The following is a 72089-nucleotide window of genomic DNA, read 5'->3' on the forward strand; positions in this document are numbered from 1 at the left end:
TACATTATAAGCTTCCATGCCACGGTGGATCCTGCAACTGCAGTCCCAGTCCTACTCCCTATCTCTATTTAGCACTCAGTGGGGAAAAGTACACATCATTGCGGACTGAGCCAGGAAGATAACCAGGTTTGGTTCAACTATAAGTTTTGAAATAGTAATGAGGGGAAGAAAGAGCTCCCATTATCTGGAGGGTGGCCTATCTAAAATCACTGTTTCTACTTGGTCTGTCAGCTATGGCCTTATTTTCTGCATTAAAAAACTCTGAAATAAAGAAAAAAGAGCCCACTGTTTATTCCAAATGAAAACTTTTCCAAGAGCATGCCTCAATCAAAAATTTTAAAACCTGTACTCTTATTAGGAAAGTACACTTAATTTGTCTCCTTGATATGGACAAGAGGCAGGGAAATAGTGGGTGGAAGAGGTTCCCTGGCAAAGGCCCCACCCTCAAGCCTGGAAACCCACAACCCAAAATAGGAACAGGCATTCCTGTTTTCATCCCCAAATGTTACCTTTTCTAAGACCACTCTGGCCTGCTATGCCCCATCCTGTGTCCGTATAAACCCCAAGCTCCATGAGCAGAGGTACAGAGAAGCAGAAGAGCAGTAGAGTGGCAGAGTGGCAGAGCAGAGTGGCAGAGCAGTGTGGCAGAGAAGGAGAGAAGAGAAGGAGTGTCTAAACATCTAGAGGAGTTTGACTGGGGTTGGTTGGAGAGATCAGCTGTGGGATGGCCAAACTCCAGGGGAAGATCATCTTCCCACTCCATCCCCTTTCTAGCTCCCCGTCCATCCCACTGAAAGCCATGTCCACCACTCAATAAAATCCCCACATTCACCATTCTTCAAGTCCAGCTGACTTGATTCTTCCTGGATGCTGATCAAGGACCCAGATACCAAGAGGGCAGAGTGTAAAAGGCTGTCACCCTGACTCTCCACTGAGCTAGTTTAACACTTAGCCATCTGTGGACAGCAACTGCTAAAAGAGCATTATTTGTAATACACCCCTAGACGCTACATGGGGCTGGAGCCCAAAGTGCTCACCCCGGCTCCTGCACCTGCCTATCTGCATGCTCCCTGTCCCATAAAGGTTTGAACACATGGCAGCCAAGCAAGTGAGCCACACTTCTGTTGCAAGTCCTATGAGGGGGTCAGGGAACTCTCCCGTTTCACCTTTGACTAAAAAATAGTTCTTCTTTCTCAGATAAGGTTGTCAAAGAAGTAGTCTCAGGAGGAACAAGCCTAGATCTGTAAAAGGAAGGAGGATGCATCAGCCTAGTCATTCAGGTGAGCCAAGTTGATGCTGTTAGTCAACAGATTGACAGGTGTCCCATCAAAGAAACATCACATGAAATCCACTCTAAGATCTGCACACCAACAAAGCCAGTCTACAACCTATAATTGTGGTTACTATTCATATCCTTATATAATTTAATATTTAGTCTTTAAATTACTGATAACTTGTAACACTTTTTTGTGTTGATTTATGATTTGTCTGATCGATGACATTGTCTTTTTTGCTTGGTTTGGTTTTTCCTTTTTTTTTCTTTTTTTTTTTTTAACAGAATCTTGATCTGTCACACAGACTGGAGTAGAGTGGCACAATCTTGGCTCACTGCAACCTCCGCCTCCCAGGTTGAAGTGATTCTGCTGCCTCAGCCTCCTGAGTAGCTGGGACTACAGGCACATGCCAACACACCCGACTAATTTTTGTATTTTTAGTAGAGATGGGGGTTTTGCCATGTTGGCCAGGCTGGTCTCGAACTCCTGACCACAAGTGATCCACCTGCTTTGGCATTCCAAAGTTCTGGGATTACAGGCATGAGCCACTGCACTTGGCCAACACTGTTAGTTTTTGTTTTTTGTTTGTATTTTACACTGAGTTTCCAAGTTTGAAACAAGATGAAGTCAACAGTCAACAGTGAAGTGGTGAATTATGTATTTCAATGGCTCAGTCATTAATTATGGTGTAGTATTTGGCTAAAGGCAGGAGATAAATAAGTATACAGCATTGTCACTTTTTCTTCCTTCTTTACAACCTTGTTGTTATAATTAGCATATGTGGCTCATTTTTAAGTTCTGCAGGGTGGCATCAGTTTGATGATTTGGATTTCCGAGACACAATATTAATTGCCATGTGGTATGAGGAGTGAAGAATAGCTCCACTGAGGAATATCGATAGCAACTTAGATTTCTACCAAAAGCAAAACATACAGATTGTATTAACTTAACAATCTATCAATTAGGAAAAAGCCACTAACTAGTTGGAAAGTTGTATTCTTTCCAGAATTAATTAAATCAGAAAGTTAGCTAAGTCATGCGGTGTAAGAATAGTAGTTATGTAAGGAAGAATCTTCCAGACACACACACTTCAAAGTTTATACATTTTTACTAGTAAGGCCTCCACGAAGAAGATGGCACCTTTCCCTTTCCCAAACTACAGTGGAAGAAAGGAGGGCGATTAGAGGGAAACCAATGTCTGCTAGTTTATTAATCAGGCTTTATTATACTTCCTTTGTTTTGAGTAAACTTGCTAATCCCTATCATGATGGATGTTACCAAACCCAGTGAGTCATTATAACAAAGTGACCTCAGTTTAGGAATCAGGAGACGTGGTTTAAAGGACAAACCACATTCTGCAAGTAATTTTTTTAGGCGGTTTCCTCAAGAAAAGCAACATTGATATATTTTTTTTTTTCCTGTAAGAAGATGGAAAAAGAGAATCCATTTTAATGAACATCAATTTCAACTTAAAAAGTCCTGCGCTGAGGTCAGATTTAAAATACAAATGGAAAGACTGTCAAAATATCCAGAACAAACCTATTTTATTAGTAGACCAGCAGCTAAAACTGAAACACTTATCACACTCCTGCTAACATCTTATTTTAAAAATTGAGTGTTTTCTTTTTCCCATGGAATAATGTGTAGTAATTAAAGCCAGCAAGTCTCTGATTAGTATGAAAATGTTACTCTATTATTAAATTAAGAGTAATAATGCCTTCTGTGCACGTACCTGGCTAAAACCTGAGGATCTTTAAGAGGTTTTCGTGTGTAGGATAAAGACCTCATCAGCATGAACACTAGGAAAGGGATGTGAAGAACAGTGGACTTTTCAAAATGCCAAGAACAGTTTGCTTATTTGTAAAATTGGCAGGGCACAGTCACCCAGAAAGAAATTTGGCCAGGGTGTACAGATCTGTCAATAACTGCCATGAGACTCAGGATCTGACTGGCAAGGAAGTTATTCAACCCTATTTGTATTAGTCTATCCTTGCATCACTCTAAAGAAATACCTGAGACTGGGTAATGTGTCAAGAAGAGAGGTTTAATTGACTCACAGTTCCACAGGCTGTACAGGAAGCGTGATGGCTTGTGGGGAGGCCTCAGGAAACTTTCAATCATGGCGGAAGGCAAAGGGAAGTAGGCACATCTTACATTGCCAGGGCAGAAGGAAGAGAGAGAGGGGAGAGGTGCTAGACACTTGTAAACAACCAGATCTCGTGATAACTCACTCTCACCAGGGCAACACCAAGAAGGATGGTGTTAAACCATGAGAAACTGCCCCCCATGATCCAGTCACCTCCCACCAGGCCCTACCTCCAACACTGGGGACTGCAATTCAACATGAGATTTGGGCGGGGACACAGATCCAAACCATTTCACTATTCTTTAATCATTTTATTCAATAATTAAACTAACTACATCTGGCCAATTGCTGGCCTAAATTTCCTCACCATTCACTTAGCCTCTCCTACCCCCACTTATATAGTACTTGATCCTGCTGACCTGAACCTATATAGGAACAAATATACACAGTGATTGTGAACATCCACTGAAAGTCTGTTGAATATGATGGTCTGTTTCTTCATGCCTTTTGTCCATGGACGCCTAACCTTTTTTTAAGATACCCATAAGCAAGTAATTAAGAGCAAGACACAAGGTTAGAAAGACACAGTATACATTTTACCTTGGAGTCAATTAAGCCATTTACTCCTGTTGCACTTTCACAGCATCATATACTTCCTTTAGCTATTTTATCATTATGATATTATACATGTTTGTATAATCTTGATACAGCTATCCCTCAGTGATGCGCAGCACAGTGTATCTTCCCCCATCTGTCTTGTGTTGTACTCTGCCTTCAATTTAAGAAAAAAAATTGAATTAACAGTGTATAACAGGTACATAATATGCTTCGTTGAATAGACGAATAATCGATTATCAAGTGGGTTACTTTTAACTCAGAAAGACTCATCTACCAAATTTTAAGGCATACAAAATTTGGGGTATGTTCACTTTACCGAAAATACTATAAAATTTCACTAGGCCAGAATACATTTGAAGTCTTTGCACACCCTTAGGGCTTTCATTTTTCTTTGAATTGTCTTTGACCTATAAGTTTGCTAAGCAAATTAATTGTGTGAGCAAGTTTCAAAGAAATGTAAGCAATATTACAGAGGATGTTCAAATTACTAAAGTTAAAATCTTTTCAAAATACTTGGAAAGCATCAAATTGTATTTAAATACAGAACTATGCTATTCATTGCACTTTAATCTAATTCATAAATCTTTAGGTTTTTTCCAGATAATCCTTCCTCAGCAGTTGCCTCTAGTTATTTTGTGGAGTCAAGAACAATAAAGTTGGATTTCGAGACGCACCTTTCAGTGAATTCAGATGGCCCCTTCTCCAGTTGGTCTGAATTAGGGGAGTTTTAATGCATATTTATTTAGGTATGTTAAAATTATTCTCCAAGGAGGATGGAAAAGACTGATATATACACTCTGGGTCAAATGGATTCAAGTCCTATTATTTTAGGCCTCTGACAAAGATTACAAATGAAGCTGAACCTGGACTGGTCCAGTCAATAAATCATATTATAGATTACAGCTGTATTAGTCAAGGCATGGCCCAATGTGTGCAAGCTTTATAGAAATTTATGGGTGCTACTCCAGATCTACTGATTCAGAAACTGTCATAGGATTAAGAATCTGTGTTTGAAGAGGCTTTTAAGTGCTGGAATTTGGAAACTGCTGGGTTAGAGCACTGGTCTCCAGCTGCTGTGTCCTTGCCTAAGGGATATGTACAAACAAAAATATATATATAATTGTGTAAGCAAAAATATTATAATTTCTCTTGTATGTATACATACATGATCAGTTTCCATTTTCTATTTTTATAAAAGCTTTATAGTATTTTATATAGAAGTACACATATAACATAAAAATAAACAAATATACATTATAGATGCTAAAATGTTTACTTATGGAGTAGACAATCAAAAAAAGTTTGTAAATACTGAGTCCAGAACATAGTAAATATCCATTTAATCTTTTGGAATGCAAATCCATTGTGTCTGGTTATAAATTATTTAAAATGGATGCTCTTTTCAGCAAAAGAAAATACAAGAAACATACCAAGAGTTTAGCACGGGTTATGATCTTTTAGCATGCTCCTTAAAAATAAAAGGAAACTATTCTACAAGTACACTTCAAGCCTGTTTTTCTGAGGAGGATGTTAGCAAGGTTTAAAGGGCATGCAACTGAGGGAACTACCTATTACCGACCCAAATGAAGTCAGATGATTAAAAGCAAATAAAGAATTAGGTGCCTTGAGGGAAAAAAAAAATAGCGAACAATGGAAGTAAACAGGGGTTTACATTCTCCTGTCTAATGGCTAGGAACAATTAGTTTGGGGAGCTGTAAGAGCACTGCAAAATTTAAAGAAGATGGAGCAAGCCTGTAAGTCCAGACTTAGCAGCTTAACATGCAATTCCCAGTAACAAAGACTCCCATTCCCCATAACTGGTGAAATTGACTTCAGCTGTCTGGGTGAAGTAGTTCCTGATTTGAAGCATAGGAGAAAATCTCTTAAGAGCCTACAGAGTACGATCTTCCCTTTGTTATTTTTTCCCCCGTCTGTCTTGTGTTGTACTCTGCCTTCGATTTAAGAAACAAATAAATAAAAAGAGGACTGTAATTGAATTAAGAACAGCGAGTCCAAAACTGCATAGTTCTTCACGTGAGACCAAAAGAAGACTTGGTTTTGATCTTAGAGTAACCATATGCCTCACTTTTAACAAATTCGCTTGACTTAACACAAAAGTGCCCTTACCCAATCAAACAACAACAACAAAAATTGTGTAACAAAGTTAAGGGGGAGGAAGTGGGTAAAAACAGCAAATGTTTCCCTTTTTCAATGTGTGGGAATAGAAATATTCTCTTCTTTGGGTCTAAATATAAGTTTGCTTGCATTGAGTTGTAGTAGAGAAATCAGAAATCAGGGAGGAAGTCAGGATGCGAAAAATCAAAGCAGAAAGACTAAGAGACAACTAAAATTTGGACAGGTATATATCTATTTACATTATTTTCTAATGCTGAGAAAAAAATTCTGCCAATATCATTTAAATGTTGTAAAATGCATGAACATCTATTAAATGGATTTTTACTCATTTTTGTCAGTTTTTGAGATGTTTGTTGCTATTTAACATAAGCCTTGACTTCTTTATATTGTAAGATTCTTGGGTAATTATTTCCTACAGAGACCCTAGTTCTGATGAATGCTTATCCAAATGCAGTGTTACAATTCTTATTTTATTTTTTACTCTTCAAGAGTATATATAAAATAGTAAAAAAGAAAAAAAAAAGAAATACTTGAGTAGGAAGGTGTCCCTGACTTTATATTGTTTATTTGACCACCTTATTGCTTATCTTGATCTTAAAAGTTGATCTTAAAAAGTTCTAAACAATAAACCGCTATCAAAAGAAAAAAAAATTTTAATGGGCCTTCCTATCTTTCATTCTCTGCCTGTGTCTCTGCCTCTGTCTCTCTCTCTCTCTGTTGGCCAAGGTAATAAACACAAGGCTTAAAAAGTAAGAGAACTTTTTTGTATATCTCCATGAATGATCGAGAGAGAGAGAGAGAGAGAGAGAGAGAGAGAGAGAGAGAGATATGAAATGTGCCCAGAGCTTTAAAGAAACAGAAATGGACAATACAAAAAGTACTTCCACCCTTTCTGTTTGTACTCTAAAAGTTTTTACAGTAACCATGCTGCAAGTCAGGGGATCACAGGATCCTTTATTAGCAACTGCGGAAAACTCGTCTTGAAGGCACAACTGATGTCTGGTTGTTGTGCATGGTTTCTAAACCACTGTTTTATGGGTGTGAAATCAGATGAAATATGTTTATGAGGTTTTGACCCAGATATTCCCTTCTAAGTTTTGCCAAGATATTATATGCTTGGATCTTTTACCATATTTACTTAAATAAATACATTGAGGTTAAGTGCAAACTTGACACTAAAACATGCTATATTTGTACTCTGTCAAAGGCTCACACATGGAGCTTAGCTGTGTGTGCGTGTGTGTGTGTGTTCATCTCCGTTTATAGGTTCATGTACTAGTTTTCTGAGACCAAGCTTATGCACATTGAAGCGGAATGGAGTGCTTGCCATTATCCAGTCGATTTCATCTGCTATTGCAAATTTCATTACTGAAGTTTACTCATAAGCACTAACAATCCAAGCTACTGTCAGTGATTATCCACCTTAAAATAATTTTTGAATTCTAAATCTCTTTGACAAAAGCTATCATTAAGTTTCACAAACTCAAGGCTTTTTAATGAAGTGGCTTCTAATGTACAAAAGCTTTTAACAGTTGCTTTAAAAAGTCCAGTTGGAGCTTCAGCCATGGTTTCTTCATTTCTTTTTGCCATAATAATCTGTTCCATATTATCTTTCAGGTTCATCTCATGGGATGTGTGCAGTCTATTCTTTTAGTGGAAATATATTTTAAAACCTCAGGCATTTTTATAAGAGGGTAGATGGTAATTTGGCAGATGATGGTCAAATGTTTAATGAGCAATTATGTTCATATATGATAGTGCAATGCTTAGAATTGCTGTAAACTCAACATTAATTGGCCAAACCATAAAACTCCTAAATCTTAAGTATTATGAATCTATTTATATTGATACAATGTTTGGGCAAGTTATTCAGCACATATCTTGAACTGAACAGAACAAAATTTCCACAAGTCAAATATAGGGAAAAGATTGCCAATTCTTAAGTCGATGACTACAAAAAAACAAACTCATTATATAAAGAACATAAAGCTGAGCAAAGACTAATAGATTAGCACACTGCTCATGAAGACCGTTATCAGCACTGAAGGGGCTTTGGGTAAACTACTTCCTCTCTTCCCTGTCTTTCTAGAACAGATTAATTAGTTACTCGCTTCCTTTCCACTTCATGACGTGCTGTGTAAATTTGGCCTAATGGTGTCATGTCTGATGAATATGAATGTAGCTGAAAAAGTTAACAGGGAAGCAAATATCTGCCCTTACTTCTATTTCAAGGTCTACTTTTATCTGACTATAGCTCCCACAGCCCCACTAGGAGTTTTACCTCCTCTAGACCTCTTAGGGAAATTTAAAAGATATTTTTAGATAGGTTAGTTTTGGAAAAAAATTAAATTAGAGGTTCATTTTGGGGAAAAAAATACACACACGGCAGAATCATTAATAATAAATAAATAGGATATGAACCTCATCAACAAGCAGTACAGAATTTAATATTTCTATAGGCATATATCATTTCAGAACTTTCTGTCATTTAATATCATTCAAAAATAATTTTTCTGTTGCATAAATGTGTCAAAATTTATTGAACGCATCCCTTATTTTAACATTTGGCTTATTCAAAGTTCTTGCTATTAAAATCAATATGCAAAATATCTGATAAGCCCAGGTGCAGTTGCTCATGTCTCTAATCCCAGCACTTTGGGAGGCCGAGGCGGGCAGATCACTTGAGTCCAGGAGTTCCAGACGACCCTGGCCAACATGGCAAAACCCCATCTCTACTAAAAATACAAAAATTAGCTAGGAGTGGTGGACACATGTAATCCCAGCTACTCGGGAGGCTGAGGCAGGAGAATCACTTGAACCCAGGAGGCAGAGGCAGCCTGGGCAACAGAGCAAGACGTCTCAAAAAAAAAAAAAAAAAAAATCTCATGAGATAACTTTTGTGAACACTCTTATCTACTAACTAAGATCAATTCAACAAAATAGAAGTGCTTTTGAACACTTTATTTTTCTTACCAAAAGTTTGTAACAATTTGCCCTCCCAGCAGCTATGTCTGAGGGTGCCCCTCTCTTTGTCCCCTTGTTAACACTGGTGAATAAGCATTAAACATCAAACAAGAACAACAACAAAACAGTGTCTTCAGCCATTTCTTTCACTCAGAAGAAAATTATGTGGGACATTTTTCATGTTGGTCTGGTTCTGTCTAACAAAGAAGGAAATAGTGCAAGCAGTCATCCCCATAAACTGGGCGCATATGGGAGGAGAATTGAGAGCAGGGAAAGTACAGCGCTGTATTGAGTGAAATAGGAAGACTTTACCTGAAGTTAACATGAAGACTTCAGACACTGCCAATGACAATAGCCTCAGCCCTGAGGTGATTACTTTTTTTCAACAACTACTTACTAACAGTCATAAGAAAAAACGTAGTTTTCCACCATCCTCTGCCTCTTCCCCAAGCCCCTGCCACCAAATATCAAATAATGATAGGCTGGGTGTGGTGGCTCATACCTGTAATCCTAGCACTTTGGGATGCTGAGGGAGGTGGATCACTTGAGGTCAGGAGTTGGAGACCAGCCTGGCCACCATGGTGAAACCCCGTCTCTACTAAAAATACAAAAAAAAAAAAAATAGTTGGGTGTTGTGGCACTTGCCTGTAATCCTAGCTACTCAGGAGACTGAGGCAGGAGAATCACTTGAACCTGGGAGGTGGAGGTTACAGTGAGCTGAGATTACACCATTGCACTACAGCCTGGGTAACAGAGCAAGAGTCTTTCTCAAAAAATAATAATAATAAAATAAATCAATAAATAAAAGTTAAAAAATAAAATTTAATGTAAATGCCTTCAGAAGTAGCTAACAATTTGAGAGTTTCTTGTATAAGATGGATTTTTGCATTTGAAAATATTTACTTAGAAAAATGATCAAGAAAGTAGACTCTTCTTCCTTAGATGTCTGTTGATATGTATGATGAAATTTAAGGGAATCAAAATAATTCCTTCTGGCATTTTTGTGTGTTTGTTTTGTACTTTTTTTGTTGCTGTCTTTTTGTAGTTTGTACCCTTTAAACTGAATCCAGATCTAACAATTTTAGGTTGTTACGTAAGAGGCAAAGCATAAAAGCATTTTGCCAAAGTCACCCAAACTATACATCTTTTGGGAGATCTACCACCAAGCAGGCAAGAGAGAGAGACAATTGGAGAGCAATACTTTTAAGGAGAAGAGAGATTAAAAGCAGATCAAACATTTTGGGTTGAGGTTAGTACTTCCACTTGTGTTATAAAGATCTATGGTACAGACTTGAAGGTGGAACCGGGTTTTAAAATTGGAACCCTAGCAGGAAATCATTATAGTTCTGTGATTAATTTATGCAAAAGTGGAATCATATGAAATCATGGCCTGAGCTGGAAATGAGTCCCCACGTAAGCCTTCAGAGTTTGTAATGTCAGTTTGCAGGGTGTCTGGTGATTGCGTTTGTCGACTGAAGTCAGGCATCACCTTTACAAAGACCCTGTGCAGGAATTCGTTCTTTTCTTCAGCTGGTATGTGGTTTCCTGTCTTTTATTTAATGTTTCCAAGGTAATGTTTCCAAATGCATGAGACACAATTTCCTGAGCCTGAATGTGAACAAAATAGAAACTATTAACTAGTCCTAGAGGCTCTAGTTTTGGGCCTTAAACACTTATAATCTTGATCTTGTCTGTTTCATTGCATTAAATTAGTTTCTGTGATTAGCAACCTGAGAACATTGTTGCATTTTGGCTGTCCTTTGAATCTCAATGTAAATCTATCATTAGAGCTGAGAGATTTCAGGCTTTTGATGTAGGGAGGAGAACACACAAAAGCTTCTAACAACTACTGGAAAAGTGAAACAATGACTCCCAGCCACAGTTCTTTTGCATTTGTGCCACAATGAAGTGTTTCACACTGATCTTTCAGTTCTCAGGCTCTGAGGAGTATTTGCAGTCAGTAGAAAGAACATCTTGCTACTCAGCTCTTAGATATCAGAGTTTTATACTATATACACATACTCTGAGGACTGTCTTTCATGTTTATGCAGCATAAAAATGTCTGAAGAAGTTCTCCAGAAATTTTTCTCTTGCAAACTTTTAATATTTTATGTTCACTCGATGTGTTTTTCCATTTCCCATCCTAAGAATTTTCTTTCAACCTGTTGAAAGGGTTTTAGTATCTGGTCTCTTGAAAAATATGTTAATAGAGTTTTACTGAAAAGAAACTGTAATTAGAATGCCATATAAACTTTGATAGCTAAACCACTCAATACCCACTTGAAACAAGATGATATTTTTATTATAAAAGCATTTTTATGGATACTTAAATAAAGGTAAAGGGGTTGTATTAGCACATGCTACCGCACATCCACTATTTATCCAGACAGTCTGGAATCCAACAGCCTGGTCTGGTGTCTGAGACATGCGAGAAGTCTGGAATGGTGGCAATGACGGCCATGTTGAAATCCCCTTCTTCCTCTTTCTTCATTTTCATTATTCTCTTTTCTCTCTCTCCTACCAGATTTTTCAATATTCCACTCGGATTAGGGAACTAAATAGCAATGGAACTATTAGAAGAACTCAAGTCATTGTGACCCTTCTCCATTGCTAATTTGGAAAGCGTTCTGCAACTCCTGAGCACTGCTTTACTGCTGCCAAACGCATTTATAGACTCGTTTGTACCTGCAGAAGAATCACGTATTTCTTAACACTTTGACTGATTCTGTTTTTCAACAATTCAATTAGAAAAGTAAAACTAATAAATACTATTATTGTGCCAGGCTCTGTTAAGTAGGTACTGAAGAGATATGATGAACAAGCGATAACTCCTCAGCCTGACTTTCCCCAGCAAACATACATACTATTTGAAGGATGGTCCTTCACATTTGTGATGGGAACATCAATAGGATTAGGATTTGCAGCCAAATGTCACTGCCCTGACTTCTAAGAGAAATGTTGTTGCCTGTTTATTAGAATAAAGTGTTGAGAAAAAAAAGACAAAACGGAACTGGAGAAGCTAAAAAGACCTGAAAAATCTGCATTAGAAGAAGCAGAGAATACTTTGAAGAGAAACAAATAGATGTAGAAATTGTGTGTGTGTGTGTGTGTGTGTGTAAGAGAAGGATAGAGAAATTGAAAGAGAGAGAGATCAGCAAAAGGTGGGTTTGGCCACTGGTTCACACCTGTAATCCCAGAACCTTTGGAGGCCGAGGCCAGTAGATCATCTGAGGTCAGGAGTTCGAGACCAGCCTGGCCAACATGGTGAAACCCCGTCTCCACTAAAAAATACAAAAATTAGCTGAGTGTGGTGGCAGATGCCTGTAATCCCAGCTACTTGGAAGGCTGAGGCAGGAGAATTGCTTGAACCCAGGAGGCAGAGGTTGCAGTAAGCTGAGATCACGCCATTGCACTCCAACCTGGGTGACAAGAGCGAAACTCTGTCTCCAGAAAAAAAAAAAAAAAAAAAAAGAGTTAAGTTTAAGGGAAAGCATTCTGGGAAACTTCGGGACACAAGAATGACAAGGGACACACTGAGGGAGATGGGTGAAGAAGAAGAATTTTAAAGATCTGTTGCTCTGCGTCATGCAATATCATCCTGTGCCTGGCAAGCGTAAGGAGCTGCAGTAAAGATGTCAGTTGTCTCCAATTTCATATTTGAGGTTGGATTTTATTTCCCCCGAATGCAAGTCTGTGTAGAGGATTGTTTATGGTGTGGCACAATTTTACAGGATATGCCTTTGTTTCTGCATTGCCTTTGAATTGTTTGCTAATTCTTTTGAATGGATCTGTTTTGTTTTTTGGGGGGTTGGGTTTCCAACTAAGTTTTAAAACAATGAAGCATTGCACTTCTTTTCTAGCTTTCAACAAAGTCTTGGGCACATTTTTGTTATTAATCATGTCCTACCCACCATTTCTTCCCTGATGTGTGTGTGTGAGAGAGAGACTGTATCTTGTTTTTCTCTTTGAGAATGACTCTTTTCTCCATTCCAAGGGGTCTTGGTAGAAACATTAATCCAGATGCTTAGGCAGTCCCTTGGCCTGCACTTGTTGACAAAGATAGTCTTAATTTTTCTTTTTTTTTTTTTTAATGGAGTCTCACTCTGTCACCCAGGTTGGAGTGCAGTGGCACAATCTCAGCCCACTGCAGCCTCTACCTCCCAGGTTCAAGCAATTCTCCTGCCTCAGCCTCGCGAGTAGCTGGGACTACAGGCATGTGCCACCACGACTTGCTAATTTTTTTTGTAGTTTTAGTAGAGACGGGGTTTCACCAGGTTGGTCAGCTTGATCTCAAACTCCTGACCTCAAATGATCCACCTGCCTCAGCCTCCCAAAGTGCTGGGATTACAGGCCTGAGCCACCGCGCCCAGCAACCTTTCCCTTTTCTTAGAGCATTTTCCTGAGAAAGCTTATAATTGTATCTGTCTCTTTGATACAGAAATATTTTTAAAATCTCTTGCCAATTTTACACACAAGGCTATCTAGGTCCTGGGAGCCATCCCTTTGAAACGTAATCATCAAAAGAGATAGCGCCCCTATTTATTTCCTTGTTTATGTGGGAGGATAGGAGCCTAACTTAGGTGGGTGCCTTGTTCCATTTTGTAAAAGCATCTCCTGCCATGAAAATAAGAGAAAGTTGACCTTTCTTTTGGGGAAAGCCAATTAGTAAAGAGATAGCCTATAATCTCCAAAGAGGTTCTTAAAACCTCAGTTCTTTTTTAAAACTCCAGTTCTTTTTTACACCCCAGTTCTTAAAAACCCTATTGCCCTTGTTTCTGCAAAGCTGAGTTCAGACTCAGTTCTGGTGTCTCTCCCCAGTTGCAATGTCCTTGAATAAAGTCTTCGTTGCCTATTTAATTTTGTCCAGTGAAATTTTTACTTTGACATTGGACTCATCAGATACCCTGTTTCCCCTGGGAATTTGGATTCTGAACAGAGTGATGTAAGGACAGAAGTCATGTAGGACTGAGATATTCCAGTGGTAACCACTTGAAAACACAAACTTTTTGTCCTTTCTCCTTAAATGTCTGGACTTGCCCTCATTTGCTCTCCTTTTCAATCATGTGAATTGCCCTGCATCCTTCCAATGAATTCTTTTCTTGCTTAGACTACCCAGTAATTATTTAGGAACCAATCTCACTGATGAAGTAAGTTATCCATATTGTATTTATCCTCATAAAATCCCTACTAGGTAATGAGTATGAGTCCAATATTAAAAATGAAGAAATTTGAGGATCTCAGAAGTGCATTATTTTTCTAAATTCACCAGTTAGTCAGCAGAATTCTATAAACATACACTCTTTCCAGAAATGACACCTGAATTAAATATCACAGATATACACCACATCAGGTTACAAAGAGCAAATTCATCTCAAGAGCAGAGTTTGCTTTGTTTTGTTTAATAAATATCTCTCTTACCTTCTTCTTATATTCCCTCATAGTGATTTTTATAAATGGCTCATATTTCTCGGGACACCTCTTAGTCTCTTAATGGATCAAATTTTCTTTCTCTAAAAGTTCTGATATAAGTAGAAATGCTTGAATGAGACAGAGAAGAAAAATTCGTGCTGCGATGATTCGTGCATTAGCTTATATCAATTTTTGATTTATTTAGTAGGGGAAGGAATTATGTCTCAACTTCCATACTTATTTCTGGTGCCTACAAGTTCATCTCCTTCCAAACTCAACTTCCTTGCCTTTATTAACTTCTAATCAATAATCTTCAGTGTCCATTTTTCCCTAGACTTTCTTACCTTGTTTCAAGTTTCTTTATAACACATGTTCTATATTCCATGTTAAACAGTGCTCTTTATAACTTTAACATAGCCTCTACTCTGTCAGTTAGCTCTTTTTTCCCTCCTGTCACTTGTCTTCTCCTATATTCCAGGTTCAGTCTCTCATCCAATACTTTTCATTTTTGCTAATGTTTTTCCTTTTGTTTGAAAGTCTCTTTCAGTACACTCTATGCTGCATTAAAGCTTTCAGCAGTTATACTATTCTTTATAGATCTATCACCTTCTTGAACTTTAATGGTAATCTTGTTCAGCACAATTTATCCATCAATTTTTTTCTAAATGTTGCAAATTCACTAACCTTGTCTCTTCAAGGACTGTGCCACAATGCAGTATCTTCATGGTGAACTGGTGAAGAAAAAGACAGATAGTAGGCCCATACTCAGTGATCATGTTTGAGACAGGACTAGGCAATGAGCTATAAGGAAGGTGATAAGCGGGTGAATTTCACTCCTTTCATTTAAGAAGAATAAAGGATATCTAAGCATGCTATAACCTACAATATGCATTTGAGAAGACTTTTCTCCAAATGTTAATAGGATGACACACTAAACAAGATAATTCTTCATGTGTCAGACTCCCAGATTCTCCAATACTTAGAGCATCTTTTTGACAATCCTGAGTAGTAGTAATTATTAACTTAGTTTTGCCATCCAGGCAACTCAAGGAGATTAAGTAACTTGCCCAAGATCGAACAAGTGATGTAGAGTTGGGATTTACATGCAAGTGTGTTATTTAATACTTCCATACTGTTATCTTTCTGTGGTAGACAGAATATCGGCCTTCCAATGATGTCCATGTCCTAATTCCCAGAACTTGTGAATATGCTACATAACATGGCAAAGGGAAATTAAGACAGCAGATAAAATTAAGTTTGTTAATTAGCTTATCTTAAACTAGAAAGATTATTCTGAATTATCCAGGCAGGTCCATTATAATCACAAGGGTCCTTAATTGTAGATGTAGACAGAAGTCAGTGTCAGAGTGACACCATATGAGAAAGACTTGACTGGTCATTGTTGGCTTTGAAGATGAAAGGAGCCATGGGACAAGGAATAGGAACTTGAAACTGACAAAAGCTAGCAGAGGGATTCTCCCTACAGTGTCCAGAAAACAACACAGCCATAACACATCTTGCTTTTAGCCCAGTGAGACCCATTTTGGACTTCTGTTATCCAAAACTATGAAACAATAAATTGATGTTATTTCAAACCACTTTTAAATTTGTGGTAACTTGTTAAAGGAACAATGAGAAATTGATACACAACTAAGATGTAAAATATTCCAGTGGTTTAAGAGTTGTTAAATAATCATGGAGACACATGATCCTGATCCAAAAAGATTTTGGCAGTTACTGTTTAACCAAGGGGAGGACAGATTCAGGATGTTATTGTCTCTATTTGAAAATCAGTCCACCTTATTTTAGAGAATACTTCACTTATCCAAGAATATTGGAAGGTGTAGGCAAAGTAAAATAATGTCGTGAGGTAATGAGGACATTTGAAATATCTACTACAGACTCATACTAATAAACTTGTTCCTTTTCAACAATATGAGTCCCTAAATTTACTAGTCCTTACTAATTATAGACTGAATTATCTTTTAATGCAATACATATTGTCCTACAGAGAGCTTCTAAAGTCACCAATTTATATCTAATATAATGGGAGAAGGTATATACATGTATATGAATAGATTCGCTGAGTTGCACAGTAATTACATAGATCAAGCTATGTGTCTCATGCAAGTAAAACTAGGCATACTTTATATCAGCTTTAAAGATCTCTCACCATATCTGAAGTTGTAACAGTTATATAGTGACCCTAATTCAATTTACTCATTGAATATTCATTATGTTCCAGTTGCTCTTGTAGGTGCTTGGGATACATCAAGAATTTACTATATTTCTTAGAAATTTTGCATTTCCTGAGAATTTAAAAAATGGTCTTGTATAAACCTGTTTAACTTCTATCCCACATGCTATTTCAAATCTCCACATGCTATTTCAAATCTCCACATGCTATTTCAAATCTCTTTTTAAATAATTTCCACTTATTAGCTTCAGAAGAATATTTTTATAATATTGAAATAATAAAGTTTTGTTTCCATGTGCATATTTTTTATGAGTAATTGTTAGAAATGTTTTATTTTCATTGGCAGTTCTAAGAAGATTTTATTTTAACGTTTAAAAAATTAGCCACAAGATTAAAAAACATATATATCATCCTTTGGCTAGGATAACAGCTCCCAACTGAGACCCAATAAATAGCCTCTAATGTTTATTTAATCAATAAAGAATTAAATTGGGATCTGAAGGTCAACAAACACAGCCAGAATCTTTGAGTGTGTGGCTCTGTGTTGGAACCAGCCATTTATCCTTGACACACACACTTCCCAACTGAAAGCAGGCACTTTGCATATAAGCCACACACTGTGTTGATCTGAGAAACTCTGAGCTGGAATCCCAGTTGACAAAGCACATCTGCAGTGGCTCAGCTTTTCAACATGTCTCCTTTAGACACTAAACAGATAGGAAAACGGGTGAGGTGGGTTGCAGCCCCATGAGCATTCCTACACCTTAACAGCATGCAAATGATTTAACACAAATCCATCCTGCATTTTGGAGTAAATCATTTCCATCTCCGGCATAACCACTATCAAGCTAAAAATGTGTTTGGCCAATTGGGGCATATATTGAAGGCACTGATATTTTCAAACTAAGGTTCTTAAGTAAAATGTGTAAGATTGACAAAAGACTGTTTTCATTCAAAATGAAAATGAAAGTCATTCTTTTTCTTTTTTTTACTTTTGTCCTTCTGTAAATATAGGAGATTTCATGTTTGTAATGTCTAATAGAACTTTCTGCAATGATTGCAATGTTCTTTGTCTAAGGTTTTCATTACAGAAGCCACTGGCCATGTGTGACTAACAAAAATGAAGTTACTATGACTAAAGAAATAAATTTAAATTTTAAGTAATTTAAATGTAAATAGCTATTTATGGATACTGTCAACTACCTTAAGTAGCAGGGCTCTAGATATTTAAGACAGCATTTTACATTTCTTTGAAATTTGGGGTTAATAAATATTAACCAAATAACCTTATTTCTGGCAAAATAAGATCAACATCAATTTAAGAAAATAGAAGGACAAACATCATCACTTTAGCTATAGTTTTTAGTGCAAAGTTTAGATCTTTCTTAAGTATAAACTATTTATTGGACAATGATAAATATTTTGTGCTGGTCAATGGACTATTTCGATTAACTGGAAGTTATTATATAGCATAAATTTCCAGTTTCTAAGTGCTGCACCCATTTAAATATAGTTCTCACAAAAATACTCTTTAAAAGTAAAACTAGCAAGAATCAAAATGTTATGGATTTATTTATCTGTTTCAAAATCAAGAAAATAAACAAGCTTCTTGTTATTTGATTCAAAAATAACACCCCATCAAAACGATGCTAATAAAGTTTTGAGAGGTAACAATGTGCTGGCGGCCCTCGCTCACTCTCAGCACCTCCTCGGCCTCCGCGTCCACTCTGGTGATGCTTGAGGAGCCCTTCAGCCCTCCACTGCAATGTGGGAGCCCCTCTCTGGGCTGGCTGGGGCCAGAGCCAGCTCCCTCTGCTTACAGGGAGGTGTGGAGGGAGAGGCGTGGGTGGGAACTGGGGCTGCACGCAGAGCTTGCAGGCCAGCACGAGTTCAGGTGGGTGCCGGCTCAGTGGGCCGCACTCTGACGATAAGCCGGCGCTGCCCACCCTTGGCAGTGAGGGGCTTAGCACCTGGGCCAGCAGCTTCGGAGGTTGTGCCAGGTCCCCCAGCACTGCCAGCACACCCGCACAGCGCTCAAATTCTCGCGGGGCCTCAGCTGCCTCCCCATGGGGCAGGGCTCAAGACCTGCAGCCCTCCATGCCTGAGCTCCACCGCACCACCCCCCCACCCTTGGTGGGCTCCCACGCTGCCGCCGGAGCCTCCCCAACCGGCACCACCTTCTGCTCCCTGGTGCCCCATCCCATCCACCATCTAAGGACAGAGGAGTGCAGGTGCCTGGTGCAGGACCGGCCAGCAGCTCTGCCTGTGGCCCTGGCATGGAATCCTCTAGGGGAAACCAGCTGGGCTCTTGAGTCCAGTGGGGACTTGGAGAACTTTTATGTCTAGCTAGAGGATTGTAAATGCACCAATCAGCACTCTGTGTCTAGCTCAAGGTTTGTAAAGGTACCAATCAGTGCTCTGTGTCTAGCTAATCTAGTGGGGACTTGGAGAACTTTTATGTCTAGCTAGAGGATCCTAAATGCACCAATCAGCACCCTGTGTCTAACTAAAGGTTTGTAAATGCACCAATCAGTGCTCTGTGTCTAGTTAATCTAGTGGGGACTGGAGAACTTTTATGTCTAGCTAGAGGATTGTGAATACACCAATCAGCACTCTGTGTCTAGCTCAGGGATTGTAAACACACCAATCAGCACCCTGTCAAAACAGACAAATGAGCTCTCTGTAAAACGGGCCAATCAGCTCTCTGTAAAATGGACCAGTCAGCAGGATGTGGGTGGGGCCAGATAAGGGATTAAAGGCAGGCTTCCTGGAGCCAGCAGTGACGAGCCGCTGGGGTCACCTTCCAGGCTGTGGGAGCTTTGTTCTTTTGCTTTTTGCAATAAATCTTGCTGCTGCTCCTTCCTTTGGTCCACATTGTCTTTATGAGCTGTAACACTCACTGTGAAAGTCTGCAGCTTCACTCCTGAGGACAGTGAGACCATGAACCCGACAGGAGGAATGAACAACTGCAGACGTGCCGCCTTAAGAGCTGTGACACTCACTGCGAAGGTTTGTAGCTTCACTCCTGAAGCCAGCGAGACCACAAACCCACCAGAAGGAAGAAATTCTGGACGCATCTGAATATCTGAGGGAACAAACTCTGGACACACCATCTTTAAGAACTGTAACACTTATCCCAAGGGTCTGCGGCTTCGTTCTTGAAGTCAGTGAGACCAAGAACCCACTAATTCCAGACACAGTTTCTTTATTCTCCTCAAAATAACACCCCAAACAACAAGAAGAAAAAGAATAGACTCCAACTCCACCATCGATGAAAATGAGGCCCTTGGTAATATTTATCTTTGGAATATAAAGATGGAAAGGGGTGTGGGGCAGGGAGATGACAAGAGACCAAACAGAGAGGATGCAAGTCAATCCAATATGCCTAAGAGAAGCTGACAAGAGCGAGAAGGGGCTGGGCCAAAGAGAAGTTTGCTTATTTACCCCTAAAACATTCTAGAAGGTCTCGAGAATTAGAGGGCACAGATATTACTGAAATCAGGAGGAAAGCTTGAGATGGTGAAACAGGGAATATCTAACAGTGTTATAATTTAAAATATGGGTACATAACATTTTCCAAATGCAAATAGACCTCTTTCATTCTAAAAATTGGTTGGTAAATATGTTTCTATAGAAACCTTGAGAACACCCAGACGTTTTCATCATTGTAATATGGTGTATCAGTTTTCTATTGGGGCATAACAAACCACCCCAAAATTTAGTGACTTAAAACAAAACCTTAAATGTATTTTTTATTTATTTACTTACCATGGACTTGCAAATTGGGTAGGGCTCCGTGAAATCTATGTTTTTGGTCCATTCAGTATTAACTGGGAAGCCCTGGGGGCTGGAGGAAGCATTTTCCTCTATGAATTACATGGGTTTCTGTGCAGCATTGTGGCTGTGTCTGGAATGAGCATCCCAAGAAGCGTGGCACTTTTATAACCTACTCTCAGAAATTGCACAGAGCAAATTTCTTTATACTTCATTGGTCAAGTCAATCATAAAGTCCTGTCCAAGCTCAAGGGGAGGGGCCATAGGCTTATCTTGGAGATTTGATGATAGAGTGGTGAAGTTCTAAAACACTACGTGAAACAAGAGAGGTGGCTATCTCTGGGAAATACAATATTCCACAGCCCTCTGTTTATCCACAATTTACAGCTTTCTCACACTCACCTCTTTCTTCAAGAATCCCCCAAAGCCTCATTTTGCTAGGGCTTTGGGTTCAGGCAAGAGGTCCAGGATGTCAGGAGTTAAATCAGATCCAGATGTGGATGAAGCTCTCAGGTGCAGCCTTGGGTACAGTTTCTTAAGCATCATTATTCTCAATCCAAAGACCTGCAAATTAAAGAGCCACTGTGTTGGCCCTTTCCACACCCTGTATAAATGATGGTGAGGCAGACATAGGTTAATATATATAGACACCCCCATTTGAACTGTGAAAACATGAGGTGGATTGCAGATACGGGTTCATTGCAGTTCTGACATGCAGCCCCTTACGTGTTATCAGTTCCTTGATTAGAGCCCAGTCCTACTCCTTGGGAGTTCATACCTCTTGGCTATACCCTCTGGGATCTTGGCTGTTTATTCGAGTCATATATTGTTTTCTATAAAAAGTTGCCTGTATTTGCAGCTGAGTAGTTTCTTCTGCTTGTTTTCTGCATGTAAAAATTTTACTGCCAAAGACTTTTTTTCATTTTGTATTGTCTCAGTGGTTTTCAGACCAAGGTGATATAATTCTTTTAGAAATGTTGTGGGATGCTTATGTATCAATTTATGAACCTATTCCATTAGACTAAAGTCAGAGCCATAAATCCATAAACACTGTTTAGTTAGCTCTTTCTCTACCCAGTGCTTTTGCTCTTGTGGGTAAACACCATTCAGATGCTTAGAAGCCCTCCTATTTTATAGAGAAGATTTGTAAAGCACACCCTTCAGGTCCCTAAGGAATCTGCTTTCTCTCTTAAAGGGTCTATGAGGTATGCTCTTAGATGTTTGTGAGGTCTTATCAAAGAATTGTACAGTCCTATCCTGGATTTGATCTTGGACCTGAAGGTCCTTTTTAAATTAGAACTTGATATACTCTGGTTTATCTTCAGATCATATAAATTTTTTGCCTTTTAATTTAGAACTTGCTGTCTGGAGAGGCCAAGAATGAGAAACAGTTTTATTATTAAACTCATCGAGTCCTGGATCCTTTCTATTTAACAGTGTATTCTTCAGCTCATTTCTCTCTCTTTTGCATTTTATCACAGGCAGCGAGATGAAGCCAGGTGACACTATATTTTGTCTGGAAATCATTACATGATTGAGTTCATTTCCTGTTTTCCAAGTTTCCCCAGGCTATAGAGTTGCCAAAGTTTGTGTAACTACGTAACAGAGCTCTCCTTTTTTCTAACTTCTTTTAAGCCCTCATTGTCAGTCTCCTTGAGGCCAGTTAGGCTCATGCTAACTCTCTACTCAAGGCCCTGAAGCCTTCACTAACAATCTGTTGAAGGCCCTTGGAGCTCCTGCCTCTTATCTGATCTTGAAGTTAATGCCATATGTTTTAGGTTTTGTTACAGCAACACCCCACTTCCAGGTACCAAAATCTTTGTTAGTCATCTATTGCTACAATGACAAACCACTGCAAAGTGACTTAAAACAATACTAATTATTTATTCTGCTCATGAATCTGCAGTTTGGACAGGGGGCATCTCTGCTCTACATGGTTTCTGCTGGAAGGACTCAACTAGAGAATCCAATTATAAGATGACTCCCTTGCATGACTGGTGAGTTAGGGCTGGCTGTCAGCTGGCAGTTAAAACAGGGCAAGGGTCCAAGGACTGAAGTTCATTTCCATGCATGCATCTCCACAGGCTGAATGGGCTTACTTACAGCATAGTATCTGACCGGGTTCTAAGAGCAGGAGTGTCAAGGAGCAAAGTAGAACATTTTCATAGAAAATCATAAACTGTCACTTAAGTTATACTTTGTTAGTCAAGGCCTGCACAGGTTGAAAGAAGGGACATAGACTCTGTCTCTTGGTCGAGGAAGACAAGATTCTAAAATAACATATGTGGTGGGAGCCATGGTTGTCACTATTTTGGCTAACTAGGTTACACACTGACTTTCAGAAATGAAGATTTGGTAACAGAGATATGAAGAAAGCACATGAAATATATGAATAATTTTTACTAAGACATTTTCTTTTTAGAGCCTCTATAAAGGGAGAATGTAGGCAGGGCACGGTGGCTCACGCCTGTAATCCCAACACTTTGGGAAGCCAAGGTGGGCAGATCACTTGAGGTCAGGAGTTCGAGATCAGCCTGGCCAACATGTTGAAACCCCATCTCTAATAAAAATACAAAAATTAGCTGGGCATGGTGGTGCATGCCTGCAGCCCCAACTACTCAGGAGGGTGAGGCAGGAGAATCACTTGAACCCAGGAGGTGGAAGTTGCAGTGAACTGAGATTGCACCACTGCACTCCACCCTGGGTGACAAAGCAAGACTGTGTCTCAAAAATAAATAGATACATAAGAACAATAAATCATGCTACTGTAAAGACACATGCACACGTATGTTTACTGCGGCACTATTCACAATACCAAAGACTTGGAACCAACCCAAATGTTCATCGATGATAGACTGGATTAAGAAAGTATGGCACATATATACCATGGAATACAATGCAGCCACAAAAAAGGATGAGTTCATGTCCTTTGCAGGGACACGGATGAAGTCGGAAACCATCATTCTCAGCAGACTATCACAAGGACAGAAAACCAAACATCGCATGTCCTCACTCATAGGTGGGAACTGAACAATGAGAACACGTGGACACAGGGCGGGGAACATCACACACCCGGGCCTGTTGGGGGGGTGGGAGGGATAGCATTAGGATAAATACCTAACTTAAATGATGAGTTGATAGGTTCAGCAAACCAACATGGCACATGTATACCTATGTATCAAATCTGCACATTGTGCACATGTACTCTAGAACTTAAAGTGTAATTTTAAAAAAAGTAAATAAATAAATAAGAACAAAGGGAGGATGCAGTACCAAGCTGACTCATATATTTATCGATACACTCTCAGATACGGCCTTTGATTGATTTTAAAACATCCTTTAATGAAAGGCTCTTCTATAAAAAGGTAATAAGAACTAAGGTCTTGGCACTGCACTCTTAGCAGAGTGCTGGTGCAAAGTTAGTGTTGAAAAATGCTGGACCCTTTTGACATGCACACATACATGCACATACACACACTTTTGTTGCTGTGCCAACCTACCATTTTTTAATTATGCAGTCTATTAAACAATTTATCAAGCTCATCCTATGTACCAATAAAATATAGTACAAAAATGAGTGAGATTTCCATTTTTTATTTCATCAATGGATAGAGAACACAACAGGTAAATAGATAATCCCCATATATTTTAAAAGGAACTTTAATTATACTGGCCATTTAATCAAAATTACAAATTGGAATATATAGTCTAAAATAAGACTTTTTCCTAATTTTTAAATTTGTACAAAAACTTACAAAACAGCTAAATGTACGCAGCTGAATTTATTGAGTAGAACAAAATTACATGAAATTATCACTCTCCCAGTAAATATGGTTGCCATATTTAGCAAATAAAAATACAGAATACTCAGTTAAATTTGAATTTCAGATAAAATATGAATAATTTTTAGTATAAGTATCTCCCATGACATTTTTGGGACATACTTTTACTAAATTTATTCATGGCTTGTCTGAAATTTAAATTCAGCAGAATGTCCTGCATTTTATTTGGCAGCCCTACCAGTAAATTCAAGTTGTGTGGTCATGATTAAACAGAAATAGTAACAATGTACTGTGGGAGCTACAAAGTAAAAAACCAAAGGTAGAGAGTTTTGCTCATTTGGTCCACTATAAAACGGGCTGCATGTAGAATAGTTAGGTTAATGCAGTCAAAGAAGAGTTGTCTAAATAATAAAAAATATATATATTCTTAAGGCTGAATTAATTATAAAGCAACAAGTATGCACAAAATCCTTCTTTTTTTTGAGACGGAGTCTCGCTCTGTCGCCCAGGCTGGAGTGCAGTGGAGGGATCTCGGCTCACTGCAAGCTCCGCCTCCTGGGTTCCCGCCATTCTCCTGCCTCAGCCTCCCGAGTAACTGGGACTATAGGCGCCCGCCACCTCGCCCGGCTAGTTAATTTTTGTATTTTTTTAGTAGAGACGGGGTTTCACCGCTTTAGCCAGGATGATCTCGATCTCCTGACCTCGTGATCCGCCCGTCTCGGCCTCCCAAAGTGCTGGGATTACAGGCTTGAGCCACCGCGCCCGGCCACAAAATCCTTCTTTACAGCTTTTTCCAATCCATGATTATCTTCCACAATCTACTTTCTTCTGTAGCTTCAAACAGACCATTCGGATTATCAGACTCAATTTCTCCACATGAGAAATAAATGGTCATTGTTACGTTATGTCTTTTCCTAACTCATGAAGTGGGGTCAATACATGAAGTGACAAAACTTAAACAATAAAGAATTGGCAGTTTAAAAATGTGACTGAATGGACTTGAAATCAAACATGGTCAGATTCTCTTTCTTGTAATCAGAAATACTCCAGACTCAGGAAACTATCTTATGTCTCTGCATCAATTGAAGCAGCGAAAAATTTCAGCAAATAGTCATTTTCCAGATTTGCAACATGACAGAAACATCAGGTGGCTGGCTAAACAATGCAAGGCACAGAAAATGAATGAAAACCTTCCTTTATGCTTGCTCTTCACAGAAATATGAAGTGTGGCTGCCTTATCACAATTTCTTTAAGGCTTCCCACCTGGGAAAACTCGAAGTCTTACCATGGTCATTGACAATCTGACGACCATTGGAGATGCAGTAAGCCATCCCCATACATGGAAAAAGAAAGCAGAGTCTTCCTTTGGAGGTACTAATAGCAGTCATTCAGCTTTGGGATTTTTTAGCTCCTTTTGAATTAACAGTAACCTTTAATTTCTGAAACAAGCAATTCGAGAATGTGGTGGTCCTAAGTGACTGTATCTATGGAGAGGCCTTTACATGGAGTAAAATAAAAATAAAAAACAAATGGTTACTCTCTTGTTCAGACTTTCAATCCTTGATCATGTGAAGCTCAACAGCAACTTTGCCCCAATGCAAAAGCAGATCTCTCCAATTGCCAGGACCCATGTAACTGAAAAGGAGTGGTGGGCTGCAAATAGTTCAATAGTTACTGCAAAATAGGTACATATAAATTAGAGAGAGAAAGAGAGACAAAGATGATAAATTGTTGTCTTCTTTATTCTCAGATTTCAGTATTTTTCTCCTCAATTTTAGATAACAAATGGGGAGAAAAACAGAAAGAGTCAAGATTAGTGTTTTTTCTGCTTTAGAAGTGCTGGAGAGTCACTGGCTCTGAAAACACTAGATTGAAAAAGTTGAAAGGTGGGAGGAAAGGAACAAGAAACAGAGTGTGTAGAGATTTGGGGCAGTTTGGCAAGGATAAAATGAGAAACTAGGGATAGTTGCCAGAATATTTAGAATGAGCTTTCCGTGGACATAGGGGAAGAGAATCTGTAAGATGTTGTGTTTGGTGTCATGAAACATACTCCTCATTTGCCATTTTCGAAGAGAGGTTTATACTATTTACCAAAATAAATGAATAAAATTTCAAAGAGGGCAGGGAAAAAGTAGCACAGATAGTAAAGTCAAATAAGGAGTGACACAATATTAAAGTTATGGGAAATCAAGTCTCCTAACAAAATCACTTATAAATGTAAGATAAATTGGGTCAGTCACAGTAAAATCTAGGTAGAAAAGATTTTGTAAGGAATATACATACATTTAAATGTATTGATTTACCCATATTCCTTTGAACAAGCTAAAGTACTTGTTCATTTTCTCTCCTTCTTTTGGAGTAATTTTCTTAAGACACAAGTATTATCAGCCAACTTTCCAGTTAAATATCTTCTGGATGCTCCTCATGGTTTATAAAATAAAATCCAAATTTAGCATTTGTATTCCAAGTCTCTCATAAACTGGTCCCAATTTCTCTTTTCAGGCTTTTTCCCTATTGCATCCACTCAAGCTCATATTGGTAGACTTCTTTTCTGAATCTTTATCTGTGTTCATCATATTCTTCCTGCAATGTCCTTCCCCAAAGGAATGTGTTTAAATCTGGGCTCCACTACTTCCCAGCTAGAAGACATCACTTAATGTCTCAAGACATATTTTTGTAGGATAGAGCTAATAATAATCTTTATACCATAGATATTCCACAAATATTAAATAATACTTATAAAGAAATTTACACAATGTCTATCATATAGTAGTCTTTCAATAGCTGCTAGCAATATTATTTTCTCTTCTCTATTAAGATCATATGCCTATTTCATTCAGATTCATGAAATCTTCCTGTAATTGAAATTATGCTTTTGATCCTCCATGCCTCCATAGCACTGTGCATATTGCTTTTTATGCACTTTCCAAATTCAAATTTGATTTGTTATGAGTTGGAGCACATTTGCTTTTCCCAAGAAAATTGTAAACTTATTTGCTGTTGAGGCTGCATTATGTTCATCATAATGCCTCCACAACAGAACATTGTTCAATAAATATATATATTGAGATTGGCACTGTGCTAGCCACTAGAGAAAAAGAGTCAATTAGACCTCATCCCTGCCCTCAAGAAGCTTCTCATCTAATGAAGAAATTCACCCTTGTAGATCATCCTTAGTAAATGTTTGCTGAATTAAATTGAATGCTCTTTTGAAGTGCTTAATTTTTAAACAAGTGATGTAATACTAAAGCAGGAGTCTGCCTTTGTTTTTCCAAGAAGCAGAGCCTGCAATGGAGATTTGTATGCAAATAATGTAAAATGGAAGTGTTCTTGGGAGAACCTTCAAGGTAATGAAAAACATCTGGAGAGGCATGAGATTAAAGATAGGCAGAGGCCAGGCGCAGTGGTTCACGCCTGTAATCCCAGCACTTTGGGAGTCCGAGGCGGGTGGATCACGAGGTCAAGAGATCGAGACCATCAACATGGTGAAACTCTGTCTCTACTAAAAATACAAAAATTAGCCAGGCACAGTGGCGGGCACCTGTAATCCCAGCTACTAGGGAGGCTGAGGCAGGAGAATCGCTTGAACCCAGGGGGGCAGAGGTTCAGTGAGCCAATATCGTGCCACTGCACTCTAGCCTGGGTGACAGAGTGAAATTCCATCTCAAAAAAAAAAAAAAAAAGATAGGCAGAGATGGTTACAGGAGAAGTCTAGCCTCATTCTGATCCCATGGGGCGCTCTGGAGCAGGAATTCTACTACAAAAGTTACTGCACCCCCTGCAACCTCCCTTCTTCCCACCATCTGACAAAATTGACTGTGGCAGAGTTGAGAGGGGCATTCTCAACTTTCCTGACATTTCCATGCTAGACAGCTCCTGTCAACCAAGTGCATTCTTCAGAGAAGGATGCTGGAAGAAGCTGTGAGCAGTTAGCAGCAGAAGCTGAAGCTTAAAGAAGCTAGGAAATAGTGCCTAAGTCCAGAGAAGTGGATCTGGATGGGGGTACTGTTATGCACTGAATTGTGTCCCCTACCAGGTTCATATGTTGAAATTCTAATCTCCAATTCCTCAAAATGTGACTGTATTTGGAGATATGGTCTTCAAAGCAATAATCAACGTAAAATAAGGTCATTAAGGTGGGCCTTAATTCACTATAATTGATGTCCTTATAGGAAGGGAAATTAGGACATAGACGCACACCTAGGGACAGCCATGTGAAGATAGAGGGAGAACGTGGCTATCTACAAGATGATATGGTTTGGCTGTGTCCCCACCCAAATCTTGTCTTGAATCGTAGCTCCCATAATTCCCTTGTGGTGTGGGAGGGACACAGTGGGAGATAATTGAATCATGGGGGCAGTTTCTCCCATACTGTTCTCATGGTAGTAAGTCTCATGAGATCTGATGGTTTTGTTTTTGTTTTGCGATGGAGTCTTGCTCTATTGCCCAGGCTGGAGTGCAATGGCACAATCTCGACTCACTGCAATGTCTGCTTCCTGGGTTCAAGCAATTCTCCTGCCTCAGCCTCCCGAGTAGCTGGGATTACAGGCATGTGCCACCACGCCAGCTAATTGTTGTATTTTTAGCAGAGAATGGGTTTTTGCCATGTTGGTCAGGCTGGTCTTGAACTCCCGACCTCAGGTGATCCGCCCACCTCGGCCTCCCAAAGTGCTGGGATTACAGACATGAGCCACCATGTGCTGCCAACCCGATGGTTTTAGAAGGGGTTTCCTCTTTCACTTGGTTTTCATTCTCTCTTGCCTGCTACTATGTAAGATGTAGGCACATTCTTTCCTCACCTTCTGCCATGATTGTGAGGCCGCCTCAGCCACGTGGAACTGAGTCCATTAAACCTCTTTTTCTTTAAAAATTACCCAGTCTCAGGTGTGTCTTCATCAGCAGCGTGAAAATGGACTAATACACAAACCAAGGAGAAAGGCCTCAGAAGAAACCAACCCTGTCGACACATTGATTTTGGATTTCTAGCCTGCAGAATGATGAGAAACCAAATTTCTGTTGCTTCCACCACCTAGTCTGTGGCATTTGTTATGGCAATCCTAGCAAATAAATACAGGTACCAACAGCATCTGCTGCAGCCCCCAAAGAAAAAGCAAATCTAAAAAGTCATCAATAGAAGAAAGAGAAACAGAGGGAAAGATAAGGCGCTGTGGGTATGATGCACCACATCATTGTTAAGAAAAAGGCTGCTTTTATCAATGATCTGGCCTGACCTTTTGGAAGAGACATGTGTTGTGTCTCCCCTGCTCCCCACTATTTTCCCCAGTGGGAAGAGAATTGTTTCTAGGAAACAACAAGTGCTTTCAGAGTGCAAGTAGTTGAAAGTCATTTGAGTTCCAGACGGTTTGGAGGCAAAAGGTAACTTATGTGCTAATGGAGGAAGGGGAAAGCTGTTGAATCAGTGATAATTGGCTCAGGGAAGAAGAAACCCAGAAAAAACTCTGCATATTTTAAATATGTTCCCATCTACTAGATCCCCTACTAACTGAAAGGCTGGAATGAAGGCAAAAACTTTCAGAAGAATGAAAAACTGTCCTAGTTGGAGGCCTCAACTACCAAGGATTTAGGTATTTTCCCTCCTCATCTTCCAATTTTAGTATTAAGGAAGGTAAAATGCAACTCTCACCAGCAAGTGGCTTTTGGGGTTTTTTTTGCTTTGCTTGTTTTTATGTTTTTAATATCCATAGGGTTTTGGGTTTATTGAGTAGAACTCCTATTGTAATTCACCAAAGCCATTCCAGATTCTCAGCATTCAGAGCAGCCAAGAATCTTGTGGTTTCCTCTCGTTTGTCCCATCATGCACTTCTGCAGCCCAACACGATAAAAGGCACAAAAGCATAAAGGAAAAGCCTTGCACAGTCAAAAAAAAAAAAAAAAATTAATTACATAAGGACAGGATGAGAGATACATGGCTTGAATGTGCTTCCTAGGGGGAAAAAAAAGGCCTAGGGCTTTAGACCACAAGTTCAGCAGAACCCATGAGTATAATGCTACTGTTGTAAAAGCTAATGCAAACTTAGGCTGCAATGACAGAAATAACATTTCTAATGCAAGAGAAGTTATAGTTTCAAGGTTTCTGCCCTCCTCAGGCCACATCTGGCTTATTGTAGTCTCGGGATGAGAATATCCAAATGAGAAAGGCCAGGATAGTGAGACGTATGGAGACTAAGTCAAAGGACGGCTAGCTGAAAGAACTAGAGATTTTTTTCCTGGGCTAGGGTAACGGGTCTGGAGTAGAGATATTAGGAAGAGGCAGGGGAGTTTTCTTCAAATAATTAAAGGAATTGTATTGGGAAAAATTGAGGTTTGTTTGATTTTAGCTAATATATTATGAAACCTTGTAATTTAGAAGAATTTTTTAAAATGGGGAAATGTTATAGAGAGGTTGACCAAGGCTTATTTTCAGAAAGAGCTGGTTTAACAATGACAAATGCCTAACAATTGTCAGGGCTAACTTAGAAGCACAGAGTTGCCTATTCCCAGAGGTGTTCAGAGAGAAGCTGAATGACAGAATGACAAAATCACAGCATGGCAAGGAAGTTTCCTAGACATTTTCTCCAGTGAGCAAGAGGTTGGACTCAGAATCTATATGGAATCTTCCAGTAATAACATTCTATGATTTTAATTAAGAGTGAGATAGAGATTTAATAGCTGAGTGTGTTGGGGATGAAGTAGGGGAAGGTGTCATCTCGTGTCTTGCAATTTGGATTTAATGTAAATCACATATTAAAAACAGTCCAAGAGCAATGCAGAGATAATTACTCTTTGATCTACCAATTATTGTTTAATATTTGTTGATTTTTATCTTCACAGATTTTTTGAAACCTTTATATATGTATACTTATTGATTTTGTTCAACCAAATTTAACCTAAAGTTGGCGCCTTACATATTTTAAATCTGCCCTAAAGGTTTCCTTATAAATGGTAAACTGAAATCTCACTGGATTTGTAAACAGATTAACCCGCTCTTGTGCCAATCACCAAGTTTCAGCCAATGAAAGGCAGCCAACTGTTCAAACCATGTTTAAATCAAGCAAATGCTGAGCTCCAACCAATTTGACTGTTTCTGTACCTCACTTCCATTTTCTGTATGCCACTTTTTCTGTCCATAAATCTACAACATGACTGCGCTGGAGTTTCTCTGAGCCAACTCTCGCTTGGGAGGCTGCCCCATTCAAGAATTGTGTTTGCTCAATAAAACTTTGTTAAATTTAATTTGTCTAAGTTTTTCTTTTAACAACTTGGAACAAACATGATATTATTGTAACATTTGAATTTTACAATTAATCTTTATGCCCCCAGTTTTATTACCTAATATTTTTTTTCTGTTAGATGAATGTTTAAATTGCATCTGAAATCACAGTATATCCAAGATATGGCATTGTTTGTATAAACAACTGACTTCCTTACCATGGCTGACTTAATCAGTACAGTCAGAACAACCAGTTTGGGCAACCAGTCTAAACTGAATTTCTTAAATAATCAAATCAGCAAATATTTATCTATCTCTTACTATGTACAAGAAACTGTAGAAAGACAAAGCTACTGACAATATGGTTGGAGAAATACTACAACGTAAGAACATGCAAAAAATAAATTCAAACAAAAAAAGTATCAATACTACCATAGGGCAAAGTAAATCTGACATAGGGCAGTAGAAAACTAATTAACAAATTGAATAGTATTAATATATGTAGGAATTTGGATTGGATATAACCACTTTTATGATAGGTGGATAGCTAGATTAAATTTTTGAGAAGGAAGTAGGGCTTGTGATGGGCTTTGAAAAATAGATGACAATTCACTGGGCAGGAGGAATGGCACTCTAGGCACAATTATGTGAAAAAAAAAAAAACAAAAGAACGTTGATGAAAAACTTTAAGGCATACTTCAGTAAATTTAATAGAATCATTTGGTCAAAGACAAAGGTCTGCGGGAGGCATTATAAAGTGTTAGCTAAAAATATAAACCTTTGTGGCAAAAGGAAAACAAAAAAGAACACGGCTCACTTTGGGAGGCCAAGGCAGGCGGATCACGAGGTCAGGAGATCAAGACCATCCTGGCTAACACAGAGAAACCCTGTCTCTAATAAAAACACAAAAAATTAGCCAGGCGTGGTGGTGGGCACCTGTAGTCCCAGCTACTTGGGAGGCTGAGGCAGGAGAATGGTGTGAACCCGGGAGGCAGAGCTTGCAGTGAGCCGAGATCGTGCCACTGCACTCCAGCCTGGGCAACAGAGCAAGACTCCATCTCAAACAAAAAACAAACAAAAAAATGAACACAGCTTTTAGTTAAGCCCTCGGTATAAATTCTATCTCTATGACTGTTAGCCTTGTGTGAGCTATTCAAATGCACCTGAATTTCAGTTTTCTGGCATGAGAAATGGACATAATATCTACTATCTGGTTGTAGCAAGGATTAAATTAGAAAATATAGCTAAAGTATTTATCCTAGTACCTAACAGAATAAAAAGACTCAAAAGTCTTTTCTGTAAATATTAGTGCTAAGACTAATATTATATAAGAAAATAGAGTATGCAAGTAAGTCTATAGAGCAATCTGGCTGAAGGGTTTAAAGTTAAAACTGTTACTAAAGGGCCCCAAGAAAGGGAGAGGCAATAGGAAAGGGGTATTCTTAGGGAGATGCATTACATAGCTTTGCATGCATTTGATTGGTAGAATAAACTGGAGACAAACATAAATTAAGATAGAAAAAGTGGACAGGAGGATAATGACAAAGTACATATTGGATGTCATAGGCACCTAGATTGCACTGGATGTGTGGTGGTATACAGAGACTCTCTAGACACGGAAAAAGATCAAGGCCTCTAAATCAAAGTTGATCACTGTATTACTCAGGATTCTCTTAGAGGGACAGAACAAAGAACTATATATATATATAATATATAATATATAAATATAAAACAGGACAGAACTATACATATATATAATGGGAGCTTATTAAGTATTAACTCATACAATCAGAAGGTCCCACAATAGGCTGTCTGCAAGCTGGGAGCAAGGAGAGCCAGTCTGAGCCCCAAAATTGAAGAACCTGGAGTCTACTGTTCAAGGACAAGAAGCACCCAGTACTGGAGAAAGATGTTGGCTGGAATGCTAGGGCCGTCTCTCCTTTTCACATTTTTCTGCCTGCTTTATATTTGCTGGCAGCTGATTAGATTGTGCCCACCAGATTAAAGGTGGGTCTGCCTTCCCCAGCCCACTGACTCAAATGTTAATCTCTTTTGGAAACACCCTCACAGACCCACCCAGGATCAATACTTTGCATCCTTCATGAAGTTGACACTCAGTATTAACCATCACACACACACTCCTTGTCAACTTGAACCCATATACATCTCCTGAGATTAAACATAATCTTCAAATAAAGACAATAATAAGGTCATAATTACACCTAACAGAATACAACTATCCTTCATACAACTGGAAATGCACTAATCCCCAACCCAAATACTATTACACGAAGTTAACAATACTTAAATGCTGATATGAAGGCAATAACGCTTATGTCACATGATAAAGGAAAAAGGAAATAAAATGAAGATATTTTCTTAGTACGAGCGTATACATGCACAAATATTTTTTTAAAAGAAGGAGGAAATACTCATGGCAACTACAGTCCTCATTTCTGCAGCTGGTCAGGTGGTCATAGCTGGTATTGATGACTACCTTCTTCTACTACCCATTCTGTATCCCCTTTGCCTTCAGCAAGCACTTCAGCAGGTAGTGGATTTTTCCTAGAGGAGTGACCCAAACGTTCATTCCTGAAGGGTCTGCATCATTTGTAGTTCTGCCTGGATTGGGCTGTTGTGGTTTCCTATGGACCTTAATCATAGGGCATGTTAATACTAAGAGATGCCCTATTAGATCTCCATGCATTCTCTTCCTTACTTCTGTTGTAGAGTAGTAGACTGATTTCATCTGATAGTCTGGGTCAATTACCCCAGTCAATCAACACTGTAACTCCTTTCTTAGCTTAAAGGTAGGAGGAACCCAAAGTGTCGCGGTGGCAATCTTAACTTCCACTGTAATGGAATCGTTATGTCTCCTGGTACAGCGTTTGTTCAAGGGCCCATTGGGAAATGACAGGGATGACTGGGGAAAGGGGCTGAGTGATGTCCACAGATTGGGTTATCCTATCCACTTGATTATTTGATTATTATTATTGGTTTTTTGTTTTTTGTTTTGTTTTGTTTTGTTTTCTTTTGAGACGGAGTCTTGCTCTGTTGCCAGGGCTGGAGTGCAGTGGCCTGATCTCAGCTCACTACAAACTCTGCCTCCTGGGTTTACGCCATTCTCCTGCCTCAGCCTCCCGAGTAGCTGGGACTACAGGTGCCCGCCACCTCGACCAACTAGGTTTTTTTTTTTTTTTTTTTTTTTGTATTTTTTAGTAGAGACGGGGTTTCACCGTGTTAGCCAGGATGGTCTCGATCTCCTGAACTCATGATCCACCCGTCTCAGCCTCCCAAAGTGCTGGGATAACAGGCTTGAGCCACCGCGCCCAGCCCACTTGATTATTAAACTCCTCCTCTGCTGAGGTCACCTGTTGGTGAGCACTTACGTGGAATACAAATATCTTCACATTTTTTGACCACTCAGAGAGGTTCATCCACATACCTCTTCCCCAAATTTCTTTGTCACCAATTTTCCAGTCATGCTTCTTCCAAGTCCCTGACCATCTGGCCAAACCATTGGCTACAGCCCATGAAACAGTGCACTGCTCAAAGTTCTGTCCACTGGCAAGATTTCCCTTCACTGCTGTCCTTCAGGGATGTCCTAGAAAGGGGCTGTAATGCTGCAGCTGTCCACTTTCGGGTGGCGCCTGCATATCCTGCAGAACCATCTTTGAACCAGGCCCTAGTCTTCTCTTCCTCTGTCAACTGAACATAGGGAAATTCCCATGAGGCCATCGGTGCAGGCTGGGGGAGAGAAGGAGTGGAGACCTTGGGACTTTGAGCCACTTCCTCAGGTAACTTACTTGTGCCTTCAGCCCAATCATGTATACACCACTTCCATTTGATGATGGAATGCTGTTGTGCATGACCCACTTTATGGGTAGATGGGTCAGAAAGCACCCAGTTTATGATAGGCAGTTCAGGTCACATGGTGACTTGATGACCCATAGTCAAATGTCCAATTTCCACCAAAGCCCAGTAACAGGTCAACAGTTGTCTCTCAAGAAAAGAGTAGTTATTTGCAGAAGATGGCAGGGCCCTGCTCCAAAATCCTAGAGGCCTCTGCTATGATTTACTTATAGGTACCTGCCAAAGGCTCCAAACAGCATCCCTATCTGCCATTGACACCTCAAGCACCATTGGATCTGCTGGGTCGTATGGCCCAAGTGGCAGAGCAGCTTGCACAGCAGCCTGGACCTGTTGCATAGCCTTCTCCTATTCTGAACCCCACTTAAAACTGTCAGCCTTTCAGGTCACTCAATAAATGGGCAAGAGTAACATACCTAAGTGAGGAATGTGCTGCCTCCAAAATCCAAATAGACCCAATAGGCGTTGTGCCTCTTTCTTGGTTGTAGAGGGGCCAAATGCACAACTTATCCTTTACCTTAGAAGGAATATCTCAACAGACCCCACACCACTGGACCACTAGAAATTTTACTGAGGTAGAGGTTCCCCAAATTTTAGTTGGATTGATTTCCCATCCTCTGGCATGCAAATGTCCCTCCAATAAGTCCAGTATGTTTGCTACTTCTTGCTCACTGGATCCAATCAGCATAATGTCATCAATGTAATGAACCAGTGTGATATCTTTTGGAAGCCAAAAGCAATCAAGGTCTCCCTGAATAAGATTATGACACAAAGCTAGAGAGTTGATATACCCCTGAGGTAGGACAGTAAAGGTATATTGCTGGCCTGGCCAGCTTAATACAAATTTCTTCTGGTGGGCTTTATGGACAGGAATGGAGAAAAAGGCAGGTGCCAAGTCAATGACTGCATACTAGGTATCAGGAGATGTGTTACTTTGCTCAAGCAATGAAACCACATCTGGTACAGCAGTTGCAACTGGAGTCATCACTCGGTTTAGCTTACGATAATCCACTGGCTCTCCAAGATCCATTTGTCTTCTGCACAGGTCAAATGGGAGAGTTGAATGGGGATGTGTTGGGAATCACCAACCCTGCATCTTTCAAGTCATTGATGATGGCACTAATCTCTGCAGTCCCTCCAAGGATGTAATATTGTTTTTGATTTACTATTTTTCTAGGTAGAGGCAGCTCTAATGGCTTCCATTTGGCCTTTCCCCCCATAATATTCCTCACCCTGTCAGTCAGGGAGCCAATGTCAGGGTTCTGCCAGCTGCTAAGTATGTGTATGCCAATTATACATTCTGGCACTGGGGAAACGACCACAGGATGAGCCTGGGGACCCACTGGACCCACTGTAAGTCAGACCTGAGCTAAAACTCCATTAATTAACTGACCTCCATAAGCCCCTACTTTAACTGGGGGACCACAATGACGTTTTGGGTCCCCTGGAATCAACATCAGCTAAGAGCCAGTGTCCAGTAGTTCCCAAAATGTCTGATCATTTCCCTTTCCCCAGTGCACAGTTGCCCTGATAAAAGGCTGGAGATATCCTTGGGGATGGATGGGAGAGATTCACTGCATAAATTATTGATAATGTAGTAGGGTCCTTCCTTTAGGGGACCCAGCCTCCCCTTCATTCAAGGGATTCTGACTCCAGTCTGGAAATTGATTGAGGGGCCATATTCTGTTTTTATAATTCAAATTAGTCTTTGTCCATTTGACCTAGAAGTTTCCTGTTTGTATAATTTAAGTAGGAATGCAGCAGACTTCCTATCAATTTCACTTCTATGAACACCATGATTAATTAGCCAATGCCAGAGCTCTACACAGGTCAGACTATTCTGATTGCCATTTTGCCTCTGCTGTCCATTACAGTAGCTACACCCACCTTGCCTGTGAAAGTTGAGTGCTGCCACTTAGTCCTGCCACCTCAAGATCCAGTTATTCCCATTGTATTTAAATTTTGTAGTTGAGTGACTGTGGTTCCCACTGTTAGATCTGATATACAGAAAAGAGCAACTACGGGACTCTTCAAAGATGCAGGTGCTGCCCTTACAAATATATTTCACAAGGCATTGGTCAAGGACCTCCCAGCTGTGATGAGTAGGTATAAAGTGACTAATCCACTCTACCATCCCAATCTCCCTAAGCCTTTGAATCCCTTCTTCTACATTAAACCAAAGGAGATCAGGCATTTCCAGCTCACTCACAGTGGGCCATCTTTTAATCCACATTTCAGCTAACCAAGCAAATAAACTATTAGAACATTTATTAACTCTCCAAACTGCAATATTAAATGCCGAGTCCCTACATAGTGGGCCCAAATAAATAAATTCAGCCTGACCCAACTCTATGTTCCTTCAACAATTATCCCCTACCCATAATATCCATTCCCATACCTTTTCTCTAGATTGCTGTTTATATAAATTGGAGAACTCAAACAGTTACTTTTGAGTGTAGTGCACCTCCTCATGGGTCACACTCTCAACCTCACCTCTAGCAGCCCACAGGGACTTTAGCCTAGTTATAGATCTAGAAGCAAACAGAGATGTTGGGGGTGGCTTCTGAGGAGAATCAACATTATCTTGCCTGACAACTGTTTCAGGGGAGGCCATCACTGTTGCCTTGGGCAGTGCAGGGTGTATCTCTTCAGGCAAAGGTGGAAAGGCTAATGGCAGCATGGGTCAGGGAGGGGATGTTTCCACTCCTGGGATGGGGAAGCTGTTCCTTCTGGCAAAAAAAGGTTCATCAGAGTTTACAAACTCAGTGTTCCCAGCTTCATCAGGGTCTTCCCATATGTCTCCATTCCAAGTTTCCGGGTCTCATTCTTTTCTAATCAATGCTTTCATTTTAACAGTAGACATCTGGTGAGGCTGCACATGCACCTTTCATTGCAGGTCAACCACTTGCATGACAAGAGCTTGTGTCTGATTTTCTACAATTTCAGCTCTTTCCCTACAGGAGATAAGACTCTCATTCAGGGCAATCTTAGCAGATTTGAGGCTCAGTATCTGCTTCTGAAGCTGAGAGACAGAATCCCTGAGTTCATCATTTTCTTTCATCACTTAGTCCACTGAACTTAGGAGCAACCAATCAGCTTCATTATGTTCCTTGGTTCTCCACATATGGTCAAAGGTATTATCTATAGAGTCACTAAACTCCTTGCCTCTCACAAGTGGTGAATCAGGAGTGTCAAATGCGTTTATTTTGCATAACTCTCTAAACAGTTCATGCCAAGCATAATCAGTGTTCTCCATACTATTAGAAGTAGAGTCCTTAGCATTTCTGCATCTAATCTTATTAAGTACCCAACTCTGGAAACCCCAAAACCAATGGAAGAACTCCATTCTTAATGTTCTGTTCCTCTAGAATCACTCCTGGTATGAAAATCTTTATTAGTCAGGGTTCTCTTAGAGGGACAGAACTAATAGGATATATATATATATAAATATATATTTTATATATTTATATATACATAATATATAGATATATTTACATATACATAATATATAATATATACATAATATATAATATACAGATATATTTATATATACATAATATATAATATGTTATATACATAATATATTATATATTTATATATACAATATATAATATACATATTTATATATACATAATATATAATATACATATTTATAGATACATAATATATAATATACAGATATATTTATATATACATAATATATAATATACAAATATATAATTATATACTATATTATATAGATATATGTTATATAGATATAACAACATTATACCTATATATATAGGGGAGCTTATAAAGTATTAACTTACATGACCACAAGGTCCCACAATAGGCTGTCTGCAAACTGAGGAGCAAGGAGAGCTACTCCAAGCCCCAGAACTGATAAGTTGGAGTCCAATGTTTGAGGACAGGGAGCATCCAGCACTGGAGAAAGATGTAGACTGGGAGGCTAGGCCCATCTCTCCTTTTCACATTTTTCTGCCTACTTTATATTTGCTGGCAGCTGATTAGATTGTGCCCAGCAGACTAAGGGTGGATCTACCTTCCCTAACCCACTCATATGTTAATCTCTTTTGGTAACACCCTCACAGACACACTCAGGATCAATACTTTGTGTCCTTCAATCCAATGAAGTTGACACTCAGTATTAACCATCACAATCACCCAGTTTATAGCTTGGAAATTCAGAATGCTGGCCCTAGCAGTAGAAACAGTGAAGTTAGGCTGAGAGCAAGACTGGAAAGAAAAATGAAGATTTTTGTTTTAAATCTCTGAAGTCTGAGGTGACATCAAAATGCACATGTAGAAATGACGTTTATGAATCCATAGTTTTTTTTGTCCAAACTTGCCTTTGAGTTCAGTGAAATGGAGAACTAATATGCTATAGATTAAAAATGAAACTATCTTAGTGACAGCTGTACAGATGTGTTTCTTTGCAAGGTTACTGATGGTGAGATGTGAAAAATTACGTGAAAAGGCTCACTCGATCTATTTGCTGAATGAAAGGAACTCACAAATGTTTCTGTGGGATAGACAATACAGATCACATCGAAAATGGAGCCCTTTGGATTGTTTAGTTTAAAGCAAAAGAGGTGATGGAAAGTTTTCTCTGTGCTGGAAGATTTTTTAAATGGAAAGGGTTTTCAAAGAAAAGCTACAGTGTATATGCTTCTAATTATAATATTATGAACAAATGTTTTATAAATAAAAACAGAAGTTTTTGAAAATGTCCCAAATACTGAAGATGTATGGAGTGCATGGCAAATGTGGAATTTTTTAAAAATAGAGAATAATTTAACAGGAACATCAATGTCTAAGAATAAATTATTTAGTTCAAATAGTTACTTTGAGAATTCACTTATAGCATAAAATAAGAAATATTAAGTGTTTATTTATGAATATTATTATATTGTGGCCTATTATTGAAGTTAAGAAATACATTTCTGTCTCTAATAGATCAAAGTCAACATCTACAAATCAAATACATATATATATATACACACACACACACACACACACATACAGACACACACACACACATATATCTCACCTTTCTTGAAAGTATGCTACATTGGAGACATTATATTCTAATATTTTAAAATTGCATGCTTGCTTTGATTGAAAACATATGAAGGCATTGCAAAAAGAAAAACATTCTTAAATAGTACTTCACAGCCTCTCCTTTGAGCAAGCAGATGAACTGTGAAGTTTTGTTTAAAGATTTCATTAATGGTGTATTAAAATGTATGAAAGATTATTACCTGTATGAGCAAAATGGAAAAGTTACAGCTATTTCAACAATTATTACTTATTAATACTTGAAGTTTGGTCTTTGTCAGCAGATGAGATATGATGAATACATTCAAAGTAAAATAGTGGAAAGGCAATAATTTATTACTTGAATGGTAAAACATTGCTCCCAGATTTCAATGAGCCTGTAACAGGCCCTCTGAATAATTCTTACCCTCCTGCTTTTTCTTCTTGGTCAGCACTTCTATAAATGCAAGGGTCCTGTGACATCGTTGAAGATCCCAGTATCACCCTGATAATTCATAAAGTTTCCAAGGATGGCAGAAAATAAAATGGCAATCAGTAAACAAAATAAAGCAAAACATATTTTGCAAAATGAAACAACCCCTTCTTCGCTTATATAGTTTTTAGAAGAAAAGGAAAGAGATGACTTTTCAAACACATTTTCCAACATAGTAATATAGTTTGGAAGAACATTTTTAAATTAAAACCAATCAAAATAAACAAAATAAATTCAAAAGCAGGAGTGGGTAATCTTACAAACCAATGGCTTTGAGTCATTAACATCTTCCAAATGATATAGTACAATGTGACTTCAGCAGCTTTCAGGACAGAAACTATGAAACCATCGTGGGTTAGACAAACTATTCAAATCTGGTGAATTAATTTTTAAAGTTTCAGTGCAAATTCTAGGGTGTGAATTTCCTCTTCTCCCAGCTAAGTCTAATTGAGAGTGAAAAATCGTAGCAAAATCAGTGTTTATTCAGGATTTTATGTATCAGGTGTAAGAGGGACTTCTCTAAGAGATTGCAACCTCACATACATAAGCGCTCACACACCAAGAAAGCTAGGTGAGAGGTAGGATGAAAAAAAGAGAAGTTTCTCAGGCCACCTAACCCATTCTTCCTAGATCGGCTAACAGCTTTTCTGTCAGACTAGCTTGGGGTGCTGCCTTGGGAAAGTCAGTTCATCTTGCTGGGTAACGAAGAAAATGAAGAAGGCTAGAAAATCTCACTGAATCTACAAAATCTACTTCATTCTTTGAAACAGTAAAACGGGCTTCCCATGTCATGTCTAACATCACTGGATAGGTACACTGGTTTTTCGAAGTCCTGGTGCTGGTGTGGGGTCATTTCAGATTTTAAACTCTACAAATCTCATGACAATTACCAGGTTTAGTGAAATTCAGAGTCTACCTATTCAGAAGATTCATCACTACCAATGTCAGTGCTAATGTAGGATGAGAGGCTTATGAATACACAGAGCACTCTGGAAGCTTACTTACCATCTGAACAACTGGGTGGCAAAATGGCAAATGACTTACTTTTATAGTAGTAAGCAAAACATTTGTCCCACGTATGAAGTCAGTTAGAAGCGTTACCAGGAAGGAATTGGGACCCTCAGCAATTAATCTGTCCTTGTGATACTCTTACAATTTCTACCTTATAATAATTTTTGTACCTGTCTTATCTCCCTAGAAGATAACGTGCTATAACAGAAATCTAGGATTACAGGAGAACAGATAACAGCTGATTTTCCATTTTGCTCACTGGTGGCTTCACGGCCCTCCCTTTGCTGGGAGGCTGACTTGGATGATTTCTCTGGTCAGTGTTTCTAAAATGAGCAGAGTTCTCTCCTTACTGTTATTACACTTTCTTAGTAGGCTCCGAAAGGGTATTATTCTTTCAGTATTTCTACTGAAAATGTTGTACTATACATTGCTGCACTACTGTACTCTTACTACAACTCATGACTGACGTTGTTCAGTTTCTTACAACCTACTGTCTCACAAAAGCTGGAGATAGTTTCCCAGACTGAGCAGACCATATCTGAGTAATCCCATATAGCATCACATCCAAAAGTTTTTGCTTTCCCCCACTGAGGAAAATGAAACTCACTGAGACAATATGAAACACATCCACCTATGCCAGTAATGGCAGGTGTTGCTTATTGACTATGGCACTTCTTCCATTAGGGTCTTCATGGAACCTCTGAATCCCCCTTAATATAAATCTAGAAAGAAACAGCCAATTGATTGTTCATTAATGGCATGAACTATATGTCCTTTCATTGGCATATATTTTTAAAAATATTTTACTCCAGAATGGGTTCCTTGCTATCTAAGGTTGCAAGCAAGCTCCAAGACTTAAGGCACCCTGTGTATTCATTGTTCAAGAGTCTTGGTTCTGGGAAATAATGGTAAGTCAGACAGTGTTTCTTCCAGGAGGTCCTTGGGTTTGCCCGAATAGAGAACTTTTGGCAGCCTGCCCTGGCATGGCAGGGCTCCTCACATGTGTTAGTTAGGACATCCCCTGGGACTTCACCTAAGTGAGAACTCCTAAATATTAACATTCCTGCCAAACACAGGTTGAAACAGTCACTGACTGACCCTTGGCTAAAGACTAGATACTTCTTGTTGGCTCATAAGAAGTGAGAATTTTTCTACTAGGATCCTGCTTCATTCCTCGGCCATTTTTGAAATGAATTTCAGATGCTGTTTATAGTTCAGAATCAAAGCTTAAAATTAGAGTTGACCTTTCTGATCACCCAATGTGAAAGCTATATTTGATCAATGAATTTCTAGGTTCACATGTCCATTTTTAATATTTTGGTCAGAGATAGGAACATGCCAAAGCACCACGTGGCTCCCATAAACACACCCTATGGACTTACTGTGTTTCATGATTCCAACGGGAAGGAGAAAGAAAGGGAAAGAAAAGAGAAGGAGAGAGAAGGGGTGGGAGGAAAGGGTATGAGGGGGAGGGGTAACTAAGAAGGGAGGGTATGGAAAAATGGAAAGACAATAATGAGAGCGATGCTACCAAATGTCTCTCCTTTATTCCTACAGTTTTTGAAGATTTCTCCCCAAACCATTAGCCCGTGGATGCAGTCATTCAATTTTATTGTGATTTTATCATTTCTCTCTCACTAGTTGTGAATATTGCACAATTAGCACATTTCTGAAAACCCCGATGGCCATGTCCTCAAGCTTCCTCCCCAGTTCCTGGAATTTACACTGTAGGACCTCAGCCCTATTTCTGTCTGTGGTTTTGATTCCAGCTCAGATTCTGACTACAGTGGCGTCCCCTCTCCTTGGCGAATACCTTTTTTCTCCTTGTGGTGATGTTTCCAGTCCATCTTGAGGAGTCATAAAGTGCTATTAAAACAGTCATCCCTCTTAGCCTGTCCTCGGTAGTCATCACACAGTATTGCTATTGTCCAGGGGTTGGAGTCTGAGGCTGAGGCTGAATCGGAAAGTTGGTTTTAGTATCCCAGCAAGGCCAGGGAAAATAAATTCCCGAGCGAGAATATGGCTCGGCGTCAAGCAGCTGGAGAACCGGCCCATGAACAGGATCCAGGGGCAGATTATTTGGGTGAGTGTGCATGGCTACGAGACATCAGTTTCGTTTGACTAATATGTTCTTTTCCATCCAATTGAATGGATTACCACAGTGTCAAATAAATAATATGTTGCCACATTTGGCCCAACAAGAAAAATCCTGGGTATCAATAAGCAAGTGTAAGACCACATGAAAGCCTGACTGTGTTTGAGGAAAACAGGCAATAAGCCCTCAGGTATCTTGAAACTTAGACATTTTTCTTGTCAGAATGTTCTAGGAGCCAAATTTGTAGGGTCCCTGCTGCTGTGACAACACTCTGGTCTCTGAAGCTCATCCAACATGGCCCCCGTCCCAATTAAACCTTAGGTATTCGTGAAGGCAGCCACCAAGGTGGGACAATGGCTCATTACCCAATTCAAAATGCATTCAGTCAACATTTATTAGATGCCTACTGGTTGCCAGGCACAGAGGTGGCATCTGGGGCTGCAGGAGAGGATAACGGGGGTGAGAAAGAATAAAAAGTGAACATGGCACAAACTCTTGGCTCACATTCTAGTGGGGACACAGACACATATCCAGATAATTCTCATATCATGCAATAAAGTGCTATGAAAGAAATACAGACAAACTGCTCAGGAAGCAGGAGATGGGCATGAGTTGGCCGACTGGAAGACAGAGAGCCTGGAGATGTCTTCACGAAGCAATGACACTTGGGCTTTGCCTTAAAATATGCTGTTCTGATGCAACGTTATTTTCAGAATTGTAAAATTTACATTATAAACTGTAATAAATTTCCCCCAAACACTTCTCACTCTGTAGCACAAATTTGCATCAATGGCATCCTATAACTGAGCTACACAAATAATAAGAAAAATAAGACAGGAATAACAAGCATTGTTGCAAGCATTTTACATATGCTGGTTAATTAATTCAGCTCCTGTGACATTTCTGTGCTATAGGTACTGTCTTTACCTTATAAAAGTGAAAATAAAGCACAGAGAAGTTAAATAAATTACCTAAGGTCACACTGCAAGGTCAAACACTGTAGTATGTACTTTAGACTCATTGTTTCATTTTGTTCTAACAACAGCCTTTGCTCTGAGCTATGTATAATTATTTCGGGGTGGAGGATTGAGGGGATTAAGGATCTGAAGCTTAGAAAGGTTTAGTCTTCTCTCAGAAAGATCTTTCAGATAGAGGACAAAGTATGGCCGTTGGCCCAGAGGCATGGAAATATATGCGTGGTGTATTTAGAGAAGGCAGATAGAAATACTGTACATACCAAGGGGCTTGAAATTCATTCTCTAGAAATGGGTGACTATTCATAAGAATAACATTACCTGAGGTTTTTTTGTTTGTTTGTTTGATGCTCTAGTGGCGACCTATATAAAATGCAGGGGGGAAGGCTGCTTGCTGCTTGATGGCTATCCAATGAGTTAGGGCCGTGGCTATGAACAAAGAGGCAGGCATTTAAAAGGTGGTAGAATCAAGACAATTTCTGATGACTGGTTGTTTTGGGGCAGGGTAATAAAGGCTAACTCCAAGGTTTCTCCCTTTGACTACTATGTTCAAATATCCCAGTGCCACCAATGAAGGTAGGAAATGCAGAAGAATTGATCAGTTTGATGGAAAAAAATAATTGATTTGTGGCATTCAGTATGAGGTGGTTTACTAAGGAGGAAATTTCCATTAGGAAACTGAATATCAAATCTAGAGTGATCCACTACTTTGATTTTTTCCCATGTGAGAACAATGCATGCCCTGGCATTTTGGGACATTCCTTGGTGGGATAATAATCTCACAGCTAGCTTATCTTCATAGGGCTTTCTTAGCTGCAGACACTGTTCTAACAATCATGTATGATGTATGACTCTTCACAACAGGCTTATGATGCAGGCACCCTATTATCCTGATTTCACAGATGTGGAAATTGCAACACAGAAGGTGCAGGTTACTTTTCCCATGTAGCACAGCCAGAGGTATGCCAAGGAGATGTTCTCCTCTCCCCAAGTAGTATTTCTCATCCATGATTTCAGGCTCCTGTGGCTGAGAGTCTCCCTCCAAAAGTTTTTCTAGCTATTCTCGAACCCGGGAAGAGGAAAGGTAGGTTAAAGATGTAGTGTGAGAGCGCCTGCTCGTTATGTAATCCCTATGCCTTTGGCCTTTATAAAACTCAGCATACTTGTTCTCAGCTTGAAGATTCCGTCAGACAGTGAATCTCCCTATTTCTCATTTTCTTTTCTGCAGCAGATAATGACCACATTCTTAAGGTGGTTGAGAGGATTCGATAAGTTTATACATCTAAGGTGCCTGTTCCTAGCACAGGTACGTGTTCCAGAAATGTTAACTAATATGATGACAATCAAGACAATAATAATGTCAGTGCTGATGACTACATATTTATCTCTACATTGTTTTCCTCAGTGGTTTAGAGAAGAAACACCAGGTCAAGCCCTGCCTTATAGACCTCAATCAGAGAACGAGAAAGATACTACTAGTGTCAAGATTTAGAATTTAGAGGTCTCTAACCTATGCAATTTGGGAAAGATCTGCAGATATTCTTGTGGTGGAAATGGAGACAAGAGAGAAAAGAACTTTTTGTCAGGGTCCAGACCATCAGAAAAGCTCATCATTCCTTAGTTAGCCTCTTAAGAGCACTAAAAAAGAAAAAGTGAGTGAGGTTGTATGAAACAAGGTGAAAGACACAGAAATAGTCAGATCCTCGGGGGCGGGGGCGTTGTTTAAGTAAAGACACCGGACTGGGTTTTTTAAGTAAACAAATTCTAGAAGATCAACCTAAATGCAGGACAAACCCTTGTTTGGACTTTTAAAACTGAGGACGGGAAATGCTTGAAACATAAAAGACCAACTTGGACCATCTGGTTCTGTAACAGTCCCCCATCAACACATCTTCACTTGATGAGACCAATATAATAAATGAGGATAGATGTGTTTCACTCCTGTCAACAGCCATGCAAGAGGAAAGATAAGAGAAGCTTTTGAAATTGTAGAGATCTTTTGGCTTAAACTATTCTAGAGGCAATTAGTTCCATATGGGAAGCAAATCCATGAGGATAGATTTAACTAGCAATTCTGTAGCTGCTTATCAAGAGGCAGTATATTTGGTAACACACACACAAAAGCCAGATTCTGTTACTGTGACACCTGCTTTCACCCAAGCAAGCCAGCAATGAATTAGCCTTTGGCCTCTGATAGTTTATGTGTCAACTCATTTTAAATAAATTAATTAATTATACCTGGAATTGATATTAATAATGATAAATTACCTTTTAAAAATAAGCTCAACTGAGGCAACACTACCTTCAAGAGACCCTAACCTGCTTAAAACACAACAGAAAAAGTCCAAGCAATTCCCCTTATGCCCTGGTAAAAGCTAAATGATCCAGAGTGGAAGCCTTTCAAAGTTTTCTGTTCTCTGATGGAACTGATGGTGGGTAAATTTGAAGACAAGAAATTACAAAACAGTGGGTAATCCAGATGATTCCTTCCTCTGCCCTCTCACAAGCTGTGCCTTATAAGCATGTTGTTTTTATCCATTCTTGTGCTTAAGAGAAGAAGAGCAAAATGTAGGGATAGGGAAAAGAGATAACAAAATAAAGAAGAAATGAAGGATGAAAAGATTAAAGAGAAATAGATGAAGTAAGGCCAAAAATGTAACAGAAAAAGAAGAAGAGAAAAAAATCAGTAACATCCTCTCCCTGCACCCCATTTCTTCCATTTTCTCAAACTTGTTTCCATTTTAATAACTGTACATTCACATGCATGGTGCAGAGAAGGGCACAGAAGCAGTGGGTGCAGGGGTTGGCCTTGACAGGTCACATGATTCTCAAAGCCAAAGAACTCAAGACCCAAGGGGTTTGTTAAATATCTGTAGGACAAACCCATGACTTTCAGAATTTGGGGAAAAAAAAATTCAACCCATTATTCAAATATTTTGTGCTAAGCAAAGTGCAGTGCAGTTTGTCAGGCAGTTCCCCCTTAATTTCCAAACCCATGTGTATTTCCAAGGGAATGTGATCCATATGTTTCTAATTCATTTACATTTAAATCATCATAATGCTGTTTTGCTGAGCTATTTGATGTCCAAGAAGCCTATGAGGCCTTTTACAAGCCCTTTTAAAGGCTTTCTCCTTTGAACCTGCAAGTCATGGTTTTCCTGTACAGAATGTGAATTAAAATAAAGAAAGGTTATAGTTTCTCTTCAAGCTAAATTCCTCTGTATTTAAATGGATAATAATAATGACAACCATTAAAATAATGTGATCTCAGAGGCAACCTTACATACAAATTTAGAAAAATCTATCAGTTGGGGGAAAAAAAAGTTCCAGATTTTCTAATGCAATAGCTATGAATAGTAATGGCTAGGTTTTACTCCATTTGCAGATTACATTTAAAATATTATTTGCTTTTTAAACCCCCTGATTTTTCTAAAGCCCAACTTAATTTCTTTCAGACTTTGAAGGTATTCTTGAACACTAATTATAGCTATCCTCTAATATTTTAAAGAAAATTTTGAATGCCTTTGTGCCAGAATTGCCTAGATCCTTGGTGAATTTATAAACCAATAGAATATTGATTTATTTTTTTAAAAGTAGCAATCACAATATAATCTACCATTTATTGAAAATGTTGATATGGGTTGGGCACTGTAGAGGGTGCCTTACATACATTGTCTAATTTAATATTGCAACAGCTCTGCACATTTTTAAGAATGTTTGAAACTTATCCTGAAGGCAAGGGCCAGGTGTTTTGTTTTCCTGGAAGATAACCTTGACAGCAATGCAGAGGACGGATTTGAAGCTACCTGAGATGGGGAAGCCGGGTCGGAGGCTGTTTCCCTAATAAAGTGATGAATAAAGGCAGAAGAATTAGCTATAAAGGGAAGGAGAATAAGTTATAGAGAACTTTATGTTTCGTATTTTCACAATAATTTCACGTTTGGCTTTTTAATCAAGAAGCCAAGCTTATTCTGTGATATTTGCTGAAAATTCTAATTTCTCATTTTCCAATGTAATGTCTATGCACCCACAGACACACATTAGGTCATCTATAATAAACACCAGTTTAATGATCATGTAAGTAGAAATGCTTCTTTCTGAATCACCATTTCAACACTAGAATAATTTTATACTGAGCTTTGCCTCTCTCCACTGATATTAAGAAAATGATCTAACGTAATGACTTCTCAAGACAAAAGGAGAGAAACCTCCCAGGTAGAAAGTGGTCAAAATTATTTACATAAAATAAAGTTACATTTCTCCATTGCCTTTAATAAAATATCATTACCAATGCCAGTGTTATATATACAGTCATGCACCACATAAAAATATTTTGGTCAACAATGAACCAAATAGATGACAGTGCTCCCATAAGATTATAATACCAGATCTTTGTTCTCTCTTTTCTGTGTGTAGATGTATAAATACTTAGCATTGTGTTACAGTTGCCTAGAGTATTCAGTACAGTAACATTCTTTACCAAGTTTATAGCCCAAGAGCCATAGGCTATACCATAGAGCCACAGACCATACCATATAGGTATGTAGTGGGCTGTACCATCTAGGTTTGTGTAAGTACACTTTACCATGTTTGCACAATGACCAAATTGCCTAATGATGCATTTTTCAGAACATACCCTTAGTGTTAAGTGATTCATGACTGTATTGTGATCAGAGTCATCTATTTGATAATCTAGAGGTCTGGAAATATCTTCCCATCCAGTCTCCCCTCACTTGCTAGTTTGAATTATTCTTAAAAGCCTTATTTTACTTTATCTTCAAAAGGTACTTAGGCCTCTTGTAACCTGGACTTTGGAATTTGGAGGGAGAAGAAGAATCTTTGAAGTTTTCATTAGTACCTTAACCTGTATTGACACTGTGACAAATTAGACAATAGCATTAATTAGATAACGTCTAATATCTCAATGCTTCCTTTTTTCTTCTTCTTCCCAAAGTTTCTTACTTGAGGCCATTGTATTTACTTCAATATTTGCGTTTGTTCACTTCCCATTAGCATCCCTGCTCTAACCCTCTTACATGGACTCTGCAGTAAATTTTTGATGAGCCTTTCAGCTTCCGTTCCTGTCCTGTCACAATCTTTCTTCACACAGCAGCTAGAACAACTGTTTAAAAATACAAATGATGTCACTGCCCTTTAACAGCATATCATTGTTTCTCATTATATGTACAATAAAAGAGAATCTTTGGGATCTGGCTCCAGCCGAGCCGCCAACCTTGCCTCATTGGCTTCTCTTCCTCCATTAATAAGCTCCAGCCACCTGGCTGTCCTGCCCTTGTTGGCCCCTTAAGCTTATACCTCCCTTCAAATGTCTCCTATGCAGAGGGATCTCCCTCACTCCTCCAGATAAAGTGTGGAGTTTGTTGACTCATGTGTGAGAGTGAAATCAATTAATGGTTATGACCAGAATGTGTTCAACACATACATAGACACACACACACATACGAAGAGAAAATAGAGAGTTTAATGACACTTTCACGTTAGTGAACTATCACTTTACTACTGGGTTGGAATGTAAATGCATGTTTTGTGGGTCACAATGAAATGAGTAATTGAAGTTGCAACCACCTAGAAGCTTGATCATAAATGTCATCACATGACCTTGTTTGTTTCCTTCATTGCATTTCTCACAATCTGAAATCTGACTTATTTATGTGTTATGTGGTTTATTAAGAATGTAAGCAATTTAAGAGCAGGACGCTGTTTTCTTATCCCTCTCATAACCAAGATCTAGTACAGTGTCTGACATGGTTCAGGTTCTAAAGAACCTTTCATTCAAAGACTATAAAACAAGGGTATCCAATCTTTTGGCTTCACTGGGCCACATTCAAAGAAGAATTTTATTGGGCCACACGTAAAATACACTAACAGTAACAATTGCTGATGAGCTAAAAAAAAATTGCCAAAAAAAAAAATCTCATAATGTTTTAAGAAAGTTTACTATTTTGTTTTGGGCTGTATTCAAAGCTGTCCTGGGTCGCATGCGGCCCATGGGCCGTGGGTTGGACAAGCTTGATCTAAAAGATGCTGTGATGGTTGATTTTAGGTGTTAATTTGACTAGGCCATAGTACTTAAGTATTTAGTTAAATGGCAGTCTAGATGTCTCTGTGAACGAATTTTAAAGACAATATTAACATTTAAATCAATAGATTAATAGAATTTGGTAAGGCAATTACTCTCCATAACGTGGGCGGGCCTCATTTAAATAGCCTTAAGGAAAAAACTAAGTTTCCCAAGGAAGAAAGAATTTCACGTCCAGCCTGCATTGGACTCTAGGCTGCAACATTAACTCTTCCGTGGGTCTCGAGCCTGCTGGTCTGTTCTGCAAGTTTCAGACTTGACAACCTCCCCAATCTCATTAGCTGGTTCCTTAAAATCTCTCTCTCTCCTTTCTATCTCTTTGCCTTCTCTCTTTCTCTCTCCATGTATACACACACACACATATATGCACACATACATATACGTAGGTACATGCACACATACTACTGCTTATGTTTCTCTGGAGACTGCTAACTAATACAGATTTGTTGACCACTTATGGCACCGCAAAGCTTATTACCACTTTTCTTTAGACATTTGTCCCTTTGCCCAGAGCTCCCCAGTTAGGGTAGGAGCTAACCCTAATTCCCTCTCTTTATTCCCCAAACTCTCAATCCCACCCTCTTTGCCTGTTCATTTCCTTCTCCTCACCATAACATTGCCACTTGGCCCCCAGGCCAGAAGTGACTTGCATATTTCCCTCCCTCATTCTCCAGGCTTTCCAAGTCACCCCAAGAAGAGCCTGTAACTCCAGGACTCCTTATCCAGGACTCCTGAGACATGCCGTTCTTTGTTTTTACTGCTTTCCTCCTGCAACACTTCTCATGGACAAAATGTTGCACATCATTGCATAGACATATTTAGATGGAAGTAAAACCAGAAGAATATAAGTTAACTACAAAACAATATCAGCAATGATATCAGCTAAAGTAGCGAGACAATGGGTGATTGTATTTTTCTGCCTTGTATCTTTCTTTAGTGTCAAACATTCTACACTGAAAATTTTCAGTAAAAAGAAGTTATAGCAATTATGGTTTTTAAAAGAGAATTTGAGACAATGAAAGTTAAATATAAAAAACACTTCATTAAAATGTCTTTTCTTCAATAAACTGGCATATTCATTAATACCATTCATGTTAGCACTTGATCTGATTGTGTTTCTGATGGTTTCATGTGTGATGGTGATGTTGCCAATCGGACATTGAGCCTCTTTTGAACAAGGAAAGTATTTCACACAATAATGTGCAAAGAGAGCTATGCAATACAACAGGCCTTGGTTAGAAACATGTGTCTGTCACTCACAGCTGCGTGCCTGGTCTCGTGTGACTTAATCTCACTGGTTCTAATTGCATAAAATGAGAACAATAAGACATTTGTGTGATGCACCTAGCAGTGCTTGCTTCATTGTATATGGTCAATAATTGTTAGTGTCTATCCTTCCAGTTACATGTTAATTTCCCCAGCACCTAACAACATGTTAAACATACAATAAAATAACATAAATACATATCAAATGAAATGGTGTGAAATTAAACTGACGTGTGAGGAGGGTGTTGGAGGAGGGATATTTCTTTCTCTACAGTTTTAAGCTGCACTGAAACGAGTTTCCAAATATCTATGTTCATGTTTTATTATTAGAGAAATTTCTCCTACATATGTGACATTTTTGCTAGTGTTTTAAAAACTGTATAAATAGCAGTCTTAACTAAAGTACTACTTGATTCTTACCATTTGATACATCTACTTTTTTTTTGGAAATGTATGTTATATCCTAAAAATGTCAGCTTTCCACATTTCTGTCAATTTAATTTTCTTTGCATAGAAATAAATAATGAGTAATTTACTAGTATCCTTTTTCTTTAAAACTTTAGTTTCAAAACTCACTAGAGCTAGTTTGATAAGGGTATTCAATTTAAATGCCAGAAAACAGATAGAATAGCACCCTTTTCTGAACAAAAATTATTATTTTTAATAAATGCATTAATGAAAATATTCCAGGCCGGGCCCGGTGGCTCAATCCTGTAATCCCAGCACTTTGGGAGGCCGAGGGGGTGGATCACGAGGTCAGGAGATCAAGACCATCCTGGCTAACATGGTGAAACCCCCATCTCTACTAAAAATACAAAAAACTAGCCGGGCGAGGTGGCGGGCGCCTGTAGTCCCAGCTACTCGGAGGCTGAGGCAGGAGAATGGTGTGAACCTGGGAGGTGGAGCTTGCAGTGAGTGGAGATCGCGCCACTGCACTCCAGCCTGGGCGACACAGCGAGACTCCGTCTCAAAAAAAAAAAAGAAAAAGAAAATATTCCAGTGTATCAACAAAAGGATCTTCTACTAGGCAAAGCTAAAATTGATAAGTTTCTACCCTATAAGTAAAATTATATTCCTGTTTATACAGTTGGCAAACTTATTATCAAAGGCAAGTTAAAGTTTGAAACTCGTTTGATCCCATTATAGAAGAAATTTCTGTATTTAGGGAAAGGCTTGGGAAACTCTTTCAAAACTAAGATTTTGTTGTTTTGTGATATAGCAATTCTAGGAAATTTTTAGTGTTCATTCTTAATTTTTTTAAAATATCTTCATTTTTGTTTGGTATTATACACCTATGACCTTGGTATTGAAAATTTAGGTTTTTACTATTCATGCTTTTTATTTTTATTAAAGCAAGAAGAGAAAAGAAAAAGAAAGTGAAAGAGAGAAAGGAAGGAAAGAAGGATGGGAGGAAGGAAGAAAGGGAGGGAGGGAGGAAGGAAGGAAGGAAGGAAAGAAGGAAGGAAGGAAAGAAGGAAGGAAGGAAGGAAGGACACAGATGTTTCTGAAATTTCACAGGGAAATTTCATTTAACTCTAGAGTTCTACAAATATATAATAGAATTATGCAGATATATAAAACATCTGCTTATATTACCACAGAGTTATATACCACATTTTGCATAATTTCCCCAAATGTCTTTAATAACTAAGGTTAAAGTGTTAAATTTTAAAGTATGTTCTAACTAAATTTTACTAGATATTCTAGTATAAGAAATCTGAAAAATAAGTCTGGAAGCTTATGGATATTACATATGTAAAGTCCCTGTTATTTATGCTGACTTTAAATACTTAATTAAGCATCCATATGTCAACCCGATCCTATGGAAGGTCAGAGTAAACAATGTGTTTCCGAAGTTAAGTGCTCAGACACACGAGGTTACTGATTCTTCCGGAGTCAGGGGGTATCATTTATTTAGCAAATGGCATCTGGTGTCCTTGGACCACTCAGACATGTCACTAGATATAAATTGGAGCAAATGAGTAAAAATAACCTGCAACTAGGTTCCAAATCCTAAAAAAAAATCAAAATTTATTTTGGAAGCTAATTTTCTAAAAAGGTTGCCAGTTTTCCCCGGATTAGTGAAATAGGTACATGATGTCAGAAATTTCAAATGAATTTATTTTTCTAGCTCCATGGGAGAAATAGACAACATACATTTTGGAGGGTGATCAAAAAATGTCTATTAATCATGTAACAGTGTAACCGTCTGGACATATTGGTCTATGGCATTTTACATAAGCTCCTGAGATTTAAGCCAGGTTTCCCTGGCAGGTGTCCAGACATGTGTCTAATGGCCTACCTGTACCTCTAAACAATGGTGTTCTACCTAGAAACTCTGCCTGATGGCTTGGCATAAGATAAATTGAAGTGACCTACTTTAAATAGAAGTTCTGCCTGTGTAGCAAGGTCCTTAAGAGGATCCTAGTTTACAAGTGTCTACAAAACTCTGAGCTATCTGAATAGTCCACCATGAGTTCTATTCCCAAAAGATTCTAATAGTCCTCAGAGAAAAATCAGTCAACAAGAATTTGGGGACTGATGGTCAGTTTCCTGGGAAACTGTGCTTAATAATTTTGAGTAGAGAAGGCAGATAAAAATGTTGATGGGACTCAGAACATGCTACTTCAAAATATGGCACCATGGCATTTGAGAAAACAGCAGAATCAGGAAGTTCTCTTTAATAACTAAGGTTAAAGTGTTAAATTTAACCCTCTTCCACCTCCACTCCTGAAGAAAGTCATAAAAGAATTCTCCGACCTTCCTATATCTGGAGGAAAGGAATGTCCTTATCTCTGATGACACAGACACACAGAAGAATCCAAGCAAACAGACCTTGTTAAGACTCCCTAGTTTATTACCATTAGATCATAACCCCTTTGTCCACTTCTTCATCAAACTTAAGTATAAACAAGTTTTCCTGCTTCTTTGGATCTTCATTTCTGAAGGATCCTGTGTCATGTAAACTTATATTAAATACATTTCTAGGTTATTTTCTTATTAACCTGTCCTTACTATAGGATCCTCAGCCATGAGTCTTGCAAAGATATTACTTTCCCCTACAGTTTCCACAACATTTTAGGACTGAGAGCTTACCTAAAGATGGAAGAAAATTAAGCTGTTGCTTGGGATCCATAGAGGGAGACAGTAAATTGTAAAAGTTCTCTTGTATAATAAAGAATATATCTTTGTCCCTAGTTCTTGGCAGAGTCTTAAAAACCCTTGGCATTTCCTGAGCCATGATGGTGTTTTTGTTATGCTAATGAGGTGATTCCTGGTGGCCCTGAGATAGCTTCAAGACGAAGGTTGGTCATCAGAAAGACCAAACACAGGATTAGAAAGTCAGAACTTTGGGCCAAGCTGACCCTCAGGGAAGAGACAGGAGCTAGGGATTGAGTTCAAGCAAGTGACCAACAATATACTCAGCATGTCTGTGTCATAAAGCCTCAAGACAAAGTCTGGATGTTGAGGCTCAGAGGAGCTTTGTGATGTGTGAACAGGGTGATGTACTGAGACTCCACGGAGAGAGCATGGAAGTTCCGCGGCTCATACCCTTCCAGACCTCATCCTGTGTGTTTCCTTTGTACTAAAACTGTAATCATAAGTATAGTGCTTTTGGTGGATCCTGTGAATTTGTTTTAGAGTGCTAGAATTATTGACCGTGAAGGGGTCATGGCAACCCCAAATTTACAACCAGTCAGAAGTGCAGGTGCTCCCCCAAGATGAATCTGAAGTGAGGGCAGTCCTGAGGAGGACTGAGCCTTTAAACTTCTGAAGTCTGATGCTAACACTGCGTAGTTACAGCCAGAGTTGTATTGGCGTACACCTAATTGTGGTGGAAGCAGAGCACTTCGAAGCTAGAGAATCAGCTCAAGTTCCTTGAGAGAGAATAGTAACACAAACTCAAAGAGCCAGGCTATTTCTCCTGTCTTGGTGAAATCAGAGGTAGAAGTGAAAGTCATCCCCAGGGACGTGGGAATACATTTAACCCTGGTGCTGGCCTTGAATGAAGGGCTCTTGTAAGTGAAGGCTGAATAAGTGCTTCTTAGCAAATGGAGAGGGGCAGAGCAGGAATTTAGGGGAAATACCAGGGCTGAAGCAGTGATAGGTATACATATACCAGCACAGATGATGTTTAAAAGTCACACAAAGGAGATGACCTTGAGTAAAATATCAGGAGACGGGGATAGGTTATAACATAAGAATTATAGGCAAAAAGGAGACATGTTTAGGTGCGGGTTATGCTGTTAATTAAGTGGTAAGCAGTTCTAATATCAGATGAGGGATGTTATAAGTAAAGGCCCCCAGTCTTGAGGATTCCAGAGCAAGAGTGTAGCCTAATGGAATAGTCATAGTACCAGATTCAATTCCCCAATGTTTCCACAAAATGAAGAACTTGTGAACACCAAGAGATGCAGGTAGTAGGGAACCAAGCAGGGATCGAGGAAAGGGATACAGAAAGATATTATCAGATAATCCCGCTAAAATGCCAAAGTCTCTGTTTCCCTTCAGCATTTGACTGTGGTGTCCAAGTTGGCTAACATTTGCTCTTGAGCATTTTATCTAAATAAAAACAACATCAACAACTACAGCAATGACACTAGTAATAATAATCAATATTTATCAAATATTTTCTATGTCTGAACACTCTACTAGGCATTTTACACGCATTTTCTCAGTTAATTCTCACAACAACATCATGCAATAACTACTCCATTGTCCCCATTTTACACAGGAGAAAACTGAGGCATAGAGAGAAATGCTTGAGAGCCTGAAAGGCTGGAGCAGTCTGGGGTTGAGAGAAGCACGAGGCGTCCTGCAGTTGGTATGATGCTCCTTGTGTTCAGCTGAGAAAGAGTTAGGGTCACGTCAAGTATTCACAGCAATGGGCCAAGATTAGCAGTGACACACGCAGCGGCTATTTCCTCTACAGTTTAAAAAACCAACATGGCTGATCAAATTGACCATGTAGTCAACAGAATTCGCTCATTACGAATTTGAAAAAAAAAAAAATCAAATGATTTCAAAAGGGAAAACTTCTTTGCATGCACGCAGTCTGGATATTTTCCGCAAAGGAAAACCAAACAAAAGACTGCATTTGTCCTTGACTCTTGGAGACTGAGAGCAACATCAAGAGGAAACTCAAGAGGAGCACAATCCTATTTAAGGGCTTTGACTAAGTCTTGGTACTTTCAGTTCTTCTGAAGATTCCCACACCTTGTGGACATATGAAAGGGCTTAGTATTTAGAAGATTTTATTACCAAATCATAAATATTTTATTTACCCAAACCAGCAAGGAAGGAAGAAACGACGGGGAATTTGGGCAGCTTTCTAGGGAAATTCGTGCCAAAGTCCCATTTGCATTGACTTTGCAAGGCACTCAAAAGCACTTTTGTTTCATTTCACATATTTCATTCTGTTGGAATATAGCCACCAGGTATGTGGCACAGATAAAGTCATCTGCCAATATCCGGGTTTAAATCTGGAAAACAAATATGTCAATGAACTTGATACAGGCAACATCTTTCATGCTAGCATCTGCTCTGCCATTTCCAAAGGTATGTAGCAATGGAATCGATATTGATACTGTTCTTTATAAAGATAAACATACTGACCCTCCATCATGGGGGTGTATGCTCTGGAAGTTTTTCTTGCAGATGAGAAAACCGGTCCCTGTTCATTCTATTGACTAAACCCCAGTGTGCCCATGGGAAAAGCTTGCCAGGATGAAATGTGTAGGCCCTTGCTGGAAGGCAGCAATGTAACTGGCTTATGTAGAGATAAAATTGGTAACTCTGTCCTCATGCTGATTGTCACTGATGCTGTAGAATCGGTCTCCACCATCCTCATGATTGAGGTTCCTGTTAGTCTTTGTTATTTTCAACCTGTCCTCCACACATCCTCCAGACCTGCTTTTTGAAATAAAAACGCTGTTTTTATTTTATTTCACTGTGCTTAAAAATCTTCAATGACTTCTCATTGCTGAGGTCAATGAAAGTATAATTTAGCTTATAACCAGATTATAATTTAGTTTATTGATATTTATTACTATTAGTGTAAAATTAGTTTCGAATACTGACAAATTAGGAGATTTTACTTCAGTATATATAGATATGTGTCTTTTCTTATTAACTTGAGATAGTCTGAAAATATGGGGCCCCTTTTCCTACCTACATTAGAGCTGCATAGCAACTGTCTTCTTTTAGGCCACGAGGTTTTCTCAAATTTGAGGTTGTCAGTTGCCACGTACTACGCTGCTTGTTCAATTGTTGAATGGTAGATAAATATTCATCTGCACATTTATCAAGTGGGGAAGCAGTGTTTTACTGGTGAACAGGCTCTCAAAAGAACAATAAACAAAACAAAACAAAACAAAACAAAAAAAGAAAGAAACTCTGATGTGTTGCATTTGCTGATTTCTATGGTGCAATTATTTTCACCATGCCAGGTTTGAAGCTACCAACATGAAATCACTGAACTCCAGATTGAGAAGAGATGCTAGCAGGCAGCTCTCATACTGGTTCCAGTGCAGCATTATAATAAAGACCAAGAAAGCTACATGTTTCAAAAGTAGAAAACCAAATCAAACCAAAGGAGAGCGCTTACATAATATTTTGCTCACATTATTTGCCTGGCCCACACAGACTCTTGAATGTGCAGTTCTTGCCAATGATTAAATAAAATTCAAACTGCTTAAAATGGCCTAGCAACTCTTTTTACAATCTCATCTCAAACTAAATTTCTAAACGATTTCCTTGTCACTACCCACATAGCATATAGCTTCTTGATGTTTCTAGTACATACCCATTGTTTTGACATATCTATGTCTTCATGTATGAAACCCTCTGTATCTGGAATACCATTGTCATCACCACATCTACCATACATTCTCTGTGAAACTTTCTTAAGTGATGCTTAAGAGTGAAATACTTTCTAATCTCTGCTTCTAGGTCACTATACATTTGGTGTTGCAAACTGTGAGCTCTCTGAGAGCAAAATCTATGTCTTATTTATTGGTGTATTCAAAAAGCCTAGCATACACAGCACATCCATGATCAATAAACACTGGTGGAAGGCAAGATATAACGAGCCCTTAAATGAAATATGTAAGTTTCATTATAAAATGCATAAAAACTCCCAATGCGGCTGGCTAGAGGCAGTGGCTCACACCTGTAATCCCAGCACTTTGGGGGGCCGAGGCAGGCAGATTACTTGAGGTCAGGAGTTCAAGACCAGCCTGGCCAACATGGTGAAACCCGGTCTTCACTAAAATACAAAAATTAGCCAGGCATGGTGGCAGGTGCCTGTAATCCCAGCTACTCTGGAAGCTAAGGCAGGGGAATCACATGAATCAGGGAGGCCGAGGCTGCAGTGAGCCGAGATTGTGCCATTGCACTGCAGCCTAGGTGACAGAATGAGACTCTGTCTCAAACAAACAAATGCAAAAACCTCTAATTCCTATCAAAATATCAAAAATATAACTCCACTGTTAGGGCTTTATTTTTAATATATTTTGTTCTGAAATTATACCAACTTTTAAATTTCTTAGTCATATTACACTAACATATTGCTAAATGGTAGTTAATATATTTATTTGATTTCTTTGTTTGTTTTTCATCAGAGCATGTGCTAAAGGAATAAGAGTATTTATCTTGTAACCTCCAACTGGCCAATTGTCATCACTGACAAGTAGCATATTCTCATAAATGCACATGTGGATGCTGACATGTTGTACACAGTTCTTGAGAAATACAAATTTGGCATAACCGTTCATAAGGCATTTGAGTTTATATAGAATCACTGATTCTAAAATACTGAGTGCAGATAGAATTTGGTTCCATAAACACAGCAGTCAAATCCAAATGATAAGGAATGAACTGAATGGATGGCTAGACTTGATATACTTAAGAGTAGTTCTTCCTGCCTTGGCTATCATATCGAAAAGCAGAAAGAGGCAGCCTAGGTAAAACCTATACCTTACTTACTCTGTATTATTTTTAACTAATGTGTTATCTAGCACAGAAGTTCTCAAAGTGTTTGATTTAAGAACCCCTTTACATGTTTAAAATTGTTGGGGATCTCAAAAGAGATTTTGTTTATGTAGGTTATAATTGTCAATGTTAACTATATTCAAAATTAAAACTGAGAAAAATTTTAATGGCAAGAATCCACAAGCACACATATCATTAGCCATCAGAAAGATGATACCATTAAGTTTCATGTAGCCTCTGGAAAACTTCATTGTTTACTTGTGGGAGAATGAGAGTGACAAAGGAGATTCTCACAGATACCCTGAAAGAATTGTGCAGACTCCCAGGGGTCCCTGGACCATACTTTGAGTACTGCTGGCATAGCATATTAGGTGCAAATAAACACATTTATTGAAATACTAATTAGTGATACCATAAGGTTATGGCCAATATATATCACCAGTGGTGCACCTACACAACGATGTGTAATGAGCAATGACCAGAGCTTGCTTGCTTTTGCACTTTTATTGCCACATCAATCAATCAGTTTCAGTTTCTAGCCAATAGATTATCAAATAGAAAACCCTAAGACAACAACAACAAAAAAAGTTATGAAAGGACAATTGTCTACCTTGTTTGAAATCTTTGTTTATAATGATATAAAAGCAGACAGGTAGAAAGAAGGGGAGGGAGCGAATGTTTGATGGATTCAATGAAGGCTGAAATTAAACACCTTAACAACCACCAAATTAATCATTCCACCACTTGCTTTCAGATTCATAACATTATGAGATATCACGTAGATAAAGAAAAAAGTCTAAATTGGTCCAGTTATAGTATTTATTATTGAATTTGAAAGTGCTGCATTTGACACAGTCTCTCATAAAACTCATAAAACATTCAGAGCTGCCCTAGCTGTTCCATAGCTTAGATTCCCTTTTCCCTTTTCTCCTCAGTTTAATGTGTTTGCAAATAAAAGCATAAATAAACGATAATGATGTCTTCTATTTTTAAGCATTTTGTTATATGTTATTTAATCTGAGAGTCAGAATAGAACGAACTAATGTTCTCTTTAGCAAACTGTAAATACACTTTGAACAAGAATTTGAACCTACATACTTCTTAGATACCGTAGTCATTGCTTTCTTGCTTCTGCTTTGAGTGTTCTTTACAATTTTCAGCCTGTTGCCCATTTCAAGTAGATTAGAGAGTCAAATAAATCATCCCAGTGGAGGACAATCTTAAAATGAAATGTCTGTTGGGGAAATAGCTTTTCCATTTATTAATATTAATTTTTAACTTTACCATATGTTCCGTTCATTTTTCCGCCTCTGAAAGTCAGAGCTCATGGTGTGCATGTGTTTTTCTGAAGAGTTGAAAGAATGATGTTACCCACCCAGTGGTCAGTTTATAGCCTTCCCATTCCCAGTTCTTTATCCTGATTTTAGCTCAATCCCAGGTATGGCCACATTCTGGTAAATCCCTTAAGCAAGAAATACTTCAGCCAATTTAAACAAAAGAAAGGGAGGGAGTGCTGCTGTGAAAGACAACCATGCCAATGGGAAAAAACGAAATCAACTATTTGCCAATACTCTGTGGCCTGAGGGTTAACGTAGTGTCCAAACAGAACTTATTAAATGAGCTTTAATATTGAAGCATCACAGAATCGGGAAAAGAATCAACCAACTCAAAGTGATGAAATGTTTTTCTGTTTCAGCACTGAGTTTTATCTTCAGAAAGTCGGATAAACACAATATATTAGAAGTGTGTCTTATATTATTAATTTTTAGAAGACTATATTTTTATTGGGTATAAGTTCGAATATAATTTATTTATGAATGGATTTATATTTGTATTAATAAGCCCAACAAGATGACATTGTGCATTCAAATCTGCATTGTGTAGATAAATGTAGTGGCTGGTAAAGTTAAAGCTAGGAAACTTTTGAAATTGTCAAATTAGGAAGAGAGTGGCTATCAGTTGAATTTTCATAAGCAACTTGATCTGTTGGTTTAAACAAAAAGGGGACTATAAAATGTTATGAAATTATTGGCCCAGCACAGTGGCTCATGCCTGTAATCCTAGCACTTTGGGAGGCCAAAGCATGCAGATTACTTGAGGTCGGTAGTACGAGACCAGCCTGGCCAATATGGCAAAACCCCATCTCAACTAAAAATAAGAAAATTAGCTGGGCATGGTGGCCCGCGCCTGCAATTCCAGCTACTCAGGAGGCTGAGGCAGGAGAATCGCTTGAACCCGGGAGGCGAAGGTTGCAGTTAGCCAAGATCCCGCCACTGCACTCCAGCCTGGGCAGCAAAGTGAGACTTAAAAAAAAAAAAAAAAAAGAAGATGAAAGAAAAAAAAATTACAGTTAGGAACTATAGAAACTCCTCTGACATTAGCCCTTCATAGTCTCCACTATACCCTCCTTCCTCCTTCTAAAAATCCTCTCTATACAAATCACAGAAGAAAATAGATGCTTGAAAGAATGAAAGAAAATAGTAGAGAAAAAAGAAAAACTAAATGTTTCTACTAACTAAAACAATGACTGAGGATTATAGGCTTTGTCAAAGGCTTTTTAATGTGACATTAAAATACCTGACTTAAAAGCAGATGCATAAAAATACTACCACAATGTACTTAGACATTTCATGTATATTAGTATTATGTTATCCTCCTGAGTCTTAAAGGATGTTTTTTTCCTAACAAGATAATATTAGCAGCCATTTATTTTTGTCTGTCTTTTGTGGTATTTAAGCCTCACACTAACTCTGCAAGGTAATTGGTTAGGATTTTAACCCAGATACTTTTTTCTCCAAATCCTTCATTCTTTCCACTTAAGCTAAAATACTCTCTAAGCCACTGCTTTCTGGAAAAGAATACATATTTCCCTCTATACCTTTCATGTTAGAGTTAATAAGACTCACTCACCAAGGAAGGGAGTGGGGTGGGAGGGGCATGGGAGAAGAGACTAAACTCTAGCTACTTGTGTAAGATGGATTCTGACGATAACCAAGTAACTTTCTATTTCTGGAGGCAATAAAACCCACACTAAACAAACAAACACTGACTTTCTCTTTGCTGTAGACATCAATACACTCCTGCCATTATGTCCAGCAACAAACTTGTTATGTTAGGTTTTCTTGTAAGTAGATTGGGCAAAGACCATGGTCCAACAGGGTCAGCATTTGGTAGCCTAAAAATTGTAGCAGCAATTGCTATAAGATGGTGTTTCTCTATTTTCTGAAAAAGATGACCAAAAATAAAAATGAGGAAGAGAAAGAAAAAGAAAGAAAAAAAGAAAGAAAGAAAGAAAGAAAGAAAGAAAGAAAGAAAGAAAGAAAGAGAAAGAAAGAAAGAAAAGAAAAAAGAAAGAGAAGAAAGAGAAGGAAGGGAAGGAAGGGAAGGAAGGGAAGGAAGGGAGGGAGGGAGGGGGAAGGAAGGAAAGAAAGAAAAAGAAAGAAAGGAAGAAAACACGAAAGTGAAAGAAAGCAAGAAAGGGAAGGAGGTAAGGAAGGAAGGAAAAAAGGAAGGAAGAAAGGAGGGAGAGAGGAATGGAGGGAGGGCGGAGGAAGGAAGGAAGGAAAGAAAAAGAAAAGAAGGATGGAAGGAGGAGGAAGGAAGGAAAAAAGAAGGAAAGAAGGAAAGAAAAAAATAAAAGAAAAAAGAAAGAGAGAGAAGGAAGAAAGGAGAAAAGAAAGAAAGAAAGAGAAAGAAAGAAAGGGAAGGAAGGAAGGAAGGAGAAGGGAAAGGAAGAAGGCAAAAAGGAAGGAAGGAGGGAGGGAGGGAGGAATGGAGGGAGGGGGGAGGAAGGAAAGAAGGAAAGAGAAAGGAAGGAAGGAAGAAAGAAGGAAGGAAGGAGAAAAGAAAAGAAAGAAGAAAGAGGGAAGGAAGGAAGGAAAGAGAAGAAAAGAAAAGAAAAAAGAAAAGAAAGAAAGAAAGAGAAAGGAAAGAAAGGAGGGAGGGAGGGAAGGAAGGAAGGAAAAAAGGAAGGAAGAAGGGAGGGAAGAATGAAGGGAGGGGGAGGAAGGAAGGAAAGAAAGAAAGAAAAAGAAAGGAAGGAAGGAAGTAAAGAAGGAAGGGAAAGGAAGGAAAGAAAGTAAAAGGAAGGAAGGAAAGAAAAAAGGAAAGAAGAAAGAAAGGGAGAAGGAAGGACGGGAGAGAGGGAAAGAAAAAGAAAGAAAGAAAGAGAGAGATATAAAAGAAAGAAAGATAAAGAGAAAGAAAACGAAAGAAGCAAGAAAGGAGGGAAGAAAGAAATGAAGGAAGGAGAGAGAAAGAAACAAGCGAGGGATGGAGGAAGGAGGGAAGGAAGGAAGGAAGGAAGGAAGGAAGGAAGGAAGGAAGGAAGGAAAAAGTCAAGACCAAAACACCATATGAAAAACTAAAAAATATGCCAGTATTGTCACAATAATAGGGAGCGAATCTCAACTTAAAAGATTTCCTACTATATGTCAAACATAAAGCCATGATTACTATTTGTATTTAGTCAGTGGCATTTGCCACTTGGTTACCAATCTGTCAACAGTGATTAATAGTTGAATTATAGTCAAGTAAGAGATGACTCCTATCCCACTGAGATGTTAATAAAAATGTATAGAGATTCATCTTCATTTTTACAATGCATTTATTTTGGGCTGTGAAATAATTTTGATTTGTCTTCAACATGAAGCATAAACTACCAATTTTAAAGTGATCTCTATAGGGATTTTCATGCAGGCAATCAATGACATTTGGATCTCTCTAAAGAAGTAACAGTAAAACTTACTTATTTACAAACACTTTAAGTCATGAAACTCTATATAATATTTAAATTCTCTTACTGGGGCCTCATAAGTAAAATAGAAAAAAGTGTAATGCTTTGGTGAACTCTGATTGGAAAGTACTCAAGACCCTGCCCAATATCAGACCTTGGTCTCCACCTTCAACCACTCTCTCGAGAATAAGACTTGATGTATTCCTTAGAACTCCATGGAACGTAATTATTTAATATAATCAATGACATAATTTACTGATTTTTAAATTCAAACTGAAAACCAATTGTCATCTGAGCTGCAACTATAGAGTGATTAATTTTTTCAGGAACAAGAATACTGTGATTTATACAGTCCCATGAGTGCTGTTCATTTCAGTGTAGTCCAATTTGGAAACCAGGCACTTACTCCACTAATGATAACATTGTTCAGAATAGTTTCAAAATGTCTGTTTCAGTACTGTCACACAGAAGACTTGCATGGTCTTCTGGATTCTGTCAATATTGTCCATTATTAAATTTTGAAAGCAAAGTTGATATTTTGTAATAATCAAAATCATTCACAACAAAAACTGTTGATGGCTGTAAATGGCTTGGCAGAATAATACTGCTTGTTTACTTATTCATTTGTTTTAAAGAAACTTCCATGTGACTATAAAACATTAAGATTTCTTTGTGCTGTTTAAACACTTTTTTAAAAAGAAAAAAAAATCCAGAGATCTAAAAGCAATGTAATTTTTAAAAAGGATAGAATTTTATAAAGTGGCTATTTTGAAGATGACAACTCTTTTGTGAATGTATAAATTCTTGGTAAATAGCCCCACTTTTAAATAAGAATTTTTCATATAGGAATAATCTCCTGCTAAAAATCTTGACAGTTCAGCATTTCCCATTACAAACCAAGGGAAAGGTTATGGTAAAAATTAATTGGCTAGTTTCTCCATGGAACATATATGGCATTCAAAATATGCTATTTTAAAAAAGACATTATGATCGGAAAAAAACAATTAGAGGGATAAGGAGATGAGAAAGAATTTCAGCAAAACCACATTTGGATTGACTTTTAAAATATTTTTTCTTATGTTTTAATATTATTTAATAAGGGTTATTTGAAGATGATGATTTTAAAGAGTAATACAAATGTTAATAAGATGATAAAATACAGAGTAGAAGAGTCAGTCTGGGAAAGTCTGTCTGTATATTGGGAGGTCACTTAAGACTGAAATTCAATTAAATGCTTGAGGCTGTCTGCCATGCTCCAAACACTTGCACAAACTTTAAGTCATTTAATCTTCAAGGCAATCTTACGAGGTACATAAAATTACCTTTGTGTTAGAAATGAAAGAAACAAGACTCAGAGAGGTAAAATTATTTGCTCGCAACTTCTGATGAAACTGTCTTCTAGCTCTAAACCCAAAGCCCTTTCGATTACTTCATTTGAACTCAGGGGTTGAAGCCCACAAGCTAAGCATCATCAATCAGGGAAAATCAGGCAACAAGGGAATTCTAACAGATTAGAATACAAGATGAAGATGGCCCCATGATCCAGTTCCTTGGACAGGAAGCACTGATGGAGATGTGACTTCCTGGGTTTGAGTGAAATGTGTAATCAGTCAATTTATACAAAATGAGGCAGATCCAGTAATGGACACAAAGCTCATTGAGCTGAATAGGAGATCTGGTGGCAGAAAATAGAATTAAATTAGATATGATCCTTATCACCTAGCTCTTTATAAGAATACCCTTCCGGCTGGGTGCAGTGGCTCATGCCTGTATTCCCAGGACTTTGGGAGGCTGGGGCCAGTGGATCACCTGAGGTCACGAGTTTGAGACCAGCCTGGCCAACATAGTGAAACCCCATCTCTACTAAAAATATAAATGGCACACGCCTGTAGCATCAGCTACTCAGGAGGCTGAGGTGGGATGATCACCTGAGCCCAGGAGGCAGACGTTCCAGTGAGCCAAGATCAGCCACTGCACTCCAGCCTGGGCAACAGAGCAAGACTCCATTTCAAAAAAAAAAAAGACAGAGAATACCCTTCCAAGTCTCAAATGATTTTTCTATAGACTCCTATTCTCTCTTGGGAAGAGGGGGAAAGCGTCAGGTAAGACATAACTACTTTCTTATGGCTTGAGGACTTCTGAGGGTAGAACAAAAATCTTGAACAAAAGTCATACCTCCACAACTTTTTCATGTCCATCTTGGCACACCACTGTGTTTCTAAAATCTTGCCTAGCAGAAGCAAGCCACACCTGGTAGTGATTTTGTACAACTCATTTGTCCCAGGGCTGTTCAGCCAATGACTTGGTGAAAAGTAGTTTAGATAAATTAATGAATGCTAAATGTATAATACATTATTACAAAACTAATATGTTACAAAGAAATACCATCTCCTCTAATATTTAAATCATAGAAAAAGAGTAAACTAAGTTTGTTATACATCTATCATTTAATAACTATAATAACCACATAAGGTAGACATAAATAAACTTCCCCAGGTTCACAGAGGCAGTAGCACTGAGACTAGGATTTAGATACCATCTGCCAGGTTCATACCCTGCTCTTTAGACTCTTTCTGCTTCAGACAAAAATTACTTCAACATAAACACACATACACACCACACACACACACACACACACACACACACACACACACACTCCACAGCTCTTGGCTGCCAATATCAAGATAATAAATCATCCAACTGTATAGGCTATTGGTCTTCCATTGTCAAACAATTTTAAGTTCTCAGATTTTACTTGCAAGTCCACTATGAGATTCTTCTGTATTCTGTAATTTGCAGTATGTATTTTGAAGCTAATCTAAACACAAAAACAGTGCTTATCTGAAAAATTTCTACAATGCCCGTATTCCTAAATGTAATTACATATTTCATTACCTTCTGCTGTGATCTGAATGTTTGTCTCTTCCATAACTCATGTTGAAATTTAATTTAATTGTAACAGTATTAAGAGACCAGATATTTAAAAGGTAATGAAGCCATGAGAGCTCCATCCTCAGGATGGGATTCGTGCCCTTTTAAGAAAATGAGTTTGGCCCCTTCTTTCTGTCTCTTGCCCTTTTTCCCCCCACCATGAGATGACACAGCAAGAAGGCCCTTGACAGATGCCCCTCAATCTTGTAATTTCCAGTTTGAAGAACTCCGGGTCAATAAATTTCTGTAAGTATAAATTATTCAGTGTCGGATATTCTCTTGTAGCAGAAAAATTGGACTAAGATGCCCTCCCCCAAGATACTTCACCATGCCTTAAGAATTCCACTGATATCACAATCCACATGAAAGTGCCTCTCTGAAATAGACCAAGGGTAGTATTCTGAGTTTCTAAAGAAAGCTTGGAGATACAATTTCATTACAACAAATTTATCATTATCAATCACTTTGTGAATGACTATTCTATTTTTATTTACTAATTTGAACCAATTAGAAAATTAATTTGTACCAATTAAAAATACAGCTATAAACTGCATAATGACATTTCTGACAATGATGGACTGCATATACGACAGTTGTCCTATAAGATGATAATGGCGCAGAAAAAATCTTATTGCTTAGTGATATCATTACTATTATAACATCGTAGTGCAATGCATTACTCATATACTTGCAGTAATGCTGGTGTAAACAAACCTACTATGCTGTCAGTCATATAAAAGTATAGCACATAAATTATGTAGGCTACATAACATTGATAATAATAATAAGCAACTATGTGAGTGGCTTATGTATTTACTACAGTATACTTTGTATCATTCTTTTAGAGTAATATATTATATGTAGAGAGAGTATATATATTTGAGATGGAGTCTCGCTCCAGTCGCACAGGCTGGAGTGCAGTGGCACCATCTCAGCTCACTGCAACCTCCACCACCTTGGTTCAAGTGATTCTCCTGCCTCAGTCTTCCGAGTAGCTGGGATTACAGATGCCCACCAACATGCCCAGCTAATTTTTGTATTTTTTAGTAGAGACAGGGTTTCATAATGTTGGCCAGGCTGGTCTCGAACTCCTGACCTCAGGTGATCTACCTGCCTCGGCCTCCCATAGTGCTAGGATTACAGACATGAGCCACTGCGCCCGGCCTCAATTTATATTTAAAAAGTTAACTGTAAAACAGCCTCAGGCAGGTCCTTCATGAGGTATTCCAGAAGAAGGCATTGTCATTCTGGAAGATGACCATTCCACGCATGCTATTACTTTTGAAGACCTCCCAGTGGGACAAGGGTGGAGGTCGAAGACAATCATAGTGATGGCTCTGACCTGTGTATTCCTAGACTTAATGCATGTGTTTGTGTCTTCATTTTTAACAAAAAAAGTGTTAAAGTTAAAAAACAATTAATGACAAATGATGACAGGATAAGAATATAAAGAAAGAAAATTCTGTACAGTTTTACAAAGTGTTTGTGTTTTAAGCTGTTATTACAAAAAAGTCAAAAATGTTTTAAACATGTAAAAGTTGTAGTAACTAAGGCTAATTTATTATTAAAGAAAGAAAAATGCTTTTTTTATAAATTTAGTGTAGTCTAAGTGTATAGTGTTTATAAAGTCCACAATAGCGTACAGTAAAGTTATAGGCCTTCACATCCACTCACCACCCACCAACTCACCCAGAGCAACTTTCAGTCCTGCAAGCTCCATTCATGGTAAGTACCCTATATGAGTGGACCATTTTATGCCATATTTTTACGGTACCTTTTCGATGTTTAGATATATTTAGACACACAAATACCATTATGTTACATTTGCCTACAGTGTTCAATACAGTAATATGCTGTACAGGTTTGTAGCTTAAGAACAATAGGCTATAGCATATACCCTAGGTGTATCGTAGGCTATACCATCTAGGTTTGTGTAAGTACACTCTATGATGGTCACACAATGACAAAATCACCTAAAAGTGCATTCCTCAGAATATATCTCCATTGTTCAGCAACGCATAACTGTGCCACCATAAAAGAAAGAAACTCCATCATAATGTTGTATTCTCTGTTTGCTCTTTGATATGGTTTGAATATTTGTCCCCTTCAAATCTCATGTTAAAATATAACCCCCATTGTTGGAGATGGGGCCTAGTGGGAGGTGTTTGGATCATGGGGATGGATCCTCATGAACAGCTTAGCACCATCCCCTTGGTGATGAGTGCGTTCTTGCTCTGAGTTCACATGAGATCTGGTTGTTTAAAAGAGAGTAGCACCTGCCTCCTCTCTCTCTTGCTCCTGCTCGCACCACGTGATGTGCCTGCTCCCACTTTGCCTTCCACCATCATTGTAAGCTCTTGAGGCCCTCACCAGAAGCCAAGCAGATACTTGTGCCATGCTTGTATAGTCTGCAGATCTGTGAACCAATTAAACTTCTCTTCTTTATAAATTACCCAGCCTTGAGTATTTCTTTACAGCAATGTAAAAATGGACCAGTACCCTCTTCATATTTGGAAAGTCCGGTTTGAATCAATGAGAGGAGTTCATGATGACGTTGTACCCAATATTTAATCTCTTTGAATCTTTAATTCTCTTTCTTCCTTGATATATTTTTCCCAGATTGTATGTGATTCTCCTTACTATATGATGTGCAATTTTCTTTCACATTTCCAGTCACAGTTTGTAATGTTATTTTTTGTGTAATTATTTGATTAGTGTCATTCTCCCCAACTAGACCATAAGTACTCCAGCACCTTCTTGCTCAGTGGCTCAATAAGTAAATATTCATTGATAAATAAATGAATAAACCTACTCCTCAGGATTATTTATTGTGAGATTTTTTAAAGATGCTAATTTTTTTCAACTGGAAAAAAATGCTTTATAAACATAAGCTCTTATTGATCTACTGTTCTTATTTTTTCAATCAATATTCAAATTAAGGGAAAGTGATACTACATGTAACTGTCAGACTGGAAAATTCCCCAAAGTTTTGGGCTTTATAGCATTGGCAGTTGGCAAAAGGTTCATCACCTCTGTCAGAGAGAAAAAGAAAAAGAAGCGATTCACCTCTCATATTACCTCTGGGGGCAAGCAACTCACATAATTGCTCTAGTAGGAGGGAAGAGAGAGAAAAAGCAAATTCAAAAACATGAGACTGGTCATACAATACCAATATCTTTTGGAGATTTCTGGAAGTATTCCGATTTTTAGGGGTGCTATTTAATGTGCTATAATATTCAAATTCACTGAGGACATTATACTATAGTGAAAATGTTTTGTAGCCTATAATTTATTTTTTTTAACCCATCCATCTAAGCTCTCTACAGGAAGAATAATTCCATGTCTTAAAGGTAATCTAACTACGAAAGTCACAAAGAGTTTGGCAATAATCACCTTAATCATTCCAGCTAGCATTGTTATAAAGTAGGGCATAGAGAACTGCAAACAAATGTGTGGCACTCAGTCCGAGCTGGGAGGAACTATTGCACAACTGGGTTATGTTCAGAAACTGGTTGAAAACTGTATGAGCATCGAGCCATGAAGATTTTACCTCCTGGGTTCCCACCTCTGCTTAATAGTATTAACATGCCCAACTTCAAGACGGGCTGTTAATTTTGATTAGGGCTCGTACTCCCAGTCAAGCGAGGGCACAGAAGAATGTGAGAGGTCAGATAAGAAGAAGAAACCCTCTGATCTATTTCCACTAGCACAGTGGAGGGGTTGTGATTTTGGAGTCTATTAGGAGATACCTTTGTGGTCTCCTTGGTGAAGGGAATTCCCAGAAAAAGCCAGCTCTGAATATGCATATCTGGAGGCAGTATGTTTAATCATCACATTGCACATTGGAAGAGATCAAACCAGCATAATGTGCTTATGCTGAAAACAGAGGATGTGTTCCTTTTCCCCATCCAGGATGCAAATTGCTTCTCCAAAGAGTTGACTTCATTATAAAGAAATGATGCTGCCTGAGTTTGAGAGGACTATCACCAAGGGGCAGTGACCTTCTGTCTGATCTGAATATCAGCTTATCTTGGTGCTGAATAATGCATAGCTATATTTATGTTCTCATTTAAATATCGCTTAATATTTAAGTTTCTATTGCCCATTCACTGTTATAATAAGTTATTCCAAAATA

The 72089-nt window shown here is 38.5% G+C and overlaps 2 long non-coding RNA genes across 5 annotated transcripts; one reads left to right on the forward strand and one right to left on the reverse strand.

Annotated features, from left to right (window-relative positions):
• Positions 1 to 3409: 3409 nt before the first annotated feature.
• LOC103887054 lies at positions 3410 to 58750 on the reverse strand. 4 transcript variants are annotated; one of them, XR_004185912.1, is made up of 6 exons: positions 55393 to 58750; positions 43675 to 43815; positions 40785 to 40862; positions 20861 to 21022; positions 15172 to 15218; positions 3410 to 4132 (listed from the first exon to the last, which is right to left on the reverse strand). It is a non-coding gene; the product is annotated as an uncharacterized LOC103887054 (long non-coding RNA). The 4 variants fall into 4 exon arrangements; XR_004185909.1 differs by having other exon boundaries at positions 20861 to 21062; XR_004185910.1 differs by having other exon boundaries at positions 15172 to 15288; positions 20861 to 21062.
• On the forward strand, positions 45927 to 46426 carry LOC108587344. The gene is made up of 3 exons (XR_001905809.3): positions 45927 to 46014; positions 46159 to 46236; positions 46336 to 46426. It is a non-coding gene; the product is annotated as an uncharacterized LOC108587344 (long non-coding RNA).
• Positions 58751 to 72089: the final 13339 nt, after the last annotated feature.

The sequence above is a fragment of the Papio anubis genome, chromosome 8 (assembly GCF_008728515.1).
Source record: "Papio anubis isolate 15944 chromosome 8, Panubis1.0, whole genome shotgun sequence".
NCBI classification, from domain to species: domain Eukaryota; kingdom Metazoa; phylum Chordata; class Mammalia; order Primates; family Cercopithecidae; genus Papio; species Papio anubis.